The 72,089-nt window shown below is 38.1% G+C and overlaps 3 protein-coding genes across 8 annotated transcripts; 1 reads left to right on the forward strand and 2 right to left on the reverse strand.

Moving 5' to 3' along the window:
• Positions 1-2,337: 2,337 nt before the first annotated feature.
• LOC129739744 (EH domain-containing protein 1) lies at positions 2,338-40,940 on the reverse strand. Of its 4 annotated transcripts, none has more exons than XM_055731250.1 (5): positions 40,826-40,940; positions 39,292-40,581; positions 5,554-5,613; positions 4,303-4,473; positions 2,338-4,242 (listed from the first exon to the last, which is right to left on the reverse strand). In XM_055731250.1, the coding sequence occupies exons 2-5, from the start codon at positions 40,514-40,516 to the stop codon at positions 4,028-4,030; spliced, it is 1,671 nt and encodes a 556-aa protein (XP_055587225.1). In that variant the 5' UTR covers positions 40,517-40,581; positions 40,826-40,940; the 3' UTR covers positions 2,338-4,027. The 4 variants fall into 4 exon arrangements, with proteins under 4 accessions (XP_055587225.1, XP_055587224.1, XP_055587226.1 ...); XM_055731249.1 differs by having other exon boundaries at positions 39,292-40,705; XM_055731251.1 differs by lacking the exon at positions 40,826-40,940 and adding an exon at positions 40,707-40,799.
• Positions 40,941-49,078: 8,138 nt separating this feature from the next.
• Positions 49,079-57,328, forward strand: LOC129739754 (serine-arginine protein 55). 3 transcript variants are annotated; one of them, XM_055731269.1, is made up of 8 exons: positions 49,080-49,257; positions 49,443-49,595; positions 49,671-49,741; positions 50,133-50,240; positions 50,599-50,680; positions 55,860-55,933; positions 55,997-56,302; positions 56,373-57,328. In XM_055731269.1, exons 2-8 carry the CDS (start codon positions 49,470-49,472, stop codon positions 56,662-56,664), a joined length of 1,059 nt encoding a protein of 352 aa, XP_055587244.1. In that variant the 5' UTR covers positions 49,080-49,257; positions 49,443-49,469; the 3' UTR covers positions 56,665-57,328. The 3 variants fall into 3 exon arrangements, with proteins under 3 accessions (XP_055587246.1, XP_055587247.1, XP_055587244.1); XM_055731271.1 differs by lacking the exons at positions 55,860-55,933; positions 55,997-56,302; positions 56,373-57,328 and adding an exon at positions 52,064-54,310 and having other exon boundaries at positions 49,079-49,257; XM_055731272.1 differs by lacking the exons at positions 55,860-55,933; positions 55,997-56,302; positions 56,373-57,328 and adding an exon at positions 53,780-54,310 and having other exon boundaries at positions 49,079-49,257.
• Positions 56,393-59,291, reverse strand: LOC129739753 (lysosomal acid phosphatase). Its single transcript, XM_055731268.1, has 4 exons — positions 58,707-59,291; positions 58,401-58,643; positions 58,197-58,334; positions 56,393-58,105 (listed from the first exon to the last, which is right to left on the reverse strand). Exons 1-4 carry the CDS (start codon positions 58,953-58,955, stop codon positions 57,560-57,562), a joined length of 1,176 nt encoding a protein of 391 aa, XP_055587243.1. The 5' UTR covers positions 58,956-59,291; the 3' UTR covers positions 56,393-57,559.
• Between the last annotated feature and the right edge of the window lie 12,798 nt (positions 59,292-72,089).

Raw genomic sequence — 72,089 nt, forward strand, 5'->3', positions numbered from 1 at the left:
TGAATTCTAAAATAAATATCCAATCTTGTACAAAACTTACCATGAATAGATGTTAGGAAAATGATAATAATTGTTGATTTTTATTCATCTAAATTTGGAATTCTTTTCCTCATTTTAAACTGGAAGTTTAGTGAGAAATTCCGCTGTAATTTTTTAATTTGAACAAAAAAAATTTAATCACGATTTAAAATGTGAATTACCGATTGCTGAATAAGAAATGAATTTTGAACAGAATTTATTCAATGTTCGATGGTTTAATTTAATTTGATGAAAGGAAGAATACCTATATTTATATTTATTTGAAAAGTGCCAGTTATATAAGCCAGACATAAAATCCTCCAGTTATCAAAATTTCATTTTTGAAGCTTAAATGATAACTTCATGTTCAGCTACACTGACAAAGAAATGTTAGAAAATGAGTAATTACGTGAATGATAAAAACTGATGAAAAATAAAAAATAATGAGTTCAAAACTTTTGTTATTAATATTGAAAGCACAAATCAAATACAAAGTTAGTTAACACTGCGTATTGAAATTTATTTTTAAAGTTGCTACTTAGAACAATTTTTCAAACTTTTTAGATTAAATTAAAAATCATGATCGATCCAAAAAACAAGATTTCATATGAAAAAATATTAATAAAAAGTTTTTAAATTTTCAATCGCACATTTTTAAGCTTTAAATTACTCTGAGTATTTTGTCTCTTTTGATTAAAATACTGGGTCCTGAAAGAACAGAAGGTTGAAATTATGTTTTATTATTAAAAATTTGGAGTTAAAGGCTTATGGTTGAAGAACACGAAAATTCAGAATTTAAAAACAAGGAAACAATTGTTAAAAAAATGTCTTAAAAATTTAAAAAGTTTGATTAAATAAAATCTGGCAAGTAGATTAGAAAATTGAAAAAAATGTACAATAAAATTCGGTACATTTATTTGAAAATTGAAAAAACAATATGGAAATAAAAAAGATTAGTTTTTAAAAACATTTCAGGAAGAGTTTTTTCAATAAACATGTTTCACTATAACCATTTTGGTGCTTTTTTTAAATTATTGATTTGGTAAATAGTTTCCTAAACTAGAAATTTTGTCAAATTCGGCCGAACACATTTAGTTTTGGTGATAAAGAGTTTATTACTAGTAAAATCAAACATTGATAGATAACTGATTATGGAAAAATGTATGTTACAAGTATTTTTGACATCACAGAAAAAAGTGCAAAATAAACTTGATTCTATTTAAAGCTCATCAATTCATATAAAACTTTTATTTTTATATAATATGTTTTTGATATGAGTTTTAGAAAAAAAAAGTGCAGAAACTTCTCTAAAGATTTTTAATTATTTTCAAAAGTCATTTCAATAACAAAAGCTGATAGAAATATTGCATACATATTTAGATTCGGGGAACCCAAATTAGTTGAAATTACCGTTAAAATTCATTGCACCTAAGAAAAATGTAAATTTTGTGGCCTTGTGTAAATTTTTAAAACTCTTTTTTAAGTATTTAGAAGAACAAAAAACACGAAATAAAATTGAGTATGAAATTGTTTTTTATTTTAAAAATATTTCATATCAACATAACATTTGTTATGACATAAAAGATTTTTTTTAATAAAAAAATGGCTCGTTTCAATCTCAATCTTAGTTACACTTCTTACTAAAAACCCATTCTAAAGACGAGATAGGGTTTTTGTATACCAAGTTTTGAGTTCCAATACAAAAGGTTGATTGAACTAAAAATTAAAATCTACAATCAAAGTTAGTTTCAATTCTTGAACGTCAAATAATGTCGTAGATCGAAATGACTCAAGCCGAGGGTGATTCATGCCGAAATTCCGCCGGAGGCGTAAAAATTTCTGACTGACTGATCAAGTAATTTACCGTTACTACCGTCAATATTAACACGCACAATTCAAATTACTCTTTCATTGGTTTATTTTCGGTGAAAAAAGTGACTTTTTGTGATAAAAGTGACCATTTTTCGGAGTGACTTTAGTGACCAAATGATGAAAAAAGTTACTTTTTAGTGACTGACCCAAAAAAAGTGACCAAGTCACTAAAAAGTGACTCGCTACCAGCCCTGGGATTACGATATTTCAAATACCTTATAGGGCTGCTATTTACTTTATTTCCAAGGTGTTAAAAAATTGCGTTTTCGAAAAATCAATGTTGCCCGGCAATAGGCGGCGTCCGGCCATAGACAAGTTCCCCCTATAAGTGTTTCGTATGGTTAAATGGTTAAAGTATTTTTCCTTAAGGTGCCCATTATGCTCTTATCTCCCCTACATTAAATAACTGCTGTGGAGGACATGTGATAGAAATAAAAAATGACACCGTTATCTGTAGTATTTTTGAGAACAAATTTATTCGCACATTGTATTTATTTCTACTAAATTATGGGTACTCCTATGATCTACATAAATTAAACAATTACACTTTAGGCATTTAAAATATATGTAGATGTATCGTACTGATCTTCTTTTCTCTATACAAATTTCATCAAAAATGCTACTCTTGTAAATATGTTTCCATTTCGAATTACGTTATTTCTCACATACCTACCATCCTTGTTTGTAATTATTATAGATCAGCATGTGTGTGTAAGTATGTGTTTCCCAAACACATGCTATCGCTACTGTTTAGTGTTTATCTTTTTCGGACACAATTAATTTCACTCTGATTAAATACGCTTCATTGCATTCTTATAATTGCCGACACGTGCTGCTTTTTCGCGATTTTCGTTCAGTGTCATAGATTGTTTTTCATCTTCCAAGATGTGATTTATGTATATTGTTCGTTCAAATCTGGTAAGATTACCGATTTTTTTTTAAAGCATATTAACAATTTGTTTGTTATTATTGAACATATTTTTGAATTATACCTAACAGAAAGTGATCGAAAGCAATTCGAGTGGGGTTTGATTTGTAAACCATTTTCCCTTTAACTGTCTGTCTGCGTGTAAAGACAACTGAACTATTTGCTATTGCGTTTGTATCAGAACTTACTCCAAAAATTACGAAAATTAATAGAGGTAGCAAGCAGTATTGTAAAGTAGAATGTACTTACTTCATTTTTTTTTTTCATTATGGGCCGCGATGTACGGTTGATTAGGCGATCAAAGTGTGAATATTCAAACTCAATTAGTAACTGCAGACTGCAAAAATGTGCGTACATTATGAGATTTGTTCGAAGGTAACACTGATGCAAGAAAAATGGGATCTCGAATAACATAACATTTTTGACTACAATGAAAGGTATGACAAATAATACCTTGAAGGAGGCAAAAGTCCTGTTATTTATATGAAGTTAAAAGAAATGATCTTGTTGATGTTTTCAAAGTCTGTTTATTGGAACAAAAATTGTAAAACTGTCTTACAGCATTCAAAATTATTTAGCGAAAAACGTTCATAACTTCAAATTTGAGTTCGTTGTTACTTAATTACGATTTTGAAGCAAAACAAACTATATCGCAATAAAGCAATCAAAAATTCACAATAATATTAAAAAAAAAGATAAATAAACGGTTCAAAGTTTTTTTTTAATTGTCGGTACTGGGAAAAGAATTTCAGGGTGAACAGCAAAAAACCTTGAATCAATGAAACAACAAATCATGAAATACTACTGGTATTATAAAATATACGAAAATCTGACGTGTTATTAACTTTGCAATTGAAGAAAATGAATAAGTTCTACTCTTGTTGATGCTGGTGGTTTAGTAACTAAAGTGTTATTTTTTCAAAAAACACTTGATTCTAAGAATTTTTGAATGCACGATTTGGAACCAAAGTAAAACATAATTAATTTGGTATATATTTTGAAAAACAAAATATTATATTAAATGACCTAAAAAATATCTAAAGCCACGATATTCTGCTATAAAACACTAAATTGTAAATAATGAAATGTATCTATAAAAATAAACTAGGAAAATTAAGCATTCAAAACTGCTTGTGTTGAAAACAAATGTGGGGAGGAGGAATAGAGCGAACTTTTACCATGATCGTAGTCAATGATAGATGTCCGTTTCTATTCGGGGACCCCATTTCGCTTCGAGGGCGGTATCAAGTGAGGTGGCAGTGACATCGGGAGCTCATTTCCGTCCATTTTTACGTTAATTAAATGCATTGCCAGTGCGAACTCTTCAATATCCAGGAACCCATCCTGATCGTAGTCCGACAGCTTCCAAATTTTGCTCAGCACATTGTTCGGGAGTTTCGATTTGATAAGCTCGGATTTAGCCGCTAAAAAAAAAAGAAATGTTAATTTAGCGTGCAATAAGTCTGAAGTGAAGGTTTTCTTACCTGCACCAGAAATCTTGCCGTCGACTGGGTTGAGCGTTTCGAAGAGCGGATCTGTGCGCTCACGGTCACGATTGCAAATCCAGTCCACCTCTCCGTAACCGGCGTCGATTCCTTCGCCCTTGCGATATCCGAACGGAGAAACCACGTCTTCCACACCATCGAAAGCACCGCCTGTTGATTCAAATAGGTATTTTTTCAACATTAGTTTACTTCTAATAGATAGGAGAAAGATTAAGGATATTTGAATGGATGCGTTTGTGTATTGGGAATGTTCACTCACAGCAACGTGGCATGTGTCGGATAAGCGATTTAACATATCAATTTCCATTTTTTCAGGTCTGTAATTTTATTAATTTTACATGATTATTTGTTTATCTGTATGTAGCAAGTTAAAGGCACTTCCCTTTTCTTGAAAAGGTTATGATAAATTGGGCAAATAGATCAATAATGTCTGCAATATCTCAAAAACTGATGGCTGATTTTGCTATCACGACCACAAATGGCTTCTATTTGTTCTGAAAATCCCATAAATGGGTTCTTTCATGTAGATCATGGGTGGTCAAATTTTTTACCAAAATTGCCTTATTTTAAAGCTAGCGGACAGCTGAAATTGAATTTTTCATGAGAATTTCACATCATAGATCCACCTGTGGACTCTTAATGTACATTGCAGTTTTAAAATGCTTGTGAATTTATGCGTTTTTTCTGTCGATGTATATAAAGAGCCCCCAGGCAGATCCATGATGCGAAAAAAAAAATCAATTTCTGCTGTCCGCTAGCTTCAAAATAAGGCAATTTGGGTAAAAATCTCGGCCACTTATGATGTAGATGATATTTGATTCTAACTCACATTTTGTTCATTCAGGATCAAAATTTGTGTTGAATGAGCTCCAATGTATTGTTGATTCAGCAATGTTCAATGGGTTTAATTCGATTTTGAAGAACCGCGTGGTGTGCAAAAGTAGCACACACAGATTTGTGTTCTAAACTGTAACATGCACATGTACAATATGAATGTTTACAATAATTTTTGTCAAATAATTTGACAGGTCGCCGGCTACTTACAGCTTTCAAAATAGTAGTCCAATGTTTACTCAACTTTCAAATTCTCAAAGTTTAACGATTGAAAAACCAACCAAATATTGGAAGTGGCATAAATTTGGAAAAAGCAACTAATACAAAATACAAAAAGTCATCATTACATCCGATGCATTTCGATGAAATGAAGCACAAACATTGCAAAGCACTTACGTTTAACAGCACCATTCCATTGTTTCCGTGAATCCGCGTAGTAATCACCAAACAAACCCTCTAGGTTTGTTGTTTTGTTTTTGTTCGTTTGTTTGATTGATCGTTATATTGTTGGGCGTTGGATGTAAAGTTGATGTTACAGTAGGTACATACAGAGAAATGTTAGAGCATCGAGGAAAAGATTAGAAAAGAGCAGTGCGAAAAGATTTTATCCAGAACCTCAACCTGTGATGTGACATTCACCGAAACGAAACAAACATAAATGATGGAACTTATGCGCCTTCACCGAGTAGCTTTCCGTGCTAAATGGAGGTCATCTCTTGTGTAAAAACTGTCTTTGTATAAAAGCAGCATATAAGCTATCATGTCAGGAATTTTACAAATATTATCATTTTTCCCACAGATTTATGCTGTTTTAGACCAAAATTACTAGCTTTGTTGCATTAAATACTCAAATGTCAAATTTCCTTGTCGCAGCTGAATGTATAATTTATTCTCATACTTTAGTATACGAACGTAACAATTCTAGTTTAAGAAGTCAATACAAGCCATTTTCGACAACAGAATAGCACTGCAGCGGGTTTCAACTTGTGGCCAAGGTTGCCGAGATCAAAGAAACATCTGTATTATCACAGAATTTTGAGCAAAAATTTCGTCACAGAATCTGTGTCACAGATCACATAATTTTGAAAGTTTTCACAAAATCCACAGATTTTCTAAATTTTGTAGAGATTTCCCAGATTATTATTTTTTTTTTTGTCATTTCGACTTTTTATTTATGACTATAATTCATAAAAATATGAAAACAAAGTAATGTAATTTTTTTTCAATTAAAACTATTAATAATTTCCAATTTCCCTATGATTTTCATAGAAAAAGCGTCAATGAAAACCGTCATATTATTTTAGGTTCGAATCACAGAATTCGAGAATTTTTTTTTGTCAAAAACACAGATTTTTTTTCGGCAACCTTGCTTGTGGCCCATTTACACTTCACAAGAAAATGAACGTGAAAAATCTAATTTCGTCAATAACTCAAAAACGCATAATAACATTCTTTTCTCAAGTAAAACCCCATAAAATTTGTCACAAGTTTCGTGAAATTGAGGCTGCATCCCACTTGCACTAGTGGAAAATAATCACCCAAATTCGGAAACGCTTCCATCGCCTATAAAACTTTTCATTCCACTGTTAACGTTCAAACCTAACGGACGTCTTTTACTTTGTGAGACAAACGATCAATGACTGAAGCAACAATACACTTCACGTGAAAATGAACGTGAAAAATTTTATCAATAACTCAAAAACGCGAAATTGACCTTATTGTCCGCATACAACTTCAGCACGTCCATGGAGTAGTGGCTGTGGTACTCCAGCCAGAAGATTGTTGGGAAGTTGTGGGCCTTCAGGAGAGGAAGCAGCCGCTTCTGGAGGCACTCTTACATGTACAACGGTCCGTTCATCGTGTCCTGGGTCACGAAAGGTGCACTCCGCTTCCCGCACGTGCAGATGGCTTGCCAAACCAGGAATTTATTCGCAAATTTGGACATCTTCTGAGTGCGGACATGCTCCGGAACGCTGAACTTATCCTTGGCCGTGATAAACAGGTTGCCGGGGATCTGTTTGAAGTCAGCCTTCACATATGTTTCGTTGGTAATGATGCAGCATTCAACTTTCGTCAGCATGGTGAGGTACAAATTCCTGGCACAGGTTTTGGCGGACTTGATCTGCTTCTCGTCGCGTTTAGGGGCCTTTTGTAAGTTAGACAAAATTTCGGCTTAGGTGCAGCTTCTTAGGCGAACGGAGGCGTTCGGGTTTCGGTTGAAGGCCCCAACTACGCGGTTGTGATTTCGGTGTTGTACGGAATATTTTTTTTCACTTCTGAGCTTCCGATCGGTGGTCAATCGTTTCTCGAACCTCGCGACACCGGGGAATTCGCGATTTCCGACATTTTAGCGATGGAACGATGCAAGAGATCCTTGTTCTTGTGATGAATGCACAAGATTTTATTACGCACGAGCTGTTCTTTTGACTCCATTTCCACGAGTTTTTATCACAGGACTTTAAAACTTGCAGGATGTAAACAATGCATTATGAACTAAATTCACCCAAACTTTCATTAAATTCTAGCCAAGGTTAAAAAGTTAGTCACACAATTTCATCGTGGACACCCTTTATTAAAGGGACTGTAGTAAACAAAGAGGTTCCATCTGATCCCTTTCAAAATAATATAATCAGCAACCATGCCGCAGTGTTGCTCCAGGATTGCCATTAATAAAACTTCTTATGACTGTTGTTTCGAATGATTATAAAATTTCATTACTGCTCCTCATTTACTTAGTTCGAAATTGATAAGAAATAATTTAGAAATGATTTGCTTATCTCATTTGTTAACATTAGCCGTAAAAATTAACCATACTTTCGCTTTCGCAATTCCAAAATTTTCAGTTTGACAAGTTTTATGCTTGATTGGAATGACACTGATAGAAAATCGAAAATTCCAATCATGACACTTTGTTCACTATAGGCTCGTTACCCAGCCAACATGAAATCATAAAAGAAATCATCACCAAACTCGTATATGTATGCAGCTCGAATCGGAATCGTAAATGTGTACACTGAACATTCGTCCATATCGTATAATCATCGTAGAAGATGTTAAACCCAAATGAAATACGACTTAGTTACGATGTGTTGAATGAAGTCGTATTTTGTACGACCGATGTCAAATGAAATCTTAAAACAATCGCATAAGATTTTTAAGACGCATTTTATTCGTACATAAAATACTTTCGCATCGAAATCGTAATTGACTAAAGAAAAACTCGTACAGAATCACATATAATCATCGTTCGTCGTCACTTATGTGAACTGCGAACAAACTTCACATAAAGGGGCAATTCAAATCAATTTTGTGTCGTATTTGTTGAAATGATTAGTTCCCATAACAAAATGAGTGGTTTAAATTGTTCGTGCAAGCTCCCGACGTGTTTTGTTTTGCTGGTTTGAATTTTTGATTGTTGTGCTTCGGTTTTATATCGTGATAACTGTAGGAGACATCTAAAATTATGTGAGGATCGATGCGGAATGCGCTTTTGATTTTGCGAATGGATTCCCCGGGATCGATGAGAATAGAGTGGAGGATTCCGGGACAACAATTCACGGGTGAGACCATAACTAACCGGATTCCAGAACCGAAGAATAAGCGGATTACAGAGCGCTGAAGACGAACAAAAAAAATTTTGGCGATGTTGTCAGGTAAGAGAGTGAAATATTTAATTGTTAGATTTTTGAAAAGTGATCAAAATTTTCATTTTAGCACTAGTGATGAACTAGCACAAGTTCCATCGGAGACTGAAGGCATCGGATCTACTTCAGAGTGTTGTTGAGTCTCTACTTGTTGGTCCGAGAAACGGCGAAACAGCGGCAAAGATCGGAATTTGCATCGGTTAAGAATAAAAAAAATCGACAACCGATCGAAGTTGGATCAGGCGACTTAAAAATTTTTAGGTAAGTTTTGAAACACCCGTTGTGAGTGCTTGATAAGTGAAAATTTATTTTTCTCTTTAAAGGGAAAACTGGCTGAGACGGCTTCGAAAAATAAGACAGAGGAAACGTTGACGGAATAAGAGGTTTAGTGCAGGTGATCAAAGCAAGATCAAGGTTGACAATCAATGAAGCATCGCTAGTAAGTAAAACGGCTCCGGATGTGGCAGAATACATGGATTCCTTTAGGTGTCAGCGGTTTTCGGTCAGCACTAGCAACATCAGAGTTTAGACTCTGTTTAGACGACGGTTCAATTTATAGTATGACTACTTACTTACTTACTTAGTGGTCCCGCGCCGATCCTCCGGTGCATAGGGCCGTGGTAAAAGACCTCCACTGTTGACGATCCGGAGCCAGCGTCTTCACCTGGTCCCAGTCAAGATTCTCGTCGACAGTTCGGATTTCAGCGGTTAGACTTCGCCGCCACGAATTTCTGGGTCTGCCTCTTCTTCGATGACCTTCTGGATTCCAATCTAGCGCCTCTCTGCAAATCTCGTTTTCATCTCTTCGCAGCGTGTGCCCAATCCATCTCCACTTACGTTCCCGAATCTCGATTTCTAGCGCCCTTTGATGACACCGGCGATGTAGTTCCTCATTCGAGATCCAATTGCCAGGCCACCAAGCGCGGATGATATTCCGCAGGCAGCGGTTTACAAATACTTGCAGTTTTCGCGTCGTTACCGCATATGTGCACCAAGTTTCGCACCCGTACAGCAATACGGATTTGACGTTTGAGTTGAAGATTCGGATTTTCGTTCGTAGAGAGATCTGGCGTGACCGCCAAATGTTTCGGAGACTCGCAAACGCAAATCGGGCCTTTCTTATCCGGGTTTCGATGTCTTTTCTGGTACCACCATCAGGCGTTATCTGGCTACCAAGATACTGGAAGCACTCCACTTTCTCAACTTGTTGCCCAGCTACCATGAAACTGGAGGGATTTCCTGTGTTGATCTCCATCGACTTGGTCTTTCCGACATTGACTTTGAGACCTGCTGCCTTGGAACTTTCGGTGAGGTCGTCGAGTTTGCTCTGCATATCTGGTTGTGTTTGGGCGAGCAAAACAATATCGTCAGCCAGGTCAAGGTCGTTCAGTTGCTCCATTGTTGAAGGATTCCACGGCAATCCTCGGTTCGGTGCACAGTCAATCGATCCAATCAGAATCTCATCCATTACGATTAGAAAAAGTAGCGGTGATAGAATACATCCTTGTCTCACTCCAGCAGTTACCGGGATTGGTTCGGACAAGACACCGTCGTGCAAGACCTTGCACGAAAATGCCTCGTACTGTGCTTCGATGAGATGGACTAGTTTCTCTGGGACCCCTCGTCGCCTTAGAGCCGCCCAGATGTTTTCATGGTTCAGTCGGTCGAATGCTTTTTCGAAATCAACGAACACCAGCAGAAGAGAGTCCTGGAGTTCGTTGATTTGTTCCAGTATGATTCGTAGCGTTGTGATGTGGTCCACACATGATCGTCCGGATCGGAATCCAGCTTGTTGCCGTCGGAGTGTAGCGTCTATTTTCTCCTGGATCCTGTTCAGGATCACTTTGCAGAGTACTTTGAGGGTTGTACAGATCAACGTTATGCCTCGCCAGTTACCGCACTCTGTCAGGTCTCCTTTCTTCGGGACCTTTACGAGGATACCCTGCATCCAGTCGGCCGGGAATGTTGCAGTATCCCAGATGTCAGCGAAAAGACGGTGCAACATTTGTGCTGATAGGGCAGGGTCGGCTTTCAGCATTTCAGCAGGGATGCAATCGATCCCAGGTGCTTTGTTGGATTTCATGTTTTTGATTGCCGCTTCTATTTCAGCCAGCGAAGGCGCTTCCGAGTTGACGCCATTTATGCGACTTACTGTTGGCGCTTCGAGCTGCAGATTCTGTTGGCCATCGCTATTCGTGACTCGGAAGAGTTGTTCGAAGTGCTCAGTCCATCGTTTGAGCTGATCTGTTCGATCGGTCAATAACTGACCTGCTCGGTCTTTTAGCGGCATTCTTGCATTAGTCCTTGCACCACTGAGGCGGCGAGAAATGTCATAAAGTAATCGGATATCTCCATTGGCGGCGGCTCTTTCTCCCTCTTCGGCTAGGGAGTTTGTCCAGGCTCTCTTGTCTCGTCTACAAGCTCGTTTAACTGCCTTTTCCAGCTCCGCATATCGCAAGCGGGCGGCTGCTTTGGCTGACCCGGTACATGCCTGCTCAATTTCGACTTTCGCCTTTCTCCGATCATCGACCATCCTCCAAGTTTCATCCGACATCCATTCACTCCTTCTTCCACAAACTTTACCGAGAGTACCATGGCTCGTCGTGATAAAGGCATTCTTGATTCCACACCACTGTTCTTCGACTGTTCCGTCTGTCGGCAGCTCCGAGGCTCGGGATTCTAGCTGTTCAACGTATGCCCTTTTCACCTCTGGATTCTCCAACCGGCGGACGTCGTATCGACACCCGACTTTCTCCTCGCGCCGTTGGACACGCGCAACTCTCAGTCGTATCTCGCCAAGGACGAGGTGATGGTCAGATGCAATGTCTGCGCTTCGTTTGTTGCGGACATCAAGAAGGCTCCTTCTCCATTTTCGGCTGATGCAGATGTGGTCAATTTGATTTTCTGTTCGGCCATCTCGGGATACCCAAGTGACCTTATGTGCTGGTCGATGGGGGAAGAGCGATCCGCCGATCACCATGTTGTTGTTGCCACAAAATTCTACAAACAGCTCTCCGTTTTCGCTCATCTGTCCTAGGCCATTGCGTCCCATGATGCGCTCAAGGTCCTGATTGTCGGAGCCAATCTTTGCGTTGAAGTCGCCCAAATGGATTTGAATGTCACCCTTCGGAATTCTCTCAACCACGCTGTTCAGTTGACTGTAAAACTGCTCTTTCTCCTGCAAGTCGGCAACGTCAGTTGGCGCATAACACTGGACCATTGTAAGGTTTCTAACCCGTGTTCTGAATCTGGCTACGATTATTCTTTCGTTTATCGGTTCCCATCTAATGAGGGCCGCGTAGGCCTGCGGGCTTAACAGGAAACCAACTCCTCGTTCCCGAGTAGCATGTTCTCCTCGTATGCCAGAGTAAAGCAGGACTTGCCCGGATTGTGTCTTGTGTTCTCCAGTATTAGGCCAACGGACTTCGCTCAGTCCCAGAATTTCAAGCTTGAGGCGGTTAGCCTCTCTAGCAAGTTGTTCCAGTTTGCCTTGTTGGGCAAGGGTTAATACGTTCCAAGTTCCAATTCGTGTCCGTGTTTTCATGCTAAAAGTCGTCGCCAAAGTTCCAGGTCGGTCATTTCTTTCGGATTCCGTAACAATTTCAAATCGGGAGCAGTAGGTTGTTAGCCTAAAGTCCCTATCCCGCGATGGGGCTGCCATCTTGGACTTAGCTGGCGGGAGCCGCATTTCATAAATTCAGCCGCTTGCTGCAAGACAGACGCTGTTTGAGCCGCCCCTGACCTGGAGAACAGACGCTCGGTTGTTGTTGCACGCCGCCCCTGACCTGAGGAACAGACGCGTGCGGCCACCTTCTCAGTCTGCATGCGACCAAAGCATCCACCAGTATGACCATTCTGGTGAAAAAGACCGGTGACCTAAAAAACAACGATTTCGTGTCTGATTGTGTCGGGAAAATGGTGGTATAATTTGTATTTTTAAGCGAAAAACAAATAATAAAAGTTCGGACAGATTCATTAAGGACATTTCATTTATTTATATGAACTAAAAGCCCATTTTAAATCATTGATTAAGAATCGCATTTAAACCACAATAATATACATAACGTGCTACATAAAGTCGTGACGTTAACGTGATTTTTTCAAAACTCCAAAACATGTTGAACCGATAAATCAAAATCATATTTCGACTATAAAATTTATTAACGAAGTCAACTAACTTTTCATGAAAAATATTATGAAAAAATAGTATACTTGTGTTATGGCAGATCGGGACCCAAAGTTCGGGTAACAGTTTTCGCCAGAAGCTTTCGGAGAAGAAAAAATCGTCTAAGGGTAAGGCAACTTAGATCTTCTCGATAGCGTTTTTTCATTTTCGTAAGAACTTTCCTCACATGGAGGCGCGTTTCATGTGTCGCTCAAGTTTATGGGGAGTGAGGAATATTCCTACTATTATTATATTTGCTATAACTAAACATCAATGATTGCTAAGATCGCGGGTTATTTTTCCAACAGTTCGTTATCAGATTGTTGCTCAATCCACGTTCGACGAAACATAAGCCCGTCGTGTATTTACTCTACATTACAACAAAGAGCAATTGTTGGTCTTTAATTTAGATCGTCAATATTGTTCGATTCGGTTGTCACGATTCGTTACTATTTTATTCGTTATGTATCACCTATGTAAAGCATTGATCTTCTTAAATCTGGACGCACTGTTTATTATACCATAGCGCTCCTAGTTGTCGGATCTGGAATGTTTTGACAGTACTTTGTTCGGAAATGTTTAGAGTGCTGGAAATTTCATTACGATTCGTTTTGTTACACATGAAGCCGCGAGACGACAATTAATTTTGGCCACCCACGTCAAAAACCCGACGTGGTCGGGTTCAAAACTCGCGAAATCAAACGTTTCCGTGAGATGCATACTATCGATCGGCAGGTTCATACCAAGCGTTATAGTGGACCTAAGGATCGGAAACTGCATTTGAAAGTGTTGAAAACGATCAAGGTAAACCAGGGCAGTCAAACTATGACATCGTCGAGAAATTTAATGCCCACCGGTGCATCGTCAGAAGGATTTGTCAGCGCGAAGGAATACGATCTTATCGGGCCAGTAAGCAACCAAACCGGACATTGAAGAAGAATGTAGAAGCCAAAGGACGGGCCCGGCAGTTATACAACAATGTTCTAACGAAGTACGACGGATGCATCCTCATGGATGACGAAACTTACGTGAAGATGGATTTTGGACGTCTTCCTGGCCAATAATTTTACAAAGCCACTAGTCGTGGTGATGTACCTGCCAAGTTCTAATTCGTTTTTAAAGATAAGTTTGCAAGAAAGGGTTTGATCTGGCAAGGTATTGCAGCTGCAGACGAAAAACCTCGGTTTTTGTGAAAAACAAGTCCATGGACTCCGAAACGTACAAGGAGGAGTGCCTGAAAAACGTTTTTTTCCGAACATAAGACCTCACAAAGGACCAGTGAAGTTTTCGCCAGATTTGGCAAGCTGCCACTACAGCAAAGAGGCACTACAGTGGTATCGGGACAACGGGTGGATTTTGTCGAAAAGGACATCAACTCACCCAACTGCCCTCAATTCGCCCCTATCGAAAAATTTTGGGCAATTGTCAAGCAGAAGATGAAGAAGAATGGTAGGACGACTCGGGATGCAACAGAGATGAAGAGATTATCTAACAAAATGGCCGCTGAGGTCAGCGCATAGGGTGTCCAAACTATGAGTGGTACTCGACGAAAAGTTCGAAATTTCATGAAAACAAAATCGGATTTTTTTGAAATATTTTTTCTTTAAAGTGCAATAAAAAACCTACATTTTGAGTACAAAACAATTTTATTTCGTTTACATAGCTCCGAGATAGACCATTTTTAATGCGTCAAAATTTTAGATTATCCATGCTTTATTACTTATGATGTAATTACCTATGATGCAATATGCAATTCCGAATTTCTTCACAACTGGTATAATTTCACGGTGTGTTTATAGAAAATGGTATGAAAAAAAAACAGTTACTCTCGTTTTTCTGAAATTTAAAATATAACTTTTTCTGAGTCATATAAAGGGTGTATACGGTCAAAATTTGGTCAAGGGAAAACGCGTGTAAATCGGTGAAATCGTTTATTTAAAAAATCAAATTAAATTTCTTTTTCAAGTTTAATTAGTATAAAATTTAGGAAAATTATTCAGTTAGGCTTCCGCTTTTCCAAATCCGAATTGCCGGGCCTTACGCTTAATCCCTGCCATCAGATTTTGAACAGCCACCTTGTCCACATTCTTCGCCGCAGAAAGCCAGTTTGCCTTGAACTACTGCTCGTCCTTGGCAGTTTTTTTGGTCTTATTTAGGTTCCGCTTGACAAAAGCCCAGTATTTATCAATTGGGCGGAGCTCTGGCGTGTTGGGAGGGTTCTTGTCCTTGGGAACCACCTGCACGTTGTTGGCGGCGTACCACTCCATGGAATTTTTATCGTAATGGCAAGATGCCAAATCCTTCCCAAACAGTACGGAACAACCGTGTTTCTTCAGGAAAGGCAGCAGACGTTTATTCAAAAACTCTTTCACGTAAATTTCTTGGTTGACAGTCCCGGAAGCTATGAAAATGCTGCTTTTCAAGCCACAGGTACATATGGCTTGCCAAACCAGATATTTCTTCGCGAACTTTGAGAGTTTCATGTGCTTGAAAATATCTGCTACCTTTCCCCTTCCTTTTGCCGTATAAAACTCCTGTCCCTGAAGCTGCTTGTTGTCGGCTTTGACGTAGGTTTCGTCGTCCATTACCACGCAGTCAAACTTCGTCAGCATCGTCGTGTACAGCCTCCGGGATCGCGCTTTGGCCGTCGTATTTTGTTTATCATCGCGATTTTGAGTCACTACCTTCTTGTAAGTCGATAGTCCGGCTCGTTGCTTGGCTCGATGCACGGTTGTAGACGATACACCCAGCTTATTTGCGGCATCTCGGAGAGAGAGGTTAGGGTTTCGCTTGAAACTACCGGCAACTCTCTTTGTCGTCTCAGCGGCTTCCGGTGTTCGATTTCCCCCCGATCCAGACTTCCTGGCTGTGGACAAACGTTCCCCAAACACTTTAATTACATTTGTAACGGTTGATTTGGCAACTTTTAGCGATTTTGCTAGCTTTGCGTGCGAGTAGCTCGGATTTTCGCGATGCGCGAGCAAAATTTTGATACGCTGCTCTTCTGAACGGCATTTTGACAACTGAAGAGTGAATTCAGAAATCAAAATAGGAGCAACATTCTACACACACCTTCAAAATGAGGGGTTTTCAGGTTTTTTAAATGCAATATTGAAAGAAATACGTCGAGTTGATATTGACCAAATTTTGACCGTATCACCCTTTACTCCACACATATTGAATTTTTGAAGATTTTTGGTCCATATAATATATGTTCCTATATTTATCTATAAAATTGGGTCTGTAAATTGGAATAACAACAATATTATTTTTTTTTATTTTTCATATGTATTTCGATCGCTTTCACTCTGAAACATAAAAAAAACAAGTCTAGTAAGGATTCTTTGTAAACCTTTACTTTTATTAGAAACTAGCTGACCCGGTGTGCTTTGCTACCCCTCTCATGGAAAAAATTAGTTCGTTAAAATTATTATAATTAAAATAATTATATTTATAATTCAATTAAAATAAATTTCAACATTATTTATGGCATCTGTGCTTCTAGTCTTTATTCTCAGCGTAACTTGAAGGTTTGTAGTTTGAAGGAGGCACTCTTTAGAAAAAAATAGGAGGGATGTTCACTACAATAAATAGACCTTTCAAAAAAAAATCGTCCACTTTTGAAGCGGAAGGAGTATTTAAATACCGGCAAATTTGTACATAATCAAAAAGTGTGCCACTAAGACATTGGTTTAGTTCTTTATATGAATGTTGTATTTATTGAATTTGAGAGTTTTCTTTCTTGAAATGAGAAAGCGCCTATCAATACAATGTGTTATAGAATTTTGTTGAAACTTATTTTTCAATTGCATAAATCATCTCATTATGTCAAAATGCTTACGTTTATCAATTATTAACAAAAATCCTCCGAGGATTGATAAAATTTTGTCAATTTTTGTTAATTTTGTATGGGAGCCCCACCCTTCTTGAATTTGTAACAGTTTGAAAGTTTTATAGAAACCATTTCCGGTCTTGAAAACGGCTACATTCCAAATTTCACTTTGATCGGTTCAGTAGTTTCCAAAAATTGTTCGAATTGTGTCAAACTTTTGTTAATTTGGTATGGCAGCACCCTCTTTCTGGACTCGAAGAGGTTTGAAAGTGTTATAGAAACCATTTTCGGTCGACACTCAAAGTTTCACGTTTATCGGTTCAGTAGTTTCCGAAAATTATTCGAATTTTGTCAATTTTTGTTATTTTTGTACGGTATTTTTGTAGCGTGACGGGCGAAATCTCTCAACCCTGTTTATGACATTTTCGATGACATAAAACTGGCATTTTTTAATTGTAACTTATCAATGGAACAATAAACTATAACATTCTGTTTTTTTTTTTATTTTACGTCGCTTATAGTGTGTGATTTTAAAACTTTATATTTATTATTATTTTTTAGTACTCAATTTAGTTCAAGGTCTCGAACAAGGTGTTCAATCGTATCAAAGCGGTTGAACGCTTGAGCACCATATAGATAAGTATGTTAAGCAATGACATACTCATTTGTTGAAGATTTATTCAGCGAATCAACGAACATGTCACTTTTTCTGTATCGTACACTTCGATAACGATGAATTCCGACACGCATAAAGCGAATGTAAAATTAAGTCATCGCGCCAACAGCCACTTACATACAATGAACGAACGCCTGGCTTGATCGTTTTTTCTCGTATTAGCTTGCAATTCGACCAACATTTCCTATTTCCCGGTGGCACATACAAAACAAACCGGCGGCCGCCAATCCACTTGGAAGTGGCGTCAAACGAACAGGTAGGTACGAACACTTTCTCGCTGTTATCTAGCGATGGGTGTAACAAACTACCCTGCCTGCCTGATGTGTACCTTCTTCTCTGAAGTGCTGCAGAACGTGCAAAATTACTCGGTGACTTTTTTATATGACAGAAAAGCAAGCAACAGATTCTGAATTATTTGATTTTATTTTGAAAGATTTTTTTCTTGATGACATAATGATTTCAATGTGAATGGTTAAAGTTGGGACGTCACAACACAGCACTTTCGTTTTTTTTGTTCTGAAAATTTGATAATTTTAAAGCTTACGTTCTCAGTACACAATTTAACAAAAAAAACGTTATAGTTAAAATTAATTTTCTGGAAAATAACGGTTGCCATTCACCAGAGCGAAAACTTCGGATTTCAACTGCGTTGACAATACAATAGGATAGCAGCGAAATGGGTCATGCCAAATTTCGAAGACCGACCCTAAACATGTTGTAGATTTACCCAACAAACTGACCTGTGCAAAATTTCAGCTCGATCGGACATAATTTAGGGGTGCCTCAAAGCGCTCAAAGTTTTGTTTTTTTTTTTACCCTTAGAAATTACCAGAGGAGGGACTGAAGGAAATCGAGAAAGTTGAAATTCTAATTCTGATGCCGAATGACTTAAAAATGCAGAAAATGTCGAAATCTAGTATTATCCTGAAAAAAAAATTACAGGTGGTTTCCTGTCGTAAAATGCGATACATGAGGTCAAGGTCGTTCAGTTGCTCCATTGTTGAAGGATTCCACGGCAATCCTCGGTTCGGTGCACAGTCGATCGATCCAGTCAGAATCTCATCCATTGATACTAGAAAAAGTAGCGGTGATTAGATACATCCTTGTCTCACTCCTGCAGTTACCGGGATTAGGTCGGACAAGACACCATCGTACAAGACCTTGCACGAAAATGCCTTGTATTGTGCTTCGATGAGATGGACTAGTTTCTCTGGGACTCCTCGTCGCCTTAAAGCCGCCCAGATGGTTTCATGGTTAAGTCGGTCGAATGCTTTTTCGAAATCAACGAACACCAGCAGAAGAGAGTCCACACATGATCGTCCGGATCAGAATCCAGCTTGTTACCGCCGGAGTGTAGCGTCGATTTTCTCCTGGATCCTATTCGGGATTTGCAGAGTACTTTGAGGGTTGTACAGATCAACGTTATGCCTCGCCAGTTACCGCACTCTGTCAGGTCTCCTTTCTTCGGGACCGTTACAAGGATACCGTGCATCCAGTCGGCCGGGAATGTATCCCAGATGTCAGCGAAAAGACGGTGCAACATTTGTGCTGACAGGGCAGGGTCGGCTTTCACCATTTCAGCAGGGATGCAATCGATCCCAGGTGCTTTGTTGGATTTCATGTTTTTGATTGCCGCTTCTATTTCAGCCAGCGAGGGCGCTTCCGAGTTGACGCCATTTATGCGGCTTACTGTTGGCGCTTCGAGCTGCGGGTTCTGTTGGCCATTGCTATTCGTGACTCGGAAGAGTTGTTCGAAGTGCTCAGTCCATCGTTTGAGCTGATCTGTTCGATCGGTCAATAACTGACCTGCTCGGTCTTTCAGCGTCATTCTTGCATTAGTCCTTGCACCACTGAGGCGGCGAGAAATGTCATAAAGTAATCTACACAGAAAAAAATACTGAGCTTTATACTCATGTAAAATTTGAATTCATGTAAAATTCAGTCAGATGTGTTGTATACTATAACGCAGCCCTTAAACAAACCATGCGTTTCCGCAGTCGGGTCAATTTGTTGTAATTTTACATGACTTTTGCATGAAACGATGTTTGAAATAAAAAACTTTGCAGTAGTGCACAGGGTGTGTCTTATTATTTTCCAATTTTTTTCAAATATATAAAAGAAAAGTGAAAAGAAATCTATTTAAAAAAATTCACCAAGAAACAAAAAATGTTTTATTGCTTTAATTAAAAAACCTTCAAATAGTATATTACTCTAGGGAAATTTATAGACATAATTGGATAGAAGTGATATATTGTTCTAAGCTTTACAGTTCCCCTCTTGTTCATTTCTAAATATATTTTAAACATAAGAATAACTCTAACCGATAAGGTTGATTTTAAATCTAACATTTAAAAATTATTGGCACAAAAAGTAGTCAAACTTTTGGTAAGAATAAAAAAATGCAGAAAAAGGTCAACAATGTTCTTAATTTGTTGTTACAAAAATTTCAGCAATATAAAGCGCAGTTGGACAAAGGTTTTATGTGCTTCCAACGTTAAAATCTTAGTTTTAAGTAGCCATGGAAACGTAAATACTGTTGTCCACGTTTCATCCTCCCTGTGTTCCAGTTGTCTCTGCGTCCAATACTGCACAGTGGGCCCGGCCTAGTCAAGATGAGTAGTAAATGAACTTTTACTACTCACCGGGATGCTGACAAGATCTGGCTGTGTATGTATCATAAGCATAAGCATAAGCAAGCAAAAATTTCAGCAAAATAAAGCTATTATTCTCTATTAAGCTATTGTTCTGTGATTCTAGTATAAACGTGTTGATTAAAAAATCAGGCTCATAGACTATTATGTAAGTGAATCGTTTCGAATTGTTTAATATTCATACATACAAATGACTTGCTTCATTACCCCTTCCTCAAATTCCATCATTTTGCAAATACCTTTCAATGTACAACGAATTAATAACAAGTAATTTTATTCAAAAAAGATTCTAGGTGAACATAATGCTACCTACATTGAAAAAAGTGAATGATTTTTTTTTAAATTATCCTGCCAAAACGAAACATAAAAGAAAATTCAGATACACCATGTAGCAGAATCGTTTCACAAACAAACACCGAACGGCCGACCGGTAAGCAGCAAGTTTGATTTGATGCGCCGAAAAAAATCTGTTGCAAGTGTGGAGCTCGTGAATTTCGAGTAAACATAAATATTATGAACATCTTTTTAATCATTGTCATGCTTTGTTGTAAGGCTAATGGCTAGAAGTTGATAAATTAATGATTCAAAAACTAAAAAAGAATAATGAGCTGGAAAGGTTTTATTGTTATGGTCATGTAAATTCACAATAGCATTTTTTTCTCTTTTCGGGAATTTACATTACGTCATAAGTCATGTAAATTTAGTAGAAATAACTTGTTTCAATTATTTGCAGGTTAAAACATGTAAAAGCACAAGATTATTTAATACTATGTAATATCTCCATTTGCGGTGGCTCTTTCTCCCTCTTCGGCTAGGGAGTTTGTCCAGGCTCTCTTGTCTCGTCTACAAGCTCGTTTAACTGCCTTTTCCAGCTCCGCCTATCGTAAGCGGGCGGCTGCTTTGACTGACCCGGTACATGCCTGCTCAATTCCAATTTAAGCCTTTCTCCGATCATCGACCATCCTCCAAGTTTCATCCGACATCCATTCACTTCTTCTTCCACAAACTTTACCGAAGGTACCATGGCTCGTCGTGACAAAGGCATTCTTGATTCCACACCACTGTTCTTCGATTGTTCCGTCTTTCGGCAATTCCGAGGCTCGGGATTCTAGCTGTTCAACGTATGCCCTTTTCACCTCTGGATTCTCCAACCGGCGGACGTCGTATCGAAACCCGACTTTCTCCTCGCGCCGTTGGACACGCGCAACTCTCAGTCGTATCTCGCCAAGGACGAGGTGATGGACAGATGCAATGTTTGCGCTTCGTTTGTTGCGGACATCAAGAAGGCTCCTTCTCCATTGTCGGCTGATGCAGATGTGGTCAATTTGATTTTCTGTTCGGCCATCTCGGGATACCCAAGTGACCTTAGGTGCTGGTCGATGGGGGAAGAGCGATGCAACGATCGCCATGTTGTTGTTGCCACAAAATTCTACAAACAGTTCTCCGTTTTCGCTCAACTGTCCTAGGCCATGGCGGCCCATGATGCGCTAAAGGCTCTGATTGTCGGAGCCAATCTTTGCGTTGAAGTTGCCCAAATGGATTTGGATGTCACCCTTCGGCATTTTCTGTACCACGCTGTTCAGTTGACTGTAAAACTGCTCTTTCTCCTGCAAATCAGCAACGTCAGTTTGATATACAGTCAGATATTCTCTCGTTTATCGGTTTCCATCTAATGAGGGCCGCGTAGGCCTGCGGGCTTAACAGGAAACCAACTCCAACAACCAAGTTCCAATTCGTGTTCGTGTTTTCATGCTAAAAGTTGTCGCCAAAGTTCCAAGTCGGTAATTTCTTTCGGATTCCGTAACAATTTTATAAATCGGGAGCAGTAGATTGTTAGCCTAAAGTCCCTATCCCACGATGGGGCTGTCATCTTGGACTTAGCTGGCGGGAGCCACATTTCATAAATTCAGCCGCTCGCTGCGAGACAGACGCTGTTTAAGCTTCCCCTGACCTGGAGAACTGACGCTCGGTTGTTGTTGCACGCCGCCCCTGATCTGGGGAACAGACGCGTGCGGCCACCTTATCAGTCTGCATGCGACCAAAGCATCCACCGGGGTTAAGTACCCGATCTCCGCTTAGGTTACTCGCATCCCAGCCGGCACCGCGTGTAGGTAGAGATAGGAGTTGTGGATAAGAAGTGATATGATCACTATGGGGTCTCGTGTTGCACATTTCTATTAAAAGTACTCGAACGTTTAATTGATCATCATATCAGGCAAGAATGTCTTATCCAACATCCGCTTAATGCGACACAACATGCGCTTTAAACCGAGAAAAAAACAATATTCCCATTGGATTTCCTACTTTCTTACACAACGCAAATCTACGCGCTGCTTGTCGCCCCAGTATAACAATATAAACCGTTGTTGGTCGCAATAAACGATACAGTTTAAGTTTGCTTTTTAAATTGCATCGGTATCAAATCAACAGAAGTTTAAGTGAAACAGTGCTAGAATTTTTAAATTAATCCTAAACCCTCTACTTTAAACGGTCATTTTTATCATTTAAGTTGTGTTTAAGTTTTTATATTTAAGAACCACCCTAATGGAAAATAAATGTCTCACCCGAGTGAAAAATGTATTCTGAAATGTCTCATGAACATTGCAAAATCAAATGTTAAATTTTAACTTGTGGTTTGAAGCGAGTTGTATAAAAACTTATTTTTAAACACTCTAAATTCAGCCATCAGTTAACTGAAAGTCGATTTCCGGATAATTTTTTTCCGAAAAAAAACACTGGATCTCAACGTTTTATGCATTTTCAAATCATTTGGGTTCAAAATTTTTGGGGACCAATGAATTTTCGATCGAGTGATATATAAGTATTGGAATAAAGTATGGAAACAAACTTAAGCGTGGGGCCATATGCTCGTTTTTCCAAAGCGCCTTAGTTTGATGATAAACGAGGTTTCATTACCGTCGTGTGCTTCCTACTGTTGATATTAAATTTATCTATCGAAGCCTCAATTGGCATTCGAAGGTAAACCTGTTCAATACCTGAATACGGGAATACCCGAGCTTTACATGACGCATCAATGGCAATTTTATAGAGAACTTTTATTTTCCTCTAGAAGTGTTAGTTGCATGTTCATAAAGCACACTTCACACAACCCTAATCTTACCATCGTGAGCTGTAAAAAATAATCTCAAAGCTTAACATTTCCATCGGCCCCGATCGTTTAATTTTGTCGAAGCCGCTCTAATTCTGATGACGATCGATTGCGTGACGGTTTTGCTGAAATTTTCTTTTTCTTCAACCCCGGACACTATTGGAAATAAAAACTCGCTCCAAAACTCGACTGCATTCAGAGACAGCATTAGTTCAATGCTTTACTGACATGGTGGGTATAAATAGATGCTGAGCTTCGGTATCAGTTGTAGCTAACTACTGCTAACTAATGTATCGAAAAACGCTAACATTGGTTTTGCAGAATGCTCAATAAACAGACAACCATATGAATGTGTACTAATACTCATACCGGTACGGAAACAACCAGTAAGACACATATATGCCGGTTTCTTTCTTCGGTTTCGTCTTTTAATTATACCGTCCGGATAAGCTTCATTTTTGGTATAGGCCATGGATGAGCAACCTGCGGCCCGCGGGCAGCACCCATTTTTTTAAACTGGCTCAGCCTTTTTGTGCCATGAGCCATGCTCCAAACTTTTCTTGAATTAAAGGTCGTTGAAAATTATCAAATTACGAATTGTTTTTACCATATGAGTGGTTCGCAAAAAGAAATTAAAACAAAAGTTGAATGGTTGATTAAAAAGGTTTTTCATCCCTGGTATAGGCCAATTGATCGGAAATAGATCATGGAATGAGTCAACCAAATGAGGCACAATGAAATGTGCAGGCAAGGTTGCCGAAAAAAAATCTGTGTTTTTACCAAAAAAAACTGAAATTTTGTGATTCGACTCAAAATTTCTGTGACGAGATTCTGTCATTTCACAAAAAAAAAACATATCAAACATTCACAAATTAAATTTATTTAACGAAAACCTTGGTAGAAATTACTAAACAGTACTAATTACATAACATTTTCATGAATTTGAGTCATAAATCCATTGTTTATGTTAATATTAAAATTAATGAATTTGAAAAGGTGTGCACAATTTTAGAAATCTGTGAAAAGGTACAAAATTCTGTGTATCGTGACACAAATTCTGTCACAAAAATTAACTCAAAATTCGGCGAAATTAGAGATTTTTCTTGATATAAACATAAGAAAAAACGGAGAAGAATTGGGAAGGAATGGATTATTTTGTAAGGCAAGGTTTAGCTTTGTAATGTAAAGAGTTCATCCACTGGACCGACAGGATCCAATTTTTTCCTCGACCGATCGCTTTGACGCTCCTGATGTTAACCTTTTCGAGCTTTTTGTTCTTCATCAGCTTCTGTGCTTCTTTTCGATTTTTTTCGAGCGGCAGGAGTGAGATGCTCATTAATGTAGATTCGTGCATCTGAATAAAAACCGATAGCTTGTAGCAGGGTAACCGGGGAAAAACCTGGAATTCCAGCACAACACCGAAAAATTGTCATGTTTATCTTAGAAAAATATTGTTAAATCAATTTCTAAATTTAAGAGAAGCTTTCGCCAGTCGATAGATTTACCTCATTAACACTTTTTTTTTTCAATAGTAACCAAGCGATTAATTTTTTCACTAAATATAAGATATCTCGTTATTTTGCTCTCGCAAGTGTGCTAGACTTACAAGCATAAATCTTTTTTTTTTTTCAATTAGATAATAAAACTAAGGTAAGGTCTAAAAATCTTCTATGTTATCTAGTTTCTAATTATTAGTTTTAGTATTCGACGTCAAATGGTTTAGTGTTCAATATACAACATGTTTCATTAAATTATTTTATGCAAAAAGCAAATATTTTGGAAGCGTGAGACGTTTCTAAGCAGAGTTTCCTTTTTCTGAAGAAAGGAATATTGAATCTCTTTTTCACAAAAAAAAGATTTTGTGTTTTTGTTTAAATTGGCCTGGGGAACGAAGCCTTATTCTTCCTACGTTAAACTTTTGTTTAAAATTTCCATAACTGCAATATACACTGCCGGCCAAAAGTTTGGGATCACCCCCTCAAAAACATGATAATTTCGATCGGCCATATCTCAGCCATCTTATTACATATTGGAATTCTTTTGTTCTCATTCAAGAGATCGTGAGCAGAATCTTCTTTGTATGTATTTGACAAAATGTTAATATTAAGTTTGTATGACTAAGATTTAGCTTAAAGTTGGGACATTTTTCAAAACCTTAAATTAAAATTCAAACTCGATCATCTCAGGGTAGGGTGGACCAAATTCCTAAATTCGAGTTGCATTCGAATTCTTTTTTCGTACTTATTAAAATACATTTGTTTAATTTTGTGCGAAAAATTTGCAATGTACTTAAAACATATGAAATCAAAATCATCAAAATCGTTCAAATTGTTCATGTTTTTGAGAGGGTGATCCCAAACTTTTGGCCGGCAGTGTATGTATGTCTTATGTGAAAATTGTGTCGAAAACAAGCTCCAGTTCTCCACCCTGATACAAAAAAATATCTTACATTCAAGCGAATAAGGTTCAGCCCTGTCATATTCAAAATTTTCTTTATTTTCACGAATCTTTCGTTCAAATGATTAGAGGACTTCTGAAGTTTTTCATTGTTTTGTTTAAAAAAAATATTTTTTCTGAAACTTGATTTTGGATTTGTTCCAAAAATATGACTGCACTTATAAAACAGCTAAATATTATTCTGAAATTTTGTAAGACAAATCTTGTAGGGAAAGAGAGCATTTGCCAATATATCCAGAGATGCCAAAAGGCCTAGTTTTTCAGGATTTGTCTGATTATTGAAGATCAAACCTGATAACTTGATAAGCATTGTTTTTTCCCTGATTTTTGTGCAATAAGCCTAATTTTGCCTGATTTATTGGTAGAGACCAGTCTTCCGAAAATCAATCAAAACAAACACTCAGGATGCGTTTCCTGTTGGAAACATTCAGATTGTATAATGGGATAGCGCCTCTCGCAACTGCTTCGCCTGGCTGGTATGCAATCTCGATCAGCGCTCCTATCAGCTATGCAAACCGAGTCGCATCATTCAGAATTATCGGTTTAGCAAACATCGCATATCGGAGATGAATGAGATACAAACTGATCCATTCTGAATGTAGCTCACTCAGTATCTGCCTGAATTATATGAAATTCAAAATTATTTTTTGCAGGACGAGAAAAATCAAACAGTTGTGCGGGACACCATAAATTCTCAGTAGTTTTAACGTGACGGACGACAGTTTAATAAGAGAACTTGTAAAATTTGAAAAACATGGCGAAAGTGAACATCTTTCCCTCACAAACACAACTTCAATTTGATTTTGATCATACTGATGTTAAAAAACGTTATAACAACAAATAAATTTATTAATTTGCTATATATCAAATCAAACAAAATACGCTAATGATCGGCTTCATGTATCACTCACTCACTGCCTGATCCATTCACTCCTGATCGAAGACCAACAAGATTCGCCATATGCATTGCAAATTGGTGAGATTCCAATTTGATGATGGTGCTGCACTGTTTTGACAGCAAGCATCGTACGAGGTGATCTGTATTTTAGCGATGAATTGAACGATCGATGATCGGGTAAGTCCAGTAGCAATCAATAACGAAACCCGACCGTTGTACGTTCAGTTGCGAAGTGCAATCAGAAACATTCATTGAAAATGAGTGATATTCGGAACACTGGTAGAGACCCGTTCAAAACTCAATAGAAATTCAGTGCTTGCTCGTCGTCACTCCAAACTTGTACTCAATAACTTCAAACTCTGTTGGATTTGGATCTTCTATCAATGTTGTATGACTGGGTTTAGAAAAGGTTTGTCAGATTTTGTCTATTGCATCCAGATTTACTGATACGGCGTTTGAAAAAAATCAGTTTTATGATAAATCAATCATTGACATCTTTTTATTTATTTCTTCACTTCTTTGTTGAAGACTCTAAAGCGTTTTAACTATATAATACTTTGAAAAATATCTGTAATTTATTTTGGTTTGAACTTTCATTGGAATTTAGGTTTACCAGAACGGAAAAAAATAAATAAAATTTCTTCTACTTCAAATTCAAAATTACTTGCAGTCTTCGGGAAAGTTGATCATTGTGTACAAACTTTCATTTTTAAAATCATGTTTTATTATACAGTTGCTATTGTCATCTAAGACAATAATTGCTTTTAATGATGATAGTGAGATTCTTTATACAAAGCTGGACGTTTTACGAAAAAAACATATCATGTTTCGCCCAACAATCAGACAAATGCCTAATTTTCAAAATAATAAGTATAGAATTGGAATGAATGATTGATTTATTTTTCAAAGTCAGCAACTTATGTAAATGTACTTTTTATCAAAATTAATTGACTAGAGGTTTAATAACTGGAAAATATGAATTGTCGTATGCAAACATTAGTTCACATTTCTATATCGGAATTATTATTTCAAGTTTATAATTACGAAAGCTTTTGAAATGTTTATCATTTAAGCTTAACTTCACGAAAACTACTATGAAAATGATGTGCAAAAAGCTTTGATAAGTACTCAAATATTAAAGTTTGAATCAAGTAAGTTTAAAAAGGTACACGCAGAATAATTAAGAAACTAATTCTACGGCATTTCTCACGTAAATTAAGCTTTTGATGCATCCCATCCGTGCATCCCGTTTCTACGTGCGTCTTTTAGAAACAACATTGATTCGATCCCAGCAAGAGCACTAATGGTAAGAACTTCTTTTTTTTTGACTTGTACTTATGTCTCGTCACAATAAAAAAATGTAAAAATTGATCTGTTAACATTTTTCGCTAATTTTAACGGTTTTCCCAAACAACTTGTACACAATGAGATCAGCTGTTTGTTTGACAAGCTGAGAAATGGCTGATTGGCCTTTATTCTTACCAAACTAGCTTGTTCCTGACTGAGAAAGCAGCTGTCATATCAAACTTTATTCAAAACAACCAAAGCAATTGCTTTAAGCACCTGCTAGATTTAGCTTAGCGAATGCATTTGCTAGGTTTTTTTTTCATATCACCAATTGTCACCAGTCACTCATCCAAAGATAAGATTTGCAATGCACTCGAAACGTTCCAGGTTAAATCAAATATGTAAAGAATTCCTGGAATCTTTCGATGCGTCAATTGATAAATAAGTCATGCAATACCTAATATGATCAAAAAAATTAAAATATAACTTGTGCTAAAATCAAGAATATCATTCAAAATTATTAGGATTAATTTTATCAACTATCCTCTGAAAGACGTTAACTGATATGCCCTTGAAATTCCGAAGGAGCTAGAAACACACAAAAAATAGAAGATATGGTTTGTCCAATTGTGAGTTAATATATTTTTCTCGAGTGGGGCTGAAAATTATGAATAATGGGGATGATTTTACTACACATTAAACAAGTTAATATAGCGGATTAAAAAAACCGTTCATCTTTCCTTCTATATGAATCGAATCTTCCAAAGGGCAATCATTTATGCACTATATCTACATGTCTGTGATTCGGATTTAACCATCAATCAGCTTTTTATATCACTGACAGAGATTTTAGCTTTTTGTCTTTACCGGACGCATTCATTCATCACTTCTGGTCGATATTCACATGCCGGGCTTAAATACACGATCATTTCTGGAGTTTTATACGTCTAATAAATATGCCTATACGCGTGTTTTGCCTTACGATTATCGCACTGGCTTATTTATAATAAACAAGCCGGGTTTGTATCATTTTTCCCTTGGATCATCTAAGAGGTGAAAAAACCTAGATCTAAATATTGTTTATTTCGCTGGAAACTTCAACAGTTTCTTGATCAATTTACAAAGGTCAGTATCTGGTGAAATTTATGATGGAAAATTAACTTCAACTAGAAATTATTCTTTCAATCCTTTGAGTAACTAAGAAAATTGATTCTAAGCTTTTGACGGTAGTCTTTGGCTGCTTATTATGCTGGAAAATTATGCCTCCAGCTGAGAATACATTCTGGTTATATCTCTCTGGTTTCGAGCCAAGTTCAACTAAGGAGCAAGTAGCCGAGCTGGTGAAGATGAATCTTCAGACCGATACCGCAGATGTTACAAAGTTAGTTCCCAAAGGTAGAAATCTTGCCGAACTTTCATTTGTTTCGTTCAAGGTTGGTCTTGATATGCAGTTGAGGGATGCCGCTCTCGTTAGCTCATCTTGGCAGAAGGGGATTTCTTTCAGAGAATTTGATTTCGATCGTAAAAAGGAAGCTCCGTTTTCGTTTCAGTTTCAGCCTAAGTAACGATCTGCTGCCATTCTGCTTCCATTGCGAGCTTACAGGATTCCCTTTTGAGGCCTGGGAAGGTTCCTATTATGATTTTAGACCCCTCCCTCTACAAACTTGATATGGGAAGGTATTTGAATACAAGACATGTTACTATGACATTTAGGGAAGTCTCTGTTTTTCCAGTGGGAAATTTCAAGGGGAGAGGATGATTCCATACAATATTTTACATTTCTAAATAACTTATCCAGCAAATGGAACCAAATTTAGCTTGGAAGAATATCTAAGTGCGAAGAATGTTTCTATGAAAATTTTGTACTACTGTCTCCTTCCAGTGGGGTGATAGAAAGGAGAGATTGGGGCTCCTTGAAAATTCTTCTCATAAATTTATTGGAAGGTTGTAGCCCAGTTCTATATTCGAGTATAGAGCTGAAGTGGAGAGATTTGAAACTGCATAATAATAACCAGATTTGTTCGCTTTTCTCTCTCTCTCTCTCTCTCTCTCTCTCTCTCTCTCTCTCTCTCTCTCTCTCTCTCTCTCTCTCTCTCTCTCTCTCTCTCTCTCTCTCTCTCTCTCTCTCTCTCTCTCTCTCTCTCTCTTTCTCTCTCTCTCTCTTTCTCTCTCTCTCTCTTTCTCTCTCTCTCTCTCTTTCTCTCTCTCTCTCTCTCTCTCTCTCTCTCTCTCTCTCTCTCTCTCTCTTCTTAAACACGAATTAGTTGAAAATTTCCTGAAAAATCACAGGGAAAATCTACCGCACACACATACCCCTTAAAGCGGGGTAAGTGAAGCCACCTGCAGTCCATAACAATTTACGTGATAACTTTTCTTACTTTGCTTTTTTCCAGCTCATCTCTTCAGCAGTTATTCAAAATCATGTTCTGCATCACATTCGGCGTAACTTTATCAAAATTGATCTACTGCTGATTTTTAAATGATTTTTTAAAGTTGAGCTATACGAAAAACCGTCCACACTTTCCCCGGTGTACACCTTATAGAATATGTTGCCCAGGCAACAAATATTCTAAATGGAAAGAAGTTGCGACTGGTTTATGTTAGTTTTTCTGTTTTTTCGTAATAAAACTGTTTATTTACATTTTGTTTCGTACGGCATAATCAAAGCTCACGCGAGATTTATAGTCTCTGAAACCAATCTCTCTAATGAGCAATAAATATTTCATTAAGTCAGAATCACTTACATGGTTATTTAAAGCCGCACTGCTATACATTACATCAAATGCCAAAAATCTGTACAAATCTGTACCAAATTTTTAAGGCCTGTCATCTGCACGCACAGAATCTGTACCAAAAATGAGTCCAAAAATCTGTACTTTTCTAAATAAATCTGTACATGTGGCAACCATGCCCATGCGAGCTACACATGGAGCGTATACATTTGGGCTTGGGCCTGCTAAAAAGAATAAAGCTTGCTCTTTACTCTTACACAGATTTCCATGCGAATGACAGCTAATCGGAGTGAAATTGGAGTGAAGGCTATTGCTTTCTCTGTTTAACATACGAGAAATCGATACCGGGATTGCGAGCGCGCCCATCGCCCTTGAAGCTCCAGCAGTTGTCATATGACGCACGCCATGTACGCATGCTGAAGCCTAGTCCGTCACGTTCTCCGTGGTGTAATCGGCTTATGCACCGTTGTACTGAAGCGGAAATTGCGAGTTCAAGCCCTGTCGGTCAATCATTGAATCTTTTTCGAAAAATTTATGACATTGACGGCTTATGTCCATTCTTTCTGCGGTATCTCATGTTTCTCTAATTCTTTCCATCACCTTTGAAAATGTGACAATTTTCAGATACGAAGATGTACCAAGACGAATTCAAAACATTATATTTGATATTAAGAGAAATTTATTTCCACATGCCATTTCCATATATTTGCCGTTATTTGACCGCTCGCGGTATAAATAGGTATACCACATGCATTATTAGACAGCCACAAAACTTAGAAAAATAAAAATAATGAATAAATACTTGCATTTTAAAAATTAATATAGTATTAATATAGTTAAATTTGCGAAAAATAATAATAGGCGTTATCATTTTAAGTTCAAAAACCGTCATTTCACCGCCACCGAGGAGGACTGGCCGATCTTAATTAGCCACTTTGTCATCTGCACAGGAAGATCACAACTAGTATCTAATGAATGTGCGCTACTCGATACGCGCTGCCTTTCGTGTTATTGCTTCTTGGACTGACCGTCCGGAACGGTGGTGTTAAATAGTAGGAACAACCAGTCCAGACCAGAGCAGCCCAACGGATGGCGTGTGCGGATTTGACGGCCACTATAATAGAACAAACCCAACAACAATAAGATCTCTTATTCTTATTTAGAGCAATTTGATTGAAATGCAAATACTGGTCAATGTCACACTTGAACGAACCATACTGTATCAGTCCAGCCAAGTGGTCCACTTCCTTCGGTGATATATATAAGTATATATATAATAGACTTCAATAAAAAAGCATCATCACCGACAATCGTCGCGCGATTCCAGCCATCCTCGACTAAATAAAACGCGCGACCGGTCAATGGGCCAGGCTTAAGGATAGGTGTATGTTTATTAGACCGCTGCAAAAATGAAATTTTGCTGGCATATGTTTTTAGATACCTTTTGGGTCACCAAGGATCAGTGTAACATTTTAGATTATTTAGATGATCTGGTTGGTTCCTGAGTCAGCCCAACGCGTTTCAAGTTTGTATGGAATTTTCTATGGAAGAAGAAATTTTTGCACATTAAATCATCTAGAAAATTCAAATAAGCTTAAAATGAAGTTGGTCTTTGATTTTTGCTTTCGACTATTCTTAAGCTGCATTTTTTTGCTAACAAGACAAGTAGCTAAGCATTTCATGAACAAAATTATTACTATTTCGAAAAAAAAAAAAATTAAATCAATTGAAAAGTATTTAAAAATGGCAGACTTTGCTTGGGAGAGCATCATTTTACAATGTTTTCTACCAAAAAAAATTACACTTCCCACAACAAACAGCAAATTAGAGCCAAAAAAGCTCCGTGTGACACTTTTGCGTAGAATCAGAATGCATACCGATGCTAGTTCTATGAAAAATTGTCGCACGACTAAAATTTTCCTTTCATTTTTAAAGCTCTTATAGTTTCAATTTAAAAAAAAAATCAAGTTAAACCGTAATTTGAGAAATACGTTCCTCTTTGTTTTTAAAAAATGTATAGTACAGGGTGACAAAAAAGTCCGGTCACACAGAAAAATCTCAATATTTAAAAGAATAAGATGAAAATCAGAATCTGACTTTCATAGCTTTATTCAGTAACTCATCAAGATACTTCATAGACGATATCTCTGAATTACACCACCTTTCTCTGATCGAACCAGCTTTAGACGTCTCGGAAAGTCGTCGCAAGCGGCGCGCACGTCCGGTCTTGTATAATCTTTTTCAACCTTGAAGTTCTCACAGACCTTGGTCGTTCAGATCGTGTCTTGTCCTCGGTGCCTTTGATCTCTAGGTATCGATTTATGGTCTGGTACACGAGTTTCCGGTTGATTCCGAGCGGTTTTAGGTGTTTGAATATGTTGAATATGTGCCCGGGTTTGTACCCTCTCACATATTCAGCGATAACAGCTGCTCTCAACTCTGCCACTCACAACTTAATGTACACAAACTGCACAGAAACGAACTCTGCCACTGTGGGCAACAAAGTTAGCACTTTCATTTGACATATAGATGGCACCAGAGAGATGCAACGTATAGGTTACAGGCGACCCCAAAAAAAAAGTGTGACAGGACTTTTTTGTCACCCTGTAGAGTATGGATACTGTACACGGAAAATAATAGAAAGGTTAAATTTACCGAGTTAGCAAAGGTGAACGCTCGTGAAAGCCAAAAAGATAACTTCTACCTCTTCGAGGTGAAACTCACCACACAGTGAGGTAAAATTTACCTGAATCGAGGTTGGAAAAAAGGTACAATTCACCGAGAAAAAAGGTGAATCCAAAAAAGGTAAATCTTACCTCGTAGCGAGGTGAAGTTCACCTGAATTGAGCTCGATAAAAAAGTATAATTCACCTAGAAAAAAAGGTAAATCCAAATAAGGTAAAACTTACCTCGTAGCGAGGTGTAATTGACCTGGATTGAGCTAAACAAAACGGTACAATTCTTCTAAGAAAAAGTAACTATTCGCCGAACCCGTTCATTGAGGTTAAGCTGTTTTTTCATTCTAGGAACAAGTTTTGCTTTGTGCCTAATATGTGAAAATCGGAATAGAATGGTAAGTGTTCTTAAATATCATTTAGTTGTGCTGGTTCTCGTCATATGTTTGGGTGTTTTGTAGTCTGTCTCGGATAGACTTAATGCCGTTTAATGACGGGAAACTGTCCTCGACAGGACTCAACTGCAAAAGCATTTTTATTAAATTTAGGGAAATACAATAATAAATTTGTCACTTACAAATAGTTCCCCTACTAACCTCCGCTCTACTCGAGTGCCAGGTTACGGTAGCAAACTGCCTAGCGCTTGTCCACAATAATAAATTTAGTAATTTATAAATCTATCCGGCGAGAAGAAACTTACTTGGCAATAGGACAATTTTATCCAATCAATAAGCCGTTCAATAAGCCCCAGTGGCTTTGCCGAAAACACGCCTCAACAACGTAAGTTGGCGATTTGCTGGTTTCAATGAAAGAACTAATCGAGCCTAATTCACTCCGAATCAGCGTTACCACATATACAGATTTTTCTGTAATCATACAGATTTTTTAGAAATTTTTAAACCAAGAATCTGTATATACAGATTACAGATAATTGGAAATTCATACAGATTTTATACAGATTTTCAGCAAATCAATTTTTTTTTTCAAAATATTTTTAATTAACCGATAATATTTATTTTGATGATCCAACGTTCAAGCCATCTTCATCTGCCACACCCGCAAATTTGGAAAAAAAATCCAGATCAGAGATTGGAACCGATGCAAGGGTTTGGTAACAGTTTTGCAACTTATCTCCTTGACATATGGTCTGATATCCGATGTCCAACAACAATGAAGAAGAAGGTCCTACATTTGTTCGAAAATAATATTCCAAGATAGGTTATTACAATTAATTTTTTCTCGCAGTATACTTTGAATATAACTGAGTACAGCAACTGGTTTATAACAGAGAATGAGCACAGTTTGCTAATCCCAATCGATTTTTTTTTTTTAGTTTTATTAGTAACACTATACCATCTTTGTGGCATTCGTGCCATGCCCCAATTGATTGTGTTAAACCCAGGAAGGAGACATATCGATAAATTTAACGAAAGATTCGACTCCGGACTTAGTGCGACCTTATTATCGCGCCATCACTAAATTTTAAATACTTACGAAGTTCAGACTTCCTATTACAGACTTTCGACAAAGAAAAATTAAGTTCTAGATTGTCGGAAGTCTGTGTTTTGCTGCCAGGTCACCAGTCACGTTTCTAAAAATATGATTTAAATGAACAAGATATTGTATGTTGCACTGAAAGTTTCATGCAATTTTTGCAGTTGCAGTCATTCGTACAAAATTAAACAAAAAAAAAGCGGTTCGTAAGTAACAAAATGACAGTTTTAACTCTGGTATGACAGTCCGATTTTCGCAGTAATCTGAAATGTAGTTCAATTAAGCACGCTACACATTTTAAAGGTCGTCATAGTGCAGCGTCAATATCCGGAAAAATAAAATTAGATACAGATTTCAATACAGATTTTTGAGATTTTATACAGATAAAAGAGATTTTTTACCTCGAAAATACAGATTTAAATGTGGCAACGCTGCTCCGAATATAATATTTTGCCAACTTTTAAGCAGTTATACTGACGCGAGGAAAAATTTTCACGACCGTTACAAAACGCTAACGATTTTCTTCGTTTCTTCTCTTTTGACGTTTATCGCCCTCTCTCTACACGCTCAAACTAGAAACCCAATCTGTGGGCTATAATCCCACGCAACATCATAATACTATTGATTTTGTTTCAGATCGGCCCATAGGGCTTTGAGATGTATTCCACGTCATCCTCCAGCCGGAAAAGCCGAACCTGACCGGATTAGTCGAACGGAGGAGGCCATGAATGTACGCAACGCAGGTGGATTCAGCGGCCATAGCAGCTCAGAAGAACGCGAAGCCGAATTACCAGTCCCTATTTATCTCCAATAAATATCCTTTTTGAAAGAATTTTGTATTTTATTAATTCTTATTGAAGAAAACAATCAAACCAACCAGCATTTACCTTTTAAATCAGTAAATGGGAAAACGGTATTATTTACTATTTTGCTAGGTGAATGCGAAAAAGGTAAAATTTACCTTTTTCCTAGGTGAATGAAAAAAAAGGTAAAATTTACCCCGAAAGAGGGGTGGAAAAAATTCACCTCGCAAAAAGGTAAATTTTACCTTTTTTTATTTTCCGTGTAAGTAGTGCCTACACTCAGAAATAAATCAAATACAAAAACAATTTTTATTTATCTATCCAGTGATTTCTAGATGATAAATTACTTCAGTCATTAAAAAGTAACTGCCGCGATAATTATTTTTTATGCACAGGAAACATTTCACATTGAGAAATCTTCCGCGTGCATAAATTTTATCTCCGAAACATTTCAGCTGTCATTTTGTTCTTTTTGGCAGGTGTCTTCTTTTGTTTACTTTTTGAGTTTGGAATTATTGTGTACATAGAAATCGGTGTTCGCTCGAAAATTTTTAAACTTTTATCGGCTTTGGCGAAATAAGGAAACATTAAACGCGCCTAAACTGAACTGTCGCCGTTGGAAGACCTGTGTGGCAGTGTTGTGTCGATGTTCGAGGTGAGCATTGGCCGTCCAAATAAAAAAAAAATGTAGATTGTTTCGACAAAAGTAAGTTGAAAATTCCAACCAAAAGCCAAATCATGCAGGTGAACAGGATGGTGAAAAAAAATGAGAAGTCGATGTCCAGCGTGGATTTTGTTTAAAGTTTTTTTTTGTTTTTTTGTGTGCAAATTTTGTGTTGTTTTTATTTAAAATTTTAAATAAAGAATATTTTAAAACACTTATTTTGTTTTTATTTGTTCCGAAACTTTCTTTATTGTGCAAAACATTTTTTATGTCCACCACCAGATGTCACTGCTGCCCATTTCTCAATGCATAAATTTTAATCGCAGAAATATTTCTCAGTGAGAAATAACCCAGAAATTACACCACGAGAAATTTGCTTGTGCGTAAAGAGGGAGAAACGTGAAAATACCTAAAAAATAATTGTTTGATATTTTATTTATTTCTGAGTGTACCGAAAAGTGTTTTGTTAAAATTTCTCTGAATAAAACACTCAATGCTCCTCGCTCCTCGTTCGCCCTCTATTTTAGTGTTCTTTTCGGTGAATAACACTATTTTCAACAGTTTAAACACTAAAACAGACCGTTTCCAACAAAAAATGAAAATGATCCAAAAGTCACATGGGACAGTTTTGCTTCGAACGGCAGTACACAGCTTTCAAATAAGCAGTCAAAAACGCTAAAAAGAAAAAAAAAATTTGAAAAAAAAATCGAATACAGTAAGGTTTTTTTACACTGATACGTACCGCGTAAAAAAACCGTGCAAAACTTGACACTTAAGACCTGAGACATGAGACCTGGGACTTGAAACCTTAGACTTGAGACTTTAGTCTTGAGACATGAGACCTGCGAATTGGTACCTGAGACTTTAGACCTTACATTTGAGACATGAGACATAAGACATGGGACATAAGACCTGAGACATAAAACATGAGACCTGAGATATGAGACATGAGACATAAGAAAAGAGACCTGAGACATGAGGCATGAGACATTAGACATGAGACATGAGACATGGGACATGAGACATAAGACATGAGACCTGAAACTCTCAAATCTCATGCCTCAAGTTTAAGACTCAGGTCTCATGTCTAATGTCGCATGTCTCATTTCTCAGGTCTCAGGTTTCTTGTCTCATGCCTCAGGTCTCTTGTCTCATGCCTCAGATCTCATGTCTTATGTCTCATGCTCAGGTCTCAAGTCTCATACATCTTGTCACAGGTCTCAGGTCTTAGGTCTCATGTCTCGTGTCTCAGATCTCAGGTCTCATGTCTCAGATCTCAAGTCTAAGGTCTCATGTATCAATTTCTTAGTCTCAGAGCTAAAATTTTCCCAACTTCAAAATGATTCTAAGTGTTTTCCTTTGAAAAAGACTTAGAATATTTTCTCTCAAAAACCGTGTTAGTTCGCGAAATCCGTGTAAAAAAACCGTATTAATCCAAAAAACCGTGTAAAAAAGCCGTGTAAAAAAAACCCGCGTAAAAACAAACCTTAATGTACTTATCTTTTTTGAAGTACAAAGTAGGTTTTTGCTTTATTAACATGAATTGTAATGCACGAATCATGGAATATTTTCCATCCAAAGTTATATTTTTTGGAATTTTCAGTACATCCCTGGCGATCTTTAAATGAAAAATTTGGTTTTCCCATACAAATCTCCATACAAAATCAAAAATTATTGCGCTAATTCAGGACTGAATTAATCGAATACAAAATTTTTATTGCTATTTCTAGCAGCAAAAACAAAAAAAAACCTTATGGGAGTTGTAAAAATTTAAGAATTTGAAATTTCTATACAAAGCTTGCATTTGTCTAATGTGTGAATCGGGATTAGCCACCCGGATAGCCGGTGAATATTCTCGCCGGTTGTTTACCATCAAGGCCAATCAGATACGTATCTACCACCAATATCTACAGGTACATGTTAGGAAGTGACACATGCATTTGCACATCTCAAGATGAACAGTTACAGAACTCGAAACGACTATAATCCGATGTCTTATAGTCAACGAGATGAAGCCGTTTAGTCTCTATATACCTAATTACAAGATTTTTTTTGCCAGGAATTTACCACTTCGTGGCATTCTTCCCTAGATATACGAGATATTTAGGCACACCCAGCTAAGAATGTATCCATGATTTATGATCTATTTTCCATTTCAGAGTTATACAGTATGCTATTTCTCTGGTTAAAATTTCAACTCAGAATTTGCAGTCCAAAGATACATTCACATTATTTTGAATCTGCTTTCAGTTTTGTATTTTTATCTATGTTAATAATTTGATATCTGAATCTAAAACCTGATTCTGAATTCAGAAACCGATTATGTGAATTGCAAAATCTGAAGACAGAAAGAAAAAACAAGGAGCATTTATATTTTCATGCGAAATTCGAAGCCCAGAAAGCTATTCGTCAAACAAAAAACAAATTGTTGATATAATTTAGGCACTTGGGATCAGAAAGGTGTAAGTGCCTCAGTGATAGTTTCGAGAAAACACGTTTCAAAGTTGTGATGGTGCTCGATTTTTCATATAGTTTTAGAATTCGAATAATTTTAATTCAATCAAAAGTGTTCGAAAAAATTATAAAAAATCTGAGTTTTGCACCAGATGTACATTGAAACATGAAGAATCGTTAGGTATACATAACTCAAAATTGATGATTTTGCACCCCTCTGATCGTGAGGTCTCAATTGTAAATTTGTGTAGGCCAAGAATAGTCTACATTCAAGCCAGGGCAAGGAATTATATTTAAAAAAAAAACCTTCGCGCCTCTTTTGCCTTGATATGTGAATGTGCACCGCTGATAAGATAAAACTAATCAACCTCGGGCGTGGGTACGTCTTGCTAGTAGCTTTTGCCACATCGAGTCGTCAGCTACAGAACAAGTTGTTGTCAACTCTGCGGTAGCCACCGATATCAATCTGTTGAGTTTTGCTCGTCGCCTTACGTAATCATTTAGCACGAAGATGGAGAATATGAATGAACCAACATTTTATGGATTTGTGCGAGGCCACGGGAAGACACAAGTGTTAGGAAGTTTGCACTTACCTTTGATTAGTGGCTCGGACACCATGGTCATTTCCTCCTGAGGAATCATGCTCATAAGCCGAGCAATATCGGTGGCCAACATACGATCGACCACCTCCAGTAGCGGGATTTTGAGGGAATGGAACTTGCTGAAGTCCTGGTTGGCGAGAACTTCTTGCATTTTCTTGATGTCAGGGAAATCTCCCGGCGAAATTTGATGCTCTTTCTGGATGCGATCATAAACTTGGCCAAGGTTTTTGATAAGTTCCTTCTTTTTACTATCCTTACCAAACATCGAAGGCATGTCCTTCCGCAGCTCAGCAATAATAAAGGCGTGTACCTTTGCTAATCGCGCCCGTTTGATGAGGTCATTGAGTTTTCGCAATGCGGCATTACGGGGCAGGGATTGAAGATCACGGAACAAATCCTGTTCTTCATCTTCGAAAAGCCGTCGATTTACGTCATAACGAAGCGGTTGGTCCCAGAAAGATCCGATATAGACTCTGGCAACTTCGGGGGTCTGAAGAACTTTACCCAAAGACCACATGAGGGCACCGTAGACTCGCATCAGTTGCTGATGATCTATCATATCCGCCTTGTTAAGAACTATGCGGATCTTGTCGTCATGGCCTCGCAAAGCTTCGATAGATCTCCGGAATTCGTCGGAGATATCCAGTTTATGAGCATCGAACAGCAAAATAATTCGATCCACCCTTTCGGCAAACCACTCCAGCACTCCAGTGAAATCGTAGCCTCGATCAACGCGTTGTTTCTCACCGGACAAAATACCGGGAGTGTCAACAATAGAAATTGCACGCAGAACCGGTGAAGGCACAGTTGAACACTGGAAACGATTCAGGAACGCATTGCCGTATTTTCCAAGCGGACGAAACTGCTTTTTCGGATCCACAACCAGTGCATTTCCGGGGATCATGCCTTCTTTTTCATCAAACATAACGGCAATGAAACGGTCCGTGGTCGGTTCCGGTCCAATGCGGATACCCGGGAAATCACGCTCAAGCAGATATCGAATGAACGTCGTCTTTCCAGTCGAATACTGACCCACAAGCAGAATCATAGGTTTAGCATCGAAATCAGGATCCTCCAATTTCGGCGAATGGAAATCATGAAAGCTATAGTGCTCTTCTAAAGGAAGCAACTTGCTTTTGTAAATTTTTTTCAACTCTCCCAGCACATTCTCGACCACTTCTTCGGTCTTCGTTTCCCGTTTCAACCAACTGAACATTTTCACTCGCTTTCCTTAAAATTTGACCTACACTCTTTGCTTTATTTAAGTGCTGCTGATTCCGACTGGTAAGAAAAAAAAAACCACAATTGAATTAGTCACTCGCGCAATCTTCCACGACAGTAATTCGCGAATCGAGGGGCGGATTCCTGATTTTCCTCTCTACCAATTCTTCGGAAATGAACTTTACTGAAAAGAAAACCAGGAAACACAAAAAAAGTCACACTCTTGATGATCTTAATCAAGGAAGGAAGTCCGTAGTCCATTCGTAGACTATTCCAGTCGAAGTAAAATTTCCACTTTTCTTACCACTTTTATTGTACCCACTTCAGCAAGTGAGGGAGAATCGTGAATAAAAATTGCGTTGAGCTAAGTGAACGACCACGAACGGAATGAAGAAAAATGACACATCACAGGACAGGCTTTCACGGTAAAAATAAAAAGCTCGCTGCAGCACATAGTACATGGAAAATAACAGGTATAGTAAGGACATTGCGCTTCAATGTGGTCGAAAGACAACCTGTATAAATTTCTATAAAGGTGGTGCAGGTCAGGGGTGCCATGTGGTTTTGACAGCCCGGTCGAACGAAATCTCATGTGTTCGTTCGACTTGACCCCTCCGTATTGTGGGTATGGGAATTATTAAGCAAACACAAGCGACACCCTACGGGCACGAGACATGGATATTGCTCGAGGAGGACCTGCGTACACTCGGAGTATTCGAGCGACGAGTGTTAAGAACCATCTTTGGCGACGTACAGGAGAACGGAGTTTGGAGACGAAGGATGAACCACGAGCTCGCGCGACTCTACGGCGAACCCAGTATCCAGAAGGTGGTGAAGGCTGGGCGGGACATGTTGCGAGAATGACGGACGACTGTCCTGCAAAACAGGTGTTCGCTACGAATCCGGTAGGAACAAGACGAGCGGGGGCGCAACGAGCGAGGTGGTTAGATCAAGTGGAGCGAGATCTGGCGAACGTGGGGTGCCCGAGAAATTGGAGAACGGTTATTGCCATGGACCGAGTGAATTATAGGAATTATGTTCGTCAAGTTATGTCGTGAGACGGTATACTATGTAAATAAAATACAGCTCCGGATAAAAAATATGCATGCCATTCGAAGTATTTGACTCACAAAATGCTCGAAAATAGCAAAAGCAATTACTAGAGCTTTATTCATATCAGCCCATGTCCTCCATAGAAAAGTTTAGATTATTTTTCCTAACTACAAAACGTCAAACATTTACCGGCATCGAGGTTAGCAATGGTGCATTCTTCGTCACTTACTACAAACAACCATATTCCTTAGGTTTTGAGGCACTTCCATTAGAAATTTTTTTTCACTGCGTGCATTCATACATTTTTTTCAGAAACCCGAATAGAAAACATTGTGATGAGGGTGAATCTCATTTTCACGCAGTGAAGTTTTTTTGTTTGTTTCGATTATAGTCGTTTTACCATCTTTATGGTTTTCACGACTTTATCAACGTTGCAGTTGGCGGATCGTTATGGAAAAACTTATCCGGTACAACTGTGTCGGATGTTTACTCTTGGGCTCGAACTCGCGGACATCGGCTCAGGAGACAACAGACTTGCAGTGAAGTTTAAGGTTTCGGAAAATTTACCATGCATGAACCATTTCAATATCATCTGAGCCGAACATTATAATCGGTTCAACTATTTTATTACTAAATTCTTTGATATCCTGATAATTCAACTAAAAATTCAATTATAGTTTAGATATTTTTTTAAAATCATACAGGCCATTTCAGTGCATTCAAAATCAGGACAATTTGAAAAAAAAAATTAGGACAAATCCTGATTTATCAGGACACCTGGCACCTTTGCTACCAAAACTCAGTGGTAGCAAGGGGTGTCAGGTGTCCTGATTTTTCAGGATTTGTCCTGATTTTCGAGAGGCAGCTCTGATTTTTTTAAAACGCTTGAATTATTATCCTAATTTTTGAAAAATTACCTTTTAAATGTCCTGATTTGTCCTGATTTTTTAAAAAACATCTAAACTATAATTAAATTTAATGTTAAATGGTGAGAAAATCAAACAAACCTTTAATAAAATAGTTTAACCAGTTTTACCGAACTTCAACTAGTGAAAACCTTATATTACATATCCTTAACCTGAACCTGAAGTTTATAACTGACAGGTTCACGGACTCTTAACAATAATCTTTGGTTCAAATGATATCTAAATAGCGTTTTCCGATATTGACTTCAGGCTAGCCAAAGTTCTTCTTGCTTTAGTTGCATAATTTGAGGCGTCTTCAGCACCTTTATTTCGCCTTTAGTTATGCAATCGTAAGATGCTAGCCATCATATCTTTGAAAAAATGTACGCCTTAGAGTTAAGTAAATTAGATCTCTTCAAAGAAACATGAAGTTTCACTGAGATCCTATATGTGTGTGTTCGTTTTTTTTTTTAAATCTTAGCAGAGCTGCATATGTTATTCTCATCAATTTAATGGTGTCCTGAAAAATCCTGATTTTTTCATCGCGGTGGCCTTGTCAAAACCACCTGGCACCCCTGGTGGTAGGCGTGGTAGCAAGACCATACTGACAAATCATTTCACATATTAGTGTGTCAAATTTCACACATTTTGGAAATAAGTAGACCTGCACATTAAATGTGTGAAAGGTACCGCTGCACACTAATGGGAAATACCGCTTAGGCCGATGACATAGTGAATGCGATGCGATGCGAATTGGCGGAAAATTTACGGACGCAGCCTATGCGAACTCGAGCGGCGGAACAAATTGACATCTGCTTCGCCGCGTTGAGTATGTCAGGTTTAAGCGATTCACATACATTTTCATCAAATGTGGTTCACCGCATTGAATCGCATTCACCGCATCGCATCGCATCGTATTCACTATGTCATTGGCCTTAAGGAAACGAAATGTGTGCATTTCACACATTGTGCAAAAAGCGTTTAAAACGGGAAAATATCACAAATCAGTTCAATTTAGGTAACCGGGAGGTGATAGTTAACCCAAGCAACCAGAATTCCCTTAAAAAGGTTCTATAGAAGCTTAATCAGCTCTCGTTTGTGTCTGAAAAGAATGCTAATCAGCCCAAAATTTAAGTTCTTAAAGCTACTTTCAAGTTCGTTTAGGTGGCTGTAGAGAACGCTATTCAGCTTCTAAGAGAACGTCAAGAAACTTCTACGCGCCGAGAAAAAAAATCAGATTGACAGATTGCTCTGACAACCACATGTCAGATTGCTAGGATTCCGGTCTATCATGGTCTATCTCATTGATTTTAATTATAGTGTTTTGATTACAAAAGCTGCTTACACGCCTAGAGAATTGAGCCGCTGCTCTCTAGGTTGCAATGAAACTCACCAGCCTCTTGACCAATTCAGCAATAGTTAATTGCCACTGTAATGATTAGTATTTAAACTTAATGTCATTTGAGATGATTGAGTGGGTTGGTCAATAGAAGGTACCTTATTTCGTTCAAAGGACTTTCAGTACACAATATGAATCATAACAAAAATTCGCATCATCAAAAATTTATTCGAATATCTTAACATTTATAAGAAAAATTCGAAAAAATCTTGAATTCCATTTGTAAATATCAGTACAGATATAAACAAAACAAATACCATGACAAGAAATTGACAGACATTGTTGACATGTCGCTTAGAATTCCCATATAGGTTATTTAAAACACCTTCAAGTATCTTAATGGTGCGCTTCAGAATGTTACGCGAACGTTATCGACCTTCTTTTTTTTTTTTTTTTGTAAATTCTTTATTTGAAACGGCTCATACCTCTAGGCTTTAAGGAGCCAAACTCGTTTTGCATTTTTACAATTGGTATGCTTAGCTTAACACTTGTTTAGAAGACAAAGAAGGATAGAAAGGGAAATATGAAAATAAAAAGAATTACAGCTGAAGATCAATAGCTTTTAGAAAAAGATATATTTCGAACATGTAGTCCAAATCCATCACAGCTAACACATCCCTCACTGGAACGTCAGGTGGTTTTCCTCGGGCCCGAAGGGAATCTATGAAATTCGCTCTGGCGACAAGGTGGTCCTCACACGACCAAACAATATGCTCGATGTCTTGGTATCCTAGGCCGCAATCGCATAAATTGCTGCTAGCAATATTTATACGATAGAGTACCGCATTCAAGGAATAATGATTGGACATGAGACGGGAAAATAAACGAATAAAATCCCGACTCAGGTTCAATCTATCAAACCAGGGTTTAAGGCTTACCTTTGGGATAATCGAGTGAAGCCACCGACCCAACTCATCCTCGTACCATCTGCGCTGCCAGTTGACAAGAGAGTTTCTCCGAGCCAAGAAGTAGAATTCGTTGAATACGATTTCACGCTGGTAAATGTTGCCTTCCATCGCACCCACCTTTGCAAGGGAATCTGCCCTCTCATTGCCTACTATTGAGCAATGTGAGGGGACCCAGACAAAGGTGATGAAAGAGCAACGTCTGATAATGTAGTCAATATATCTCGTATCTTTTCGAGGAAGTACGGCGTGAACTTTCCTGGTCTTATAGATCGGATCGCTTCAACAGAGCTGAGGCTATCAGTTATAATATAGTAGTGTTCAACTGGTCGTGAGGCGATACTATCCAGAGCGCAATGAATAGCAGCTAACTCTGCGATGTACACCGAACATGGTGACTGGAGACTGTATGAGGCGCTGAAGATTTCGTTGAACACTCCGAATCCTGTTGTTTCCTCTATAAGTGATCCATCGGTAAAGTACATTTTATCAGCATCGACGTGTCTATATTTAGCTTCGAAAATTTTTGGAATCAAAAGTGAACGGTGCGTGTCCGGGATTCCACGGATTTCCTGCTGCATAGACAAATCAAACTGGACAGAAGAATGGTCGTAGTCTGGGCTACAAACACGAGTTGGAGAATACGAAGAAGGGTTTACCTGCATTGACATGAAGATATGGTATATAGACATAAATCTAGTTTGAAGATTTTGCTCAAGTAACCTTTCGAAATTCACAATCACCAATGGGTTCATGACCTCACACCTGATGAGGAACCGGAGTGAAAGTAAATTGAATCGATCTTTCAGGGGGAGTATTCCTGCCAAAACTTCAAGACTCATATTATGCGTTGAGGGCATACAGCCCAAAGCGATGCGGAGACAACGGTATTGGATACGCTCGAGTTTGATTATGTGAGATTTGGCAGCTGACTGGAAACAGAAGCTACCATATTCCATAACTGAAAGAATGGTCGTTCGATACAACTTTATAAGATCTTCTGGATGGGCTCCCCACCAGGTGCCAGTGATTGAACGGAGAAAATTGATTCTTTGTTGGCATTTTCCTTTCAGATACTCAATGTGGGTTCTCCAGGTACACTTGGAATCAAACCAAACCCCAAGATACTTAAAACACCTCGATTGAGTGATCGTTCTGCCTAGGAGTTGAAGCTTAGGTTGAGCAGGTCTACGTTTTTTAGAGAAAACAACCATCTCCGTTTTCTGAGGGGAAAACTCAATCCCAAGCCCCAAAGCCCAGGAAGACAATCTTTCTAAAGTATCTTGTAAAGGTCTGTGCAGATGAGACTCAGTAGATCCTGTGACAGATACCACGCCGTCATCTGCAAGTTGTCTTAGAGTGCAGCCTTCAGAGAGACAACTGTCGATGTCACTTACGTAAAAGTTGTACAAAAGTGGACTCAAACATGAACCCTGCGGGAGGCCCATGTAAGAGGTTCTTCTAACTGCAATGTCTCCGTGAGCAAAGTTCAAATGTTTCTCACAAAGCAAGCTGTATAAGATGTTGTTCAAAAGAGGAGGTAGACCTCGGGAATGCAACTTGTCTGACAACACCTCTATTGAGACTGCATCAAAAGCTCCCTTTATGTCTAGAAACACCGAAGCCATTTGCTCACGTTTTGCGTACGCCATTTGTATCTCTGAAGACAGCAAAGCAAGACAATCGTTTGTCCCTTTGCCCCTTCGAAACCCAAATTGAGTATCTGAAAGGAGGCCATTTGCTTCTACCCATTTATCCAAACGAAACAAAATCATTTTCTCCATCAATTTGCGTAAACAAGACAACATCGCTATTGGACGGTACGAATTCGCATCGGACGCTGGTTTTCCGGGCTTTTGGATAGCGATAACTCTCACTTGTCTCCACGCTTGGGGAACAATGTTGTTCTCCAAGAATTGATTAAATAAATTTAACAAGCGAAATTTGGCGGCGTCCGGAAGGTTTTTCAACAAGTTGAATTTAATCTTATCAATTCCCGGAGCTGAATTGTTGCAAGAGAGAAGGGCAAGTGAGAATTCGACCATCGAAAAGCTGGAATCCAGACCACACCTATTTGGCGGCACATTCCGAATTATTTTTTTTACATGTGTAGAATCTGGACAGACTTTTCGTGCGAAGTTAAATATCCATCTATGTGAATACTCCTCATTTTCATTCGTAGATGATCGATTGCGCATGCTTCGTGCCACTTTCCACAAAGTATTCAAGGATGTTTCTCGTGATAATCCACCTACAAAATTCCTCCAATAGGCCTTTTTCTTCCCCTTGATCAATTTTTTAAACTGATTCTCAAGAGAAGCGTATGTTTGAAAATGTATAAGAGTTCCATATTTTCGAAAATCTTTAAATGCTGTTGATTTTTCCTTATAAAGCTTGGAACACTGGGGATCCCACCATGGATTAGGAGGCCTTCGACGCACAGATGATTCTGGGATGGGTTTTGTTTGAGCAAAAACTGCACTATCGTGTATCAAGCAAGAAAGAAAGTGGTACTCCTCCAAAGGAGGTAAATCGACCTTCTTGAAAAACATTTTGGACATGTCGCCTAGATTTCCCATATAGGTTCTTTAAAACACTTTCAAGTATCTTAATGGTGCGTTTTGGAATGTTACGCGAATGTTATCGACCTTCTTGAAAGAAGTTCCATTAAAATCGCTTAGAAGTTCCGTTATCGATAGTTTAACCACGTTTAACCTTTCAAAGGGCGATGGAAGTTCCTGAGTAACTTTTACGCGACAAGAGTCACCTGAAGTTCCCGTAAAACATTTTTTCAGCCAAATGTGAACTTCGGAGTTCCATCTTTAAGTAAAAACGCGACTTTTGGTTGCTTGGGAAACTTATTTTCATTAATTTGGATATAAAAACAACATGATTTGGTATCTAATTTTTTTTTTTATAAATTCTTGCACATTTTTAGTTTTTATTTAATTTGAGTGCTGCGGGGGGAGCAATTCCATGAGCTTTTCTACCAGCCAGAACAGGCCGGCGATACCAGGCCGGACCTGAAAGAGAAATTCTTGTTTAATTTTAAAATTAAAATGCTGTGCGGGTTTATATGCTTGCCATTGTTCTATGACTTGAGGCGACTTTAGGGATGATTCCTGATTGGCTCGCGCATGACTGTTTGTGATTTCACACACTTTTCCCTTAATCCGCGAATTCGGATAATGTTTAAATTTCTAGCGTAACATTTAAAAAGGGCGAAACTGCCAAATGTAAACAAATCGAGTTAACGATCATTCCGGATGCACGCGGTTGCACTTTACCTATTAAACGCGGTTTCATTTTAAAATTACTTAAAACTTTCAAAAAATTGATAAAATTCAATTGGGCGAAACTTCCTGTTTATGCATTTTCGTTGGAACGTGAAGTTACGCCTATTCAAAATGGAGTGAATTTTTCTATTCGTGTAGGGCCAATAGGCGTAACTGAGTTGACCGTGTGTGACAAAACGGCCTAATTAGTTTTTGCGTGTAGGACGAATGGGCGAAACTTCAAAACCAAAACAAAAACGGCCGATCAATTGGGCGAAACTTGCAAGCGTAACTGGAATCGAAAACAATAAAAGGGCGAAACTCGAAAATCTCTGAAATTAAGCGAAAAAAGTTAAAGTTCTTGATAACCATCGAACAATAAGGGAATATGATGCATATTTTTTAATGTTGTTGAACAAAAAGTGGTCGATTTTTTAAATAGGATTTGAATAGGTGTTCCGAATTTTCAAACGCATTTTTCTCGTTTCGAGCAAACTGCTAGTTTCGCCCTTTTGAAATGTTACGCTAGATTTCAAACTTGCATGGTTTGTGAAAACCACCTTCGAGTTTGTCAGCACCAGGGGGGTGGCAATCTGGTTCTTCTTGCAAACAAGAATCTTTTTCTTTTTTTCTATCCATCGGGAGAAACGTTTATGGTGTTTTCCTCTCAAAGCAGTACAGAGTTGAAAAAGTCAAAATTTCAACCAATGAGGAACCAGAATGATTGTTGTGTTAGTGTGCAATCATTCATAATTCTCTAGGTTTTGACATCTAGTCCGGTTCCTTGACAGCAAAATGTCAGGTTTGTTATGGGCCCAAAAATCGTGGGCCCGTAATTTTGATGGTTGTCAAAATCAATGACAAAGGATAGGGATGTCACCCCCCTGGTCAGCACATATCTGCTGATAATGTGTGAAACTATTTTGCAAAATGTATAAAATGATTTATCAGTGTATACATTGGTAGCAAGGGTAGCAAGCAAGTTTGCATCCTGGCCTGGCCACACTGCCTGCCACATTCATTCATTCATTCGTCGATCGCCGTTGGTGGAAGTAAGACGTGTGACGGTTTGAATCGTGTTCCGTTTGAGGGTTTCAACACTCCATTTTGGATTTGCAAGTAGTTTTTAGTAACATCTTTTCGCGCTTTTCAATAATCAATTGTACCCGGATAACGTCGGAAATCACTTGGATTGTGTGGTAATTCATACAAGCTTCTCTTTTATGGATAGTTGAATTATGAATGTGGCGTACTTCATTGGATATCCCTCATAGTGAAAATTTGTCAATGCGGTTTCCTCATAGGAATTGAGCCGCCATATTGAATAAGCCAACTACGAATAACGTGAACGACTGAACAAATTTTTATCTTGTATGTTTCACAGCTTTTCTGACACCGCCAATTCAGAACGATGGTTGGATCTAGAGTGTACGTAGGAGGATTGCCATACGGGGTGCGAGAACGGGATTTGGAGCGGTTCTTCAAAGGCTACGGAAGAACCCGAGATATTCTCATCAAAAATGGATATGGGTTCGTGGTAAGTTGATAAATCGAGTTTCCTTCATTTATACGTTGGTCTTTCTAATAATGTTAAAATATTTGTATATTCTAGGAATTCGAAGATTATCGCGATGCAGATGATGCCGTCTATGAGCTTAATGGCAAAGAACTGTTGGGCGAAAGGTTAGTTAGGAATTTTTCATGACGGTGTAGTAATTGTTATAACAATTACTAAATAATTCCTTTAATAATTTCCACTTTAAATATAAGTTGATTATAATATTTTTATGGTATTGCGGCGCGATGAATTCTAAGTTAGAAATTTAAGACAGTGAAATATATACCTCCCATCCGTAAATTCATGTTAGTTTTAAATGACCGTCAAGTGAAAATTTTCTTAAGTGAGCGGCCAAGTGAATTGAAAAAAGTGTTTTTTTTTTCAACATTTCGACAAAATTTTTAAATAATCATTGCCTAGACATGAAAAAATAAATACATAGTTCCGATCAAGATCAGATTTCAGCTAGTTCCACTCGAGATCATTTACCCCAATTATTTTGTTTCATTCTTACAGGGTGGTAGTTGAACCTGCTCGGGGAACAGCAAGAGGGCCCGGAGGACGTCGAGAGCATGAACGTTATGATCGATACGATCGTCGCGGTGGCGGAAGTCGTTATGATAAGTGAGTAACTTTATTTTTATCGATGTTTGTTCATTCAGTAAAAAAAAGATGTTACTAGCGGTGTGTTCGTAAACTGATTTTTTCTATCGAAGTGATTTTGTCTATCTATGCAGGCGTTCGTAAATTGAACAAACTATGCAAATGCATTGGAAGGTGATTTGACATCTGCCAAAATAATTGATGCATCACCCAAAAAATCAATTTACAAACACGCCGTAGGTGTTACCTTTTCTGTCCATACTCTGTTCTTATGTTTCTGAACTAATTTAAATCATCTCTTGAAATAGATTAACTAAATGGAAAAAATTCTAGTGTTTTGTTTGAAAGTCGAATGGATTCAATCGAATTTATTTTCCAGGAACAGCTCACGATACGGGCCACCCCTACGTACCGAATATCGGCTGGTCGTTGAAAATTTATCATCTCGAGTCAGCTGGCAGGTATGTCTCACACGTTTAACTGTCCTTTAAGCATTCCACTTCCTGTAGAATTGTTATACTTATATCTTTTTTTTTTGTTGCGCTGTTTTTTTTACCGGGATGCATTTTTGTTCTAATTACACAAGTCAAGGTGAATGAATTTGGTTGAAAAAAAAATGAATAAGGTAAAGCACTCTCGCTTCAACCGCCAACTGGAACGGACGCCAGGGAAGTGATAACCAATCTCTTGCTGTGAATTTTATTGAGTCGCGACACGTGTTCTGAAAAATTTTTTAGAACTGTCCAATAACGGATGGTGGTGTAACATTGTGACTAAAGGTGGATTCATAGTACGCAGCAGCATTTCTTTTAACAATTACCATCAAGTCACAATGTACCGCCCAGTTAAGCGGTTTTTCAACTTCAAACATGATTAGTAAAAAAAGATGTCAGATTTAAATTAATTTTCTTTTTCAATAGATCTCAAAACTGTTCTACCTTTTGGAAAACAACGGAATTAGAAAAAGTCCTTGAAAAAAAATGGTCCCGATGAGATTAAGCTTCTAGCTAAATGCATTAAAAAAGTGAAAGTAAATGTCTGAAATTGTAAATTTGAAATCGATATCAACAAACACTGTGAATCTATTTCGTGCAAACTATTCCAAACCATCACTCTGTTAAACGGTTAATTCAAAAATCGCGTAACATTCTGCATTCCCTTTCTACTATACCATAAATAATTCACAACAAGACTTGGCTGTCATGGACCATAGGTCTGTGCCACAAGAGAATGAGAAAAAAATAAGGTGGAGGTGGTTTTTAAAAAGTTTTTACGATTTTTCTTGTTCAAACCTAAATAAAATGTAATTATATTCAATTATACTTCAGTTATATTGATCTGTAGATTTCACTAGCACTTAATTTGCAAGTACATATCTACATTCCCATAAAACAATTATTTTCTTAATTGTTCCATATGTATTCTGAGTTTAAGAACAAAAAAAATTAAATGATTTCAAATGAAGTCACCCGTTTCTTCCAGTCGCCAATATAATCTCTCTGTTAAAATGTATGAACAAGTGTTAATTTCCCAAAAAATTATATGGTTTTTAATTATTCTAGCCCTTTCGGTTTATTACGGCTGGATGAAATGGCATAGAATGTTACAGGGTTGCTAGCGAACCGAAAGTATCGAGAAAAACTTCGAAATTTAATCACGTCATCATGAAACTGAACTGAAAAACTAAAATGTCAGCACATCACCAAGAAAATTGACCTGTTTGTAATTTTGTTTTACGGAGTTGCAACAATATTTTTAAATTAATTACTTAATGTAAGAGTAGCTCCCTCAATGAAGCTTTACCTCTTTTTCTTAATGTTCTATTTTTGATTGCTGCTTTTGAGCCATCAACTGGTTCACGAGGCCGGTAACGGTGACCATGGTTGGTCGGCTCCACACAAACAACAAAGAGCCGGGAGAAAACAACACTGTTTCAGTTTGGCTTCCGAGTGTAATCCTCTTTCGCTGGTCGTGCTCCACACACTCGTTATCTGAGTTCACACGAGCTGCACCGGAATGGGCACCAACAACATAAAGATCATCTGTGAAAAATACTAGAAAAATCTGTAGTTTTTTTCAAGCTTTGTTTTAGTGTTGATGATTAATTAATTACCTTAAAGGTGTTGTAAAATCCGGAAGCTACTTTTAATTACTTAAAATCTGTTATGAAAAAGAATGAGCTGCATAAAGAATTGTTAAGATTAAAATTTGATACATTCGTATGAGACTGATGTATAAAAGTATCTTAAAAGTTATTTTTCAATTTAAGGAGCTAAGTGGGGTTATTTTGAACAAAATTATTCAGTTTTTATACAATAAGCTCAAACAAGTAGCTCTTTAATGTTCAAATTCTGGAAAGTAACCAACAATGAATGACTGGTTTTCATTTATAAATTGCAGCTTGTGGGCGTGAAACACTTGTTCATAATCACCCCGTTTGTTTATAATTAGTCCCTTGTCTATGGGGTATTTATAAACACTGTTACGATTCTTGTTTTATGATGACTTTTGATATTGGCTATGTTCCTAGACTGAAACCACATCTTAGTGAGATTTGTTGATTTTTGAAAATTACTGTTGGCAAGTTATGGCTTATTTTCAGTTTTACATTGGTGGGAGGTATCTTTTCATATAATCACGGATCTACAATTCTGAAAAACTGAAATGTTTTTCCCTTAATTCCAAGATGTTTATCGTTTGTTCGGAATTACAAGGCAACAGTTTAGAAGGAAACGAGTTTTTGCACTAATTTATTTAAACGGCAGAAGCTTATTCCTCCTCTCGAAAAAAGCTTATTGAACGAGCTGTTAGTATGCCTGTACAATATATCAATTATATATACAGATTTTGAAAACATCAGAATTACATTTAGTTGTGCATATCGTGGGTAACATAGAGCAGTTATTCCGATATCAGTGTTAATCGATTGCTAGCCTTTAAAGTTCTCGTTCGCACTAATTGTGGAAATCGGGGAGTTTCAAAACGATCGTAAACCGCTGAAAACTGAAGGCAACGTAAGCAACAAAACAAAAGCTAGAAGAGGCCACATATGGTGTTCCCGGTGGCGCGGCGGATTGGCATGAAGAACTGAGTCTGGCACGCATTGGATCAATGGCACACATCGCAGAGATAATCTATGGAATTGAGGCACACAAATCTCGCTAGGAAGGTATCGAAGCACCAAAATCCTATATGTCTAGCAACAAAAAAACTGACACTAGCCTGCTGATCCGGAAACAAAGAAGACGTGTGGAATGGTTCACCATTATCATGGAGAGTAAAACATGAACAAGGCTCACCGATTAACACTGATGAACGGTTCTGTTCCTCAATGACATTATGCATGCAATGCATTGGGCAGTAGTTGTTTTGAAACTGTAACCTTCCTTTGTTTCTCCTAACAAAATACTAAACTCCTAAACTCTTCTTCCCTCGTTAATCCTCAGTTAATGTAAATGTAAATTATAAAAGCTTATTTTTACAATTAAAAAAAACCGTTGTCAGATGCTAGAGGAAGCACCAATGTAGTAAACAAATATTATTGTTATCTTTTCCTGAAGGCAACCCTCCTTTCATAGACTGGGGTTTGCGGAGAAGAGACAGACATAGACAGGAAGACCTTTGGCAATATTCTCGGCTTGTCAGAGCATTCTGGACCAAGGCATAAACGGAAACCGAAAGGAGAGCTTCCTAAAGCCTAAACATTGCGCGTCCCCATGCTGTTCAATGGCCTGTGTCCCCTTTTTGGCGAACCAAGAATGGATCCGGCTTCATCTCCGATGGAGCGATCTCAATACGAATTACGGTCATCGAACTTTACTCCTTTTGTACGGTCCTCACTGTTGAGTAAATATCCGCGCTACCAAACAATCGACGGCTCCATTTTACGATAAGCAAGCCAGCCGCGTATGACGATATGGAAGGAAATATGATCGTGTTCACCTAACGGACGTCCACTTCTCGGTGTCGGCTCCAACCGTTTCAATGGTTCTGCAGTTATCCATCAGAACAAAGTACAGTCTTACAAATATGTATTATTTAAAAAAAATTGTTTAATGCTCTTGCAATAAAAATTACATTAATTTTCTAAATTTTTAAAATAAATTTAAAGATTGATCCAATACACTGATGATGCGTACTCCACGTGGTTCCATGAGTGGGAGCAAAGAGAGAGAGGGAGAGAGAGAGGAAGCGTGAGAACCAAGTCGCCTCACCTGGTACCATAGAAGACAGAGACAGTGCTTTGAAGGGTCATCTTTCCACTATGTAGAAGTCCGTTGCCTGGGTCGAGCCAACAGCCCTGACCTTTTCCAACACACCTGAGCAAGCCAAATTCGCCCGTTTTGCCATCGAGATTATTTTTTTCAATTCCAGTTATCCCTGATCCGCTTCAAACAGTGGTTCATCATGGATCAAGACAGATGTTCTTATCAAATCGGGGTCTGAATCTCGTACAACCAAATATCATTTCACTGAACGCAGTTCCACAGATTCGGAGAGTCAAATTCTGTTTAGAATCACGAACACACACCAAAATCATGGTTAACGATTCAGAAGCTTATTTTGGTTAACGTTATAAGATGTTCAGCATTTAGTTTTATTGCTTATCATGGAACAAAAATAGCAGCCCTCAATGATAACGTAAGACGTAACGAAGGCCCGCGCTAAATACACGGAATGCGTGGGAATATGTGTGTATAATTCCACCGACCAGCTGGTGTTGACGCCCCCGAGGTTTTAAACGTTAATTAAGAAACTGAGAGAGAGAGAGGGAGCCTTACATATGCGATTGAACCAACCGTGCGCTCGCTCGAAAGGTGTCTGTCCCAGGCTCAAAGGTAAAGGTCGACTTTTATTCACTTAGATACATTTCTTTTTTCTTGAAAGCAGTTATAAAAAAAAGATTATCTTTGAAACTAACAATCCTTAAAATTATTGTTAATTTCTTCAATGTGTTTTTGATGCGTAAGATAAGACAAGAAAAAGAAATAGGTATCGCGCGAAAGTGAAAATTGGGGGTATTTGATCATAATGAAAAGAATCAGCTCTGCTGGATAAATCATCTAATAATAAATGAAGCCAAACTACTTATCAATCAAGAAGCCTACTGATTAATTTGAAACGTGATGCCCGAAAAAGTCTCAAGATGTACCAAAAATCCCTCACCAGGAAAGCGAGCCTAGGGAAGAGACTATCCAAAACTGTCACTACTGATGGGATGAGACCAACTGCTGAACGATATAATGTACAAACCAGTAGTATGAGGAGACCCTGGTGAACACAAATGCCCTGAACGCATTCCCGACATGGAACTGACTACCAGCACATATCTAATAATCGGAGAAGAGCAGCACTGTGGATAACGGAAGCCATGATTCTTTTCATTATGATACAAAGTGTTGATGTTACCCAATCTTACTCATCACGCTGTTCTGTAAAGAAATGTCTCGTTAAGACAGTCGGTCGAAGAAAAGCAGGTTCAATAATTGCTGTGTAGCTAGATCAGACGCAAATTCTTCGTTTAATAGTAGAATTAAGTGAAAATTCATTACTGCTTTAGAGCCATGACTAATTGATGCTTTTTTTTTTTTCTTTTTTTTTGTTTTTTTGGTTTGTTATTTTTATCTGTTTCCCGTAAAGGACCTGAAAGATTATATGCGTCAAGCTGGAGAAGTAACGTATGCTGATGCTCACAAACAGCGAAAGAACGAAGGGTTAGTGTTGTCTATAAATGTGGTTTCAAATGTTCCAGAGGTAATGTTTGAATTTTATTTTAGAGTTGTCGAATTTGCAACTAGCTCGGATATGCGTAATGCCATAGAAAAATTAGATGACACTGAACTAAATGGCCGCCGTATACGCTTGGTCGAAGATCGTGCAGGACGTGGAGGTGGTGGAACACGCAATGGACGAGGTCGTTCACGTTCATCCAGCAGTCGATCGCGGTCCCGTTCTCGTCGTCGCTCCCGTTCGCGATCACGTCGTTCTTCTCGCAGTCGTTCAAAGACCCGTAGCCGGTCTAAGTCCAAAAACGGATCAAAGTCTCCCGAAAAATCTCGTTCACGTTCACGATCCCGATCCAAGTAAGAGACATTAAACGCTACCTCCTACATGTTTCTTAAATAAACTCATACTTTTTTGTACTTTCCATAGCAAATCACGGGAGCGTGATTCAAAATCCAAATCACGATCGCGTTCGCCGAAACGAGAACGTGATGAATCCCGTTCGCGCTCTCGTTCAAAATCTGAACGGCGTTCCCGGTCACGATCGAAGTCAAAGGATAACAAGTCCCGTTCCCGATCGCGTTCCCATTCTCGTTCGCGATCAAATTCCCGAGGATCTCGTGATCGCTCCCATTCGGCAGACAAGCGAGATAAATCTCGTTCGGCATCTCCCAAAAACAACGACCATTCACCTGATCGAAACGAAAGCATGGAAGATTAAGTCACTTCAAAATTTTCTATCGCACCCGACAGGATTCAACAAAACACTAATCTTATATGTATCTTAACCACGCTTAGTTTTCAAGTAGGAAAAGGGATAGGAAGTACATACACACTTTTCTAATTCAAGAAAAGTTATATTTTTGACGGTGTTAAAACATAATACATAATCTAGTTCTTTGCTCTTATTCACAAAGAATGATCTACATTACAAATTTTGGTCTACAACTACAGAAACTTATTTAGCTGTTTAAAAACCATGATCGGAAACATATTTGATTTGCTGAACAATTCATTAAGACTACCTGTAACAAAAATAACATTAAGCTGAAGAAAAACCATTTTATTTGTTTTATAAAATCACAAGATACACCAATTATAAATATTCGATCCGATCTCAAAAAACCTTTCTGTTGGCTTACTTCTTTTGTTCTCGTTGTCTTGGAAACTGCTGTGTCATTAACTTTGAACTGACAATGGTAGACAAAAAACTGAGACCAACAGAGTTACTTATCGCCAATAAATGCTACCATGTATTTTGTAGGCAGTACAGAACGGTAGAATGTTTTTGTTCTTAAGCAAGTACCAATGGCGTGGTATGGTAAGAAACATATTTCATGTGTAATATGTAATTAAGTCAGGCAAATAAAGCTATAAATTAAAAACTGCCGAGTTTTTTTTTAATGAAAAATAGAGAAGAGAAAGCAATAGCATTTTTTTGCAATGCACTGAACAATTAAACATTCAAATAAGTACATAACAAATTTTTATTTCAAACAAACAATTCACTATCTTACATCTAGAAACAATCTACAATAACAAGTGATATAATATTAAAAAGTATCAAAATCTCTAACAAAAAAATGACATAATTTTTTTTACTCAGATCATTGTATTCAAATTTGACAAAGTTCATCATAATTTTTTATATGAACCGATTCCATTAGCTGACTGAATTTAGTAAGCGAGCACGGATCGCCGCAGTTCGGAATATCCATTTCTTTCGGATACTTGTCCTCACTGTTAAAGTAATACACTAATTTCACTTCGAAATCATCATCAAACGTTATGCTGTGATGCAGTTCAACCACAAGAGTGGCCGAAAAGTCCGGTTTTCCAGTAGCCTGGTCAATGACTCCTAATGCTCGCATCAAATTCACCAAAGTAATGTCATGGCCAGAGTATATGAAGATTGATCTCTCAGGTATAAGTATTCCCGACTTTTTACGGATCATGTTGTCAAGTAATTCGGTGACGATGGCACCGCCTTTGATTTTCTTCATTAGGGGTGTTTCAGTAAAAAAGGCTAAGCTGCGTTCAGCCAAAGGTAACATCTTTTCTGGAAAAATGTTCTCCGTCCAATCTGGCAGCTCTAACCCAGCGTTCTTCTCGATTTCCAAAGTATTGTAGAGTAGTTCCACATCCAGTATGGTGCTGATATTCTACGAAAAGTTGATGCCGTTTAGTGACAGAGTTAAGAGGTTTATCAAGTGCTCTTTTGTATTAAATTTCGAAAAGCTGATCTTAACACACCTGTCCGGTTGATATAGATAAGGTCTTGTAAAGAACAGAATTTTTCTCGTTCAAATCTCGAATTTCCTTAGGAGGATAGCCCATCAAACGCTGTAACGACTGTTCATACCGTGGGCACGGTTTCTTCTGTGCAAGAATCTGAAGGTATTTTTGAATTTATAATTAGGGAACAAATATCTATTAATCCTTTAAAAATATATTTACTGTGTCACGATCTCTTGGTAGCGTATTAACTGGAACCGGTTGCCAAGGAATAGGCAATGGATTGGTGTTCTCCAAAGGCGGTAAAAATCCTGCCAAGAAACTCTGCGCACTCATAATACAGCGTTCAGCGTAACTACTGACGACATACATCTGGTCTTTCGAATAAAGGCCGTTCGGGGGCAATAATCGATAATAGCGAGGTCTAAGATTACGGCCTAAATTGTACATCTGAAGTGATCCTCTCTGTAAAAAAAGATTTCAAGCTCAGATTATTCAGTTTTCAACTCATAACATTTCGAATAAAACCTCTGAAAGCGCACCCAAGCCACCAGTCCATGGGTAATTACGATGAGGATCGTTGGGGTAGAAATCCGTCGGTGATCGATCTCCATGGCGAAAGATTATACCAATCATTCGGAGCGTACGTAGGCCTTCATTATCTGTACTGTCGCCGAACACAAGATAGGCAAGCATTACAGAAAGGCAGATGCTACCAAGGAAAAATACCGAAACGGTCATTCCTCGTTTGCCTTTTTGCCAACAGTCCCACGTCATATTGAAGGCAGGCTTAAGTTTTTTCACAACGAATAACAACTTTCTTCCACGTGAGGATTAATGCATTGAGCTCACTTATCCTGATGTGTATCATACGCAAATTGGCTATTACCTAATTTAGCAGAAACTAGCTAAACGAACATTTTTTTCTTCCTTAGAGAAATTCTATTGTCCTTAGAAACAAATCTATGGTTATCAAAAGTAAGGATTTTGGTAATATGTAGAATTTTTTTTTGAAATCCCGGAAAACCATAGACACTGCAACAAGTTAAAATATCAATCACCATGGGTAAAACAATTTAAGTATCGAGTGTTTGTATAAAGCGATAAGGATGAAAAGTTGAGAACATGATGACTGTAGTAAGGTGGTCTCAGATTGGCAAAGGGGACGAGGGTTCACGCTCGTTTTTTTCACTATTTATGGTTCAAAAATAACCATTAATGGTTTTTTTTCAGAACTGCCAACATGGTTATTTCTGATCAATTTATCATAGTAGAGTTTCAACCATTAAATCTTCTTCGCCATTTCATCAGTCTTGTGCCACATTTTTTTTCTTATACGTTGAATTTCTTCATCAAATCGTGAGATCAACAAGCCATTAGGGGAATTAGTAATCGTGAAGTAAATTACACTCAGAGAAAACTTGGCATTTGAACCAAAACCAAAATTGATTTTGATTCAAGAAATATTTCACTGAAAAAAATCTTTTTTATTTGAAACAATGTATAAAGAAAATTTTTTGAAACAAAGGATTTATTCTTTGAACTAAAAAAATACTTTGATTCAAAGAATTTGTTTTAATTTCAAAGGTGAAATATTCTTTTAAGCAAAGTAAAACAGATTAGAAACAAAGGAGTTTTTATTTGTCCCAGAATCAAAGTAATTTTTCTTTGTTTGGAAACAAAGGAAAATTTCTTTTTCCTAAAAAACTTTTTCGCTGCGTGTAGATTGAAAAACATAAAACGCAAACGGTAATTGTTTGTATTATTAATAATAATTACTTAACTACCTTCGATTTAAAAACAATTTTTTTTCAGGATCCGCCAAAACTAAAATCTTTCGTACCGTTACCTGATCATCGTCAGCGAACCGCGAAGTAATACCACTGATGAACTGATGTACAAGCTAAGCCTTGAAAAGTGTGTAAAGTCCCGACGACCGTTTTGAATCAATTTTATGTTTTTTGGATGAGCCACCAGATGTCTCCAAGGACACCAGAGAGAACTGTCAAGAAGAAAATGAAATGTAAACAAAACAAAACAACAAACTTTTAGTCAATTATGAAAAGGTCGTATCTATTTGACGAGTTTCGATCAAATTGATGTTGAAGATTCGTTACACATTTCTGATTTGCATTATCAAAATTTTACGCTTAACGCTGTTTTTCGAATTGCTTCAAACTAGCATGAAGCACTTAATATAAACAGATATGATGCGTGAAAATGCCCTCTCAGAGAAGTCAGTTGGATTGTTAATTTTAAGCTCAACTGGATAAAATAACTGGTTCGTCTGGCTTGTTCAAAGTTGTTAGTTAGCCTCCTTAGTAAAAAGAATCGAGGTAAAATGAACCAGATGAATTTACCTTGCTGTGAATATATTGAAGCCGTCCATTTTTCTACGATGTTAGTTTATTAATTTTTAAGATCATATACAATTGCGCTCTTCCAAGAATCAGGTACTTCAAAAGTTGATTCGGCTTGTTTGAATGATAGCATTTGAAATTATGAATACGTTTCTGGAATTTTATAATTCAAGCTTGTATATGTGTCATTTCGCCAGTCTCTCTAGTGACAATATTATAATGATGCTATTTTTTCAGCTGAAATTTATTCTTAGTTCATCTAATTATATACATAGAGCAATTCATCTAATTGTATTTAAATTTATTTATTAATGAGTTCAAACACCATTTCGCCCTCTCGAAAAATTCTTATTTGCAAAAGAGCTATCTAGAAACAGTGCCATCTGTTGCGCCGTTCAAAAGTTACAAGTCAAGCAATAGATGGCACTGTTTTTCGTCACTTTTTAACGGCTTCTTTAAAAGAGAGCACTGGAAATTTTACACAAGTTTTTGAAGATTTTTTGTTCGAGCTTGTACATCAGTTCATCAGTGGTAATACTTTTTTTTTTTTTTGTAAATTCTTTATTTGAAACGGCTCATACCTTTAGGCTTTAAGGAGCCAAACTCGTTTTGTTTGATAACAATTGTGTGCTTATATCTAGATCACTTTTAAAGAAAAAAGAAGATAGATAGGGAAATATGAAAATAAGAAGAAATTATAGACGAAGATCAATAGCTTTTAGGAAAAGATATATTTCGAACATGTAGTCCAAGTCTCTCACACCCAGCACATCTCTCACTGGAACATAGGGTGGTTTTCCTCGGGCCCGAAGGGAGTCTATCAAATTCGTTCTAGCGACAAGATGGACCTCGCACGACCAAACAATATGCTCGATGTCATGGTAACCTTGGCCGCAACTACACAAATTGCTGCTAGCAATATTCAAACGATAGAGTACCGCGTCTAAGGAATAATGATTGGACATGAGACGGGAAAATATACGAATAAAATCTCGACTCAGGTCCAATCTATTAAACCAGGGTTTGAGGCTTACCTTTGGGATAATCGAGTGGAGCCATCGACCCAACTCATCCTCGTCCCATTTGCGCTGCCAGTTGACAAGAGAGTTCCTTCGAACTATGAAGTAAAATTCGTTGAAGACGATTTCACGGTGATATGTGTCGCCTTCCATCGCCCCCACCTTTGCCAGAGAGTCCGCCCTCTCATTACCCAATATCGAGCAATGTGAGGGGACCCAAACGAAGGTGATGGCAAAGCAACGTCTTGATAAAGCACTCAGAGTTTCCCGTATCTTCCCGAGGAAATACGGTGAGTGCTTTCCTGGTCTTATTGAACGGATTGCTTCAACAGAACTGAGGCTGTCCGTTATAATATAGTAGTGTCCTACTGGCCTTGAAACGACGCTGTCCAACGCCCAGTAAATGGCTCCTAATTCTGCGATGTATACCGAGCATGGTGGATGGAGGTTATATGAGGCAGTAGCTATTTCGTTAAAAACTCCAAATCCCGTTGATTCCTCTATAAGCGACCCATCTGTAAAGTACATTTTGTCAGCATCGACGTGTCTATATTTAGCATCGAAAATTCTTGGAATCAGAAGTGGGCGATGTGAATCAGGGATTCCACGAATTTCTTGCTGCATAGACAAATCAAACTGGACAGAAGAGTTGTCGTAGTCTGGGATGTAAACACGAGTTGGAGAATATGAAGAAGGATTAACCTGCATGGACATGAAGACATGGTATATAGACATAAATCTGGTTTGAAGATTTTGCTCAAGAAGCCTTTCAAAATTTGCGGTCACCAATGGGTTCATGACCTCACACCTGATGAGGAACCGGAGTGATAACAAATTGAATCGATCTTTTAGTGGGAGTATGCCTGCCAAAACTTCAAGACTCATATTATGCGTAGAAGGCATACAGCCCAAAGCGATGCGGAGACAACGATATTGGATACGCTCGAGTTTGATGAGATGAGTTTTAGCAGCTGACTGGAAACAGAAGCTACCATATTCCATAACTGAGAGAATTGTTGTTTGATACAATTTTAAAAGATCTTCTGGGTGAGCTCCCCACCAAGTGCCAGTGATTGATCGGAGAAAATTGATTCTTTGTTGGCATTTTCCTTTCAGATACTCAATGTGGGCTCTCCAGGTACATTTGGAATCAAACCAAACCCCAAGATACTTAAAACACCTCGATTGAGTGATCGTTCTGCCTAGGAGATGAAGCTTAGGTTGAGCAGGTCTACGCTTCTTAGAGAAAACAACCATCTCCGTTTTCTGTGGAGAAAACTCAATCCCAAGCCCCAAAGCCCAGGTTGACAATCTGTCTAAAGTATCTTGTAAAGGTCTGTGCAGATGAGACTCAGTAGATCCTGTGACAGACACTACGCCGTCATCTGCAAGTTGTCTTAGTGTGCAACCTTCGGAGATACAACTGTCGATGTCACTTACGTAAAAATTGTACAAAAGAGGACTCAAACATGAACCTTGCGGGAGGCCCATGTAAGAGGTCCTTCTAATTGAAATATCTCCGTGAGCAAAGTTCAGATGTTTCTCACAAAGCAAGCTGTATAAGATGTTGTTCAATAGGGGAGGCAGACCCCGGGAGTGCAACTTGTCAGACAAAACCTCTATTGAGACTGCATCAAAAGCTCCCTTTATGTCTAGAAACACTGAAGCCATTTGCTCACGTTTTGCGTACGCCATTTGTATCTCTGAAGACAGCAAAGCAAGACAATCGTTTGTCCCTTTGCCCCTTCGAAACCCAAATTGAGTATCTGAAAGAAGACCATTTGTTTCCACCCATTTATCCAATCGGAACAAAATCATTTTCTCCATCAATTTCCGAATGCAAGACAACATCGCTATTGGACGGTAAGAATTAAAATCGGAAGCTGGTTTCCCAGGCTTTTGGATGGCAATAACTCTCACTTGTCTCCAATCTTCGGGAACAATGTTATGCTCCAAGAATTGATTAAATAAATTCAACAAGCGAAATTTGGCGGCATCCGGAAGGTTTTTCAACAAGTTAAATTTGATTTTATCAACTCCCGGAGCTGAATTGTTACAAGAGAGGAGAGCAAGTGAGAGTTCCATCATTGAAAAGCTGGAATCCAGATCGCATCTGTTCGGAGACACACTTCGGATGATTTTTTGCACTGGTGTGGAATCTGGACAGATTTTCCGTGCGAAATTGAAAATCCATTTATGCGAATGTTCTTCACTTTCGTTCGTGTGAGAACGATTACGCATGCTGCGTGCCACATTCCACAAAGTGCTTAAGGATGTTTCCCGCGACAAACCTCCCACAAAATTACGCCAATGCGCACGTTTTTTCCCCTTGATCAAGTTTTTAAATTGCTGCTCAAGAGAAAAATACGCGTTGAAGTTATCCAGGGTTCCGTGTTTCCGAAAAACTTTAAAAGCGTTCGATTTGTCCACGTAAAGTTTAGTACACTGACTGTCCCACCATGGATTGGGAGGCCTTCGGCGAACAGATGGATCTGGGATGGGTTTCGTTTGAGATTTAATTGCACTATCATGGATCAAGCAAGCAAGGAAGGTATATTCCTCCAACGGAGGTAACACTTCCACAGAATGGATGGCTGAAACAATTGCGTCCGAGTACTTTTTCCAGTCGATGTGTCTTGTGAGGTCATATACCATATTTGTTGAATTTGAAGCGTTAACCCCATTGGTGATTGTAATTTTGATAGGCAGGTGATCACTACCATTGGGATCAGGGATTACCTTCCACTGGCAATCCAATGATAGTGAATTTGAGCAGAGTGAGAGGTCAATTGCACTTTGTCTAGCAGGAGGTTTAGGTACCCGTGTTTTATCACCCGTGTTCAAAACTGTTAAATTGAAACTGTCGCAAATGTCATAGATAAGAGTAGAACGACTATCGTCAGTTTGCTCCCCCCACACAGTCCCATGTGAATTAAAGTCACCCAGGATCAACCTTGGTTCAGGTAGCACTGAGCACAGGTCCTCTAGGTGGCTTTGGTTCACTGCAACTCTCTGAGGCCAGTATAAACTGACAACACATAAGTCCTTACCCCTTATAGTTGTATGACAAGCAACAGCTTCAATTCCTCCTGACAAAGGGAGGTGGATTCTATAGAAAGAGTGGCGCTTATTGATCCCTAAAAGCACCCCTCCATAAGAATCATTGCGATCCAAACGAATGATGTTAAATTCGTGGAATGTGATGTTTGATTGAGAAGAAAGCCATGTTTCAGAAAGGGCAAAAATATCGCAACTAGTTTCATGAAGAAGAAATTTGAACGGATCCAGTTTAGGGATTAGGCTACGACAATTCCACTGTAACACAGTGATATCTCCGACCTCTCGGCTTAAATTAGCCATCGAGAGAGATAAACGATGAAAGAAGGGGCCAAGTTTGCATCAATTGCTTCAAAAATGTCTTTACTACAGGGAGCATAGAGGTAACAATACTCCTGATCGATTCCGAGACGTTGAAAAAAGTAAATACCCCATTTAAAATGTCGGACAATTTAAAAATTCCAGATTGTGATGTTGATTCTGGCGAAATAACGTTAGGAATGAAAGACTTAGCAGTTTCCGCAATGTTTGGAGTATTCTGAGATGTCATATTCATACGGAATCCAGGAGGGACTTGTTTTTCTTTCACTATAGGTGTCGGTTTTTGCTTAATACCAATTGAGGGACTAAATGTTGGGATTTTTGCTGGAATTTTGGGGGTCTTCGGTGCTGGTTTTGATCGTTTTCGCGAGTTGGCTACAAAGATGACCGGGTGTTCTTCGTCGGTAGAATCTGATTCTACATTGTCTACAACTGACAGCGCAGTAAAAATGTTACTTGAATGAGGTTGGATCGGAGGCGCCGCGCTTTTCAAAATGGCGGCATAAGACCGTTTTGAGCGTTCCTTCAAAGAGCGCTTTTGGCTATCCCAGCGACTCTTATATGCCTCGCACGAGGAGATTTCATGGGGTGAGCCCCCGCAATAGACACATTTCTGCTCTATTGCTGAGCACGCTCCAGCCCCATGATTCTCCCCGCATTTGGGACACCGTGGCTTGTTACAGCAGTGCGACGCAGTGTGTCCCAACTTATTGCAATTCTTGCAATCCATGGGGCGAGGAACAAAGAGTCGCACAGGCAGCCTCAAAATTCCGTCAATCAAGACGTAATGAGGGAGGGCGGTTCCCGCAAAGGTCACACGAAATGAGCCTGAAGGTGAGTACCCTTTGACTCCATTTACGACGGTGGCAGTTCTGAGTTGGCGGCAATCCAAGATTTCGACCGAAGCCGAACCGAGGCTCTTAAACTTACCAACGCCGTTGGATTTCACGTAATCTGCCTTCAAACTCATTTCTGTAATCACGCCCTCGATCTCTACGTCTCGAGACGGAATGTACACGTGGTACTCTAAGTTTATAAAATTGCTGACAGCGATTTCATTTGCGGCTTTCCGGTTGGCCACTTCAACTCGCAATTTGTTTGGTCGCACCTTTTTAATGCAGGTTACGGAGGACCACCTTGCCAGATCTCTTGTGATCTGAACCACATTCAACTGCTTTCCATTCTTTTTGGGCCGGATGAAAACCACCCAAGGACCAGTGAAAGTTGGGCTCTCTGTGTAAACTCGGAGTCGGGATGCTTTACTTTCAACTGAGGATGACTCAGAATTATCATCCATTGGAGAATGAAAATCATTAGAAGGACCCGCAACAACCGAATCCTCTAAATGCTCCTCATCCTCATAGACGCTATCTTCGTCATCCTCAGTTGAGGGGATCAACCCCCCGCCTTCGCTCATATTTCTTCACACGAACACGAATGTCCAATGTTAAAATATGAACGAAGCAAACAATGGTCGAAATAAAGATAAATAGATAGTAAAAGAAAAAGTGAAAAAGAATGAAAAAAGAACTTACAATTTTTTCAAGCACTTCTTAGTAAGCTAATTTTCTTGAGTGTTTTTTCTTGGTACACAACCACGTGTTCTTCTGTTGATCGCAGCTGGCCCTGGCGATGACGACAGCAATGATGTTTTTTTTTCCTCGGTTGATTGATGATGGTTCGATTCACCGGGAGAGAATGACCAATCGGATTCAGACTCGTGCAATGTTTCCGTTATCCGATTACGGCTATTATTACCGGATCTATCGGACAACCGCCCACACAGTAATCAAACCTGGATTGGGAGGAAACAATTTGCACTCCTCTGCTGATGGTCCTGGTGCTGATGGTGACGGCAAGGCAACCTGATTTTCCAGCCAGATTTGGGGATTGCGCACCAGCGCTGCCGGGGGAAACACAGCTTGTCACTTCCGTTGCTGAATGGATTCGGCAATTGACGACCGAATGATGCAGGATAACTGCTTGTGGAAACTTTAAACTTTTTTTTTCACTTCTGCGTGTATAAAGCACCGATATGTAGCGAAACGAAAATACATCCGCACTTGCCAAGCGACTGGGATGGAATGCAGTGGTAATACTTCTCAGATTGGATACCTCGCTAAGATCACTGATTACACTGACATGACACTTAGAACAAAAATTCAACCATTTTCTGTCTAATTTTTTTGTGAGATTTTGCAGGTACGCATTACCGACGGCAGGTGGCGAACCTGAAAAATTTGACAAAAAATGCCCTGTAGGAAAAAATTACCTGTTTAGCCCGATTTAATCGTAGAAATTGCTTTTTTTTTAAGTTGGGTGGCATTTCCTAACTGGGATAACATTTCTTCAAATCGATCGATGCGCATTCTGGAATTGACATTGCGTACTGATGGAAAAATTATCAAGAAAATGAAATCGAGTGTCCATGCAGTCAGTATGGTCAGTGCTAAGATGCCACCAAGGATATTCGATGTGACAACCGATTTCCTTCTCAAAGCGGATAACAATAACTGGTTATAACGAGAACCCGACACACTTCCGTTTTGTAAGCGGATGCCCAACAAACATTTTTGCTGATTAAAAACGCCAATTCTCTGATCGCATGCTGTTCCCAAGCAACCAAAAGTCGCGTTTTTACTTAACTCCGAACTCCGAAGTTCACATTTGGCTGAAAAAATGTTTTACGGGAACTTCAGGTGACTCTTGTCGCGTAAAAGTTACTCAGGAACTTCTATCGCCCTTTGAAAGGATAAACTATCGATAACGGAACTTCTAAGCGCATTCAATAGAACTACTTTCAAGAAGGTCGATAACGTTCGCGTAACATTCTAAAACGTACCATTAAGATACTTGAAGGTGTTTTGAAGAACCTATATGGGAATACTAAGCGACATGTCAAAAATGTCTTTCAAGAAGGTCGATAACGTTCGCGTAACATCCTAAAACGCATCATTAAGATACTTGAAGGTGTTTTAAAGAACCTATATGGGAATTCTAAGCGACATGTCAAAACTGTCTGTCAATTTCTTGTCATGGTATTTGTTTTGTTTATATCTGTACTGATATTTACCAAAGGAATTCAAGATTTTTTCGAATTTTTCTTATAAATGTTAAGATCCCAAGCAACCAAAAGTCGCGTTTTTACTTAACTCCGAACTCCGAAGTTCACATTTGGCTGAAAAAATGTATTACGGGAACTTCAGGTGACTCTTGTCGCGTAAAAGTTACTCAGGAACTTCCATCGCCCTTTGAAAGGTTAAACTATCGATAACGGAACTTCTAAGCGCTTTTTATGGAACTTCTTTCAAGAAGGTCGATAAAGTTCGCGTAACATTCCAAAACGCACCATTAAGATACTTGAAGGTGTTTTAAGGAACCTATATGGGAATTCTAAGCGACATGTCAAAAATGTTTTTCAAGAAGGTCGATAACGTTCGCGTAACATTCTAAAGCGCACCATTAAGGTACTTGAAGGTGTTTTAAAGAACCTATATGAGAATTCTAAGCGACATGTCAAAAATGTCTGTCAATTTCTTGTCATGGTATTTGTTTTGTTTATATCTGTACTGATATTTACAAATGAATTCAAGATTTTTTCGAATTTTTCTTATAAATGATAAATAAGATATTCGAATAAATTTTTGATGATGCAATTTTGTTATGATTCATATTGTGTACTGAAAGTCCTTTGAACGAAATAAGGTACCTTCTATTGACCAACCCACTCAATCATCTCAAATGACATTAAGTTTAAATACTAATCATTACAGTGGCAGTTAGCTATTGCTGGATTGGTCGAGAGGCTGGTGAGTTTCATTGCAACCTAGAGAGCAGCGGTTCAATTCTCTAGGCGTGTAAGCAGCTTTTGTAATCAAAACAATATAATTAAAATCAATGAGATAGACCATGATAGACCGGCAACCTAGCAATCTGACATGTGGTTGTCAGAGCAATCTGTCAATCGGAATTTTTTTTTTCGGCGCGTAGAAGTTTCTTGACATTCTCTTAGAAGCTGAATAGCGTTCTCTACAGCCACCTAAACGAACTTGAAAGTAGCTTTAAGAACTTAAATTTTGGGCTGATTAGCATTCTCTTCAGACACAAACGAGAGCTGATTAAGCTTCTATGGAACCTTTTTAAGGGAATTCTGGTTGCTTGGGATATTCGAATAAATTTTTGATGATGCGAATTATTGTTATTATTCATATTGTGTACTGAAAGTCCTTCAAACGACATAAGGAACAAACTATTGACCAACCTATTCAATCATCTCAAATGATATTGAGTTTAAATACTAATTATTACAATGGCAATGATCTATTGCTGGATTGGTCGAGAGGCTGGTGAGTTTCATCGCAATCTAGAGAGCAGCGGTTCAATTCCCTAGGCGTGTAAGCAGATTTTGTAATCAAAACAATATAATTAAAACCAATGAGATAGACCATGATAGACCGGCAACCTAGCAATCTGACATCTGGTTGTCAGAACAATCTGTCAATCGGATTTTTTTTTCGGCGCGTAGAAGTTTCTTGACATTCTCTTAGAAGCTGAATAGCGTTCTCTTCAGCCACCTAAACGAACTTGAAAGTAGCTTTAAGAACTTAAATTTTGGGCTGATTAGCATTCCCTTCAGACACAAACGAGAGCTGATTAAGCTTCTGTGGAACCTTTTTAAGGGAATTCTGGTTGCTTGGGTTTTGAGGTGCTGATTGCTGTTTCAGCTTTCTGGCTGAAGAAGGAAATATGTAAGCGCTGTTTCAGCGTATAGGGAAGTTTTATTTCAGCCAATAGAAAGTAGGGGAATATTGGCTGAAGAATAAATCGTTCAGCCTTTGTCCAACCATTTTTGACACCTTCAAATTTGACAGCCGTCAGCTGTACAAGGGTAGCTTCGAAAACGTCTATCAGCAATATCAAACTTTTTGTTATTCATGACGAATCAAAATAATTATCTTTTGAATCGTCTAATGATTCGAAATTTCTCATTTTGCATGATAAAATGGTCTTGCCGGGAAATTTACATTTTATTCTCGTAGCAATTTCAATTTCTTCATATGAAATTGATCTTGGTTGAGAAATATTTTGGTCGCTTAAGAGCGACACTTTCTGCTCCTTCTCAGAATGCATGGTTGGTTCTGCCTTCTGCGGCATCCGCTGTTTCGAAGCTGCGCTGCTGCCATCTGGGGTAGTACGATGAAGCGTGAGCAACATTCTGGGTGAACGATAAATTATAGACGACTTCACATTGCTTCGAGTTAAGTTTTCATAAATCCAAATGATTATGAAAAAAAAAAACACTCCTTTGAAAAATTGGAGTTTGTTTTCAATTAAATTTAAATAAATTAGCCTGGTAGGTGAGTCAATTCTATCTGATAGTTCCATTTTAAAATAGTCAGTCGGTCAGAGAAAACTAACATGGGGCCGTTCAGATACCACCTGGACAACTTAGGGGGGAGGAGGGGGTATGGAAATGTCCACGGAGAGGGGGGTAGGGGCTTGGGTAATGTCCACGTGGACATACTTACATTCAAAATATTTCATTAAGGTGATGTTTCAATCAAAATCTTAAAATTACAAAGCTTTCCAGTTTAAGTTTAAGCAACTAGTAGCCACTTGAAAGCAAGCTATAAATATGATAATTTAGCAAATAATAATAATTATAATTATTACAAATTAGATTTAGAAAAAAACCAATTTCAAATCTGTTCACGTAGACATCCAGGGAGGGAGGTAGGGGTTTGCAAAATGTTCACGCTTGGCCACGGAGGGGGAGGAAGGAGTCAAAAATCTAATTTTTCTGTCCACGTGATATCTGAACGGCCCCCATGTGAATCAATCTTCTCGTCCATTTTCTTAACTTTCAACTTTTTTCCAATAATCTATATTTTTTTTATCATATCTTTATATCAAACTTTATGCGCTCCTCGTTGGTCTGTATAAAAGAACGATTTTCTCGTTGTTACTTTAAACTTAAACTATTGGATTTGGTTTAGTTTCAGCCTAAGATAGTTTGAAATGTTAAGTTTTAATTTAAAATTTTCTACGGTTAGTGGTTGTATAAATATAGTTTTCAATAAAATTTCCCAAAAAAATTAGATCATGAGGTCCGATAAAAATACAAAACTTGTTATAACCATTGAACTGTGTAGTAATCCAAGGATATAATTTTTTTTTTCATTTCAACCACCATCAAATATCCAAATCCGCCATCCAGCTTTAAAACTATTACGCCTGATTGTATGCAGCTGCAGAAGGAAACCGAATAGAAAATAGCAAAAATTTATGTTTTTTTCAAATAAAAAATTCTAGCTTAGCAATAGTTGGGTCTTTCACAAATTTTAAAGGAACGTTAATTGACTACTCTTTTAACACACTGCAATTGAAAATGTGCATTTGGCTCGAGTTTTCATTCAAAAATATGTGAAATACTCAGAATAGTTTTTGGAGTAGTAAAAAATTGACCTTTTTTGTTGTCGATTGGCGATGCTTCACGGCACATACACATTTCCTCCTATAGCTCAAAATAATCTCTGAACCTTCTACTTCAAATTTGTATCCATCATTTTCTGAAAATCCTAGCCAAATCAAAGAAAATAATGATTTATTAGAAGCTAGTATTTCCACCCGTTTGTTCACATTTTCTTGCACACACACGACCTGTCAAAAATTAGCTTCGAAATCGCGAATGAGACCAACAAGTCGTAGGTTCAAAGTTCGAGACAAGTTCAAATAAAGAAAAAATAATACGGAAGGGGAAAATTAGCTGGCAAACATCGGACATACATCGGTCAACATTCTTTTTGTTTTTTTTTGTTGCTCCGTCAATTGAAGTTTCATGTGGTTTCATCCCGAATAGGAAAACATTGTGAATAAACCATGAATTTCATTTTCACAGTACCATGGATCTTATGGTTAACACAACCCCCTTTTTTCATGGTAAATTTAGCCAAAACCATAAATTTCAATGTCAAAAACCACGAATTTGACAGTTAATTCAAGGTTTCTTGTACCATGATATTCATATATGAATATCATGGTACAAGAAACCTTGAATTAACTGTCAAATTCGTGGTTTTTGACATTGAAATTTATGGTTTTGGCTAAATTTACCATGAAAAAAGGGGGTTGTTAAGCAACTTAACAATGAAAAA

The sequence above is a fragment of the Uranotaenia lowii genome, chromosome 1 (genome assembly GCF_029784155.1).
Source record: "Uranotaenia lowii strain MFRU-FL chromosome 1, ASM2978415v1, whole genome shotgun sequence".
Classification (NCBI taxonomy): domain Eukaryota; kingdom Metazoa; phylum Arthropoda; class Insecta; order Diptera; family Culicidae; genus Uranotaenia; species Uranotaenia lowii.

Excerpts from the sequence above, each read along its gene's own strand:
- LOC129739754 (XM_055731269.1), top strand. The coding sequence starts at position 49,470 with ATGGTTGGATCTAGAGTGTACGTAGGAGGATTGCCATACGGGGTGCGA. Across the intron at positions 50,241-50,598 it reads GGCGGAAGTCGTTATGATAA|GAACAGCTCACGATACGGGC; the intron begins GTGAGTAACTTT and ends TTTATTTTCCAG. Across the intron at positions 50,681-55,859 it reads CATCTCGAGTCAGCTGGCAG|GACCTGAAAGATTATATGCG; the intron begins GTATGTCTCACA and ends TTTCCCGTAAAG.
- LOC129739744 (XM_055731250.1), bottom strand. The coding sequence starts at position 40,516 with ATGTTCAGTTGGTTGAAACGGGAAACGAAGACCGAAGAAGTGGTCGAG. Across the intron at positions 5,614-39,291 it reads GTCCGAGCCACTAATCAAAG|AGGGTTTGTTTGGTGATTAC; the intron begins GTAAGTGCAAAC and ends CAACAAACCTAG. Across the intron at positions 4,474-5,553 it reads ATGGAATGGTGCTGTTAAAC|GCGGTGCTTTCGATGGTGTG; the intron begins GTAAGTGCTTTG and ends TTGAATCAACAG.
- LOC129739753 (XM_055731268.1), bottom strand. The coding sequence starts at position 58,955 with ATGACGTGGGACTGTTGGCAAAAAGGCAAACGAGGAATGACCGTTTCG. Across the intron at positions 58,644-58,706 it reads GCTTGGGTGCGCTTTCAGAG|AGAGGATCACTTCAGATGTA; the intron begins GTTTTATTCGAA and ends CTTTTTTTACAG. Across the intron at positions 58,335-58,400 it reads TACCAAGAGATCGTGACACA|ATTCTTGCACAGAAGAAACC; the intron begins GTAAATATATTT and ends AAATACCTTCAG.